The 72,089-nt window shown below is 36.6% G+C and overlaps 3 protein-coding genes across 7 annotated transcripts; all 3 read left to right on the top strand.

The window, feature by feature from the left end:
* Positions 1–35,706: 35,706 nt before the first annotated feature.
* LOC113312604 lies at positions 35,707–37,735 on the top strand. Its single transcript, XM_026561344.1, has 5 exons — positions 35,707–36,189; positions 36,306–36,439; positions 36,902–37,025; positions 37,089–37,146; positions 37,266–37,735. Exons 1-5 carry the CDS (start codon positions 35,707–35,709, stop codon positions 37,733–37,735), a joined length of 1,269 nt encoding a protein of 422 aa, XP_026417129.1.
* A 6,406-nt stretch (positions 37,736–44,141) lies between these two features.
* On the top strand, positions 44,142–46,894 carry LOC113308556. Of its 2 annotated transcripts, XM_026557021.1 has the most exons (5): positions 44,145–44,269; positions 44,793–44,865; positions 45,015–45,248; positions 45,894–46,144; positions 46,273–46,894. In XM_026557021.1, the coding sequence occupies exons 3-5, from the start codon at positions 45,050–45,052 to the stop codon at positions 46,735–46,737; spliced, it is 915 nt and encodes a 304-aa protein (XP_026412806.1). In that variant the 5' UTR covers positions 44,145–44,269; positions 44,793–44,865; positions 45,015–45,049; the 3' UTR covers positions 46,738–46,894. The 2 variants fall into 2 exon arrangements, with proteins under 2 accessions (XP_026412807.1, XP_026412806.1); XM_026557022.1 differs by lacking the exon at positions 44,793–44,865 and having other exon boundaries at positions 44,142–44,269.
* A 787-nt stretch (positions 46,895–47,681) lies between these two features.
* On the top strand, positions 47,682–54,562 carry LOC113310107 (ubiquitin carboxyl-terminal hydrolase 8-like). 4 transcript variants are annotated; one of them, XM_026558674.1, is made up of 13 exons: positions 47,682–47,937; positions 48,053–48,301; positions 48,890–49,031; positions 49,721–49,780; positions 49,874–49,969; positions 50,656–50,979; positions 51,160–51,300; positions 51,404–51,574; positions 51,858–52,115; positions 52,219–52,367; positions 52,539–53,264; positions 53,355–53,628; positions 54,063–54,562. In XM_026558674.1, the coding sequence occupies exons 1-13, from the start codon at positions 47,849–47,851 to the stop codon at positions 54,177–54,179; spliced, it is 2,796 nt and encodes a 931-aa protein (XP_026414459.1). In that variant the 5' UTR covers positions 47,682–47,848; the 3' UTR covers positions 54,180–54,562. The 4 variants fall into 4 exon arrangements, with proteins under 4 accessions (XP_026414459.1, XP_026414458.1, XP_026414461.1 ...); XM_026558673.1 differs by having other exon boundaries at positions 51,082–51,300; XM_026558676.1 differs by having other exon boundaries at positions 51,082–51,300; positions 54,112–54,248.
* Positions 54,563–72,089: the final 17,527 nt, after the last annotated feature.

The following is a 72,089-nucleotide window of genomic DNA, read 5'->3' as shown; positions in this document are numbered from 1 at the left end:
TGTATTTTTTGGATAGATTGTTGTCAGCAAGACATTGGCATAATATCTTTCAATTTGGACACCGAGACGTTCCATCAACATTTTCCACCCCCGCATCATATTCCTGGGAGTGAATTTTAGATAAATACTTACCCATCACTTGGGATGGTCATGTTCGGAGTTCACATTTTATTATACTACATCCATGAGGGAATTGATCAACCCCAGATAGATTTTTGGGCTCCCATTTCCAAAGAAAATATTCATACATGGGCACCTGGCGGGGAATGGAATTGGAATTATCAGATAAGCATTTTCTTTAAAGAGGATGAATGGCCGACTCATGACCCGATAGCTTTTATAAATAACAAGGAACTCTTATTTTGGCAGAATAGGTGTTTATTGCGTTACAATACACTCACCAGAACTTGGACGGAAATTTGGGGGGCACTACCGTGGGAAACAAGGGTTGCAATTATTCCTCACATGAGGAGCGCTGTCTCGTTGAAGAATTTTGGTGGACAATCGGAAACGTGTACTCATGATGTCCATGCCACTAACACATTCCTAGGCTTATCTATGTAGCTTTTTTTCTTGCAGTTGTGTTTTTTTTTTCTTTTGGTATTTGGATTTTTTTCTATGTTGAAATGTAAAATTTATTCCTTGGGTTATTTATGTTGCTTTTTTTCCTTATACTTTCTTGTTTTTGTTTTGGTGTTTGGATTTTTTTCTATGTTAAAATGTTCAATTTCGTGCATCAACATGAAAGTGTTGCCGCTAAATGTTGGGTCATTGTTTAACTAGCCAACATTTGGTTTTTTACTTTTTTTTGCGCTACACCTATGGTCCAGCCAGCCGGGCCACCCCAACCGACCTAGGTAATTAAATTTGAAAGGAAATTAAATAAATATGAAAATATTCATTCCATATATCTCATGAGATCATAATTTATTTTAGTTTGTTATGTTCGTTATGTATATTAGATTAAAAAGGAAATTAGATAAACATGAAAATATTCATTCCATATCTCCTTATATTGATAGAATATTCGATGTAAATACCAAAGAATAGGTGATTTAAGATAATGATGGAAAACCTAAGAAATTAGGGTTTTCCTTAGAAATATATATAAATTACACCAAGCATAGAAAAAATTAACATAGAGTATTAAGAGGAAAAAATGAGTTCTGCTAAGAGGGACTGTAGAGATGAAATTGAAGAGAGGATCCAAAAATGTCCTCGACTAATGGCCGGTCCTCGTAAATTGAGGATTATCATTACTGTGGACGGAATAACTATTGTTCATGGTGTTCCTCTCGACGCTGTAATTAGTTTTGTTGTCAGTAGTGTTGACAATGATGATGTTCCTATTTATGCTGATGTTATTCCTGGTGTTCCTCTGGACGTTGTAATCAGTAGCGTTGAGGATTCTGATGTTCCTGCTTATGCTGATGTTCCTACTGTAAATGATGATGCTCCTGCTTCTATTATTGAAATTATTAATGAAGATCGTCCCGATGTTCCGGATATGGCAGATAATCCAAAAGTTAACAAGCATGATCTTAACAAGCATGTGGAGCCTGATGAAGCAGAAAATGACAAATCTGGGGATGACAAGGCGCCCAAGCCTGCTGGTTGGAGTGATCAGGTTCACCTCAACATTACAAGAAGAATTGTTTGAAGATGGGGGATGGTTCATTTGATATTATTTTTTTGATGATATGCTTTGATTTATCGATTTCACTTTGTGGACGCTTTGAAAATTGTTTTAGTTTCTTGTTTCGTTTGCTAATTTTGTCATTTAGAAGAAGGTGATGTTTATGAATTCTTTTATTATTTAGGTATTGGAATCATGAAATAAATCCGATAATTATTTACAAGTTCATAGAGTTTACATAATGCAATATACTCTTGCAAATTTATTTATTTATGAGGTGTGCATTCTTTTGGAAAAATAAATATAATTAGCTGAAAGAACGGAGGAAATGTAGAAAAATACAGTTTTCCTCCCTGTAAACAATAAGAATCAATTTATCACTTTAGGTCTGATCTTATTATCTCCTTGCCAATACTTTTAACAAAAATACGAGTTTGAACAAGTAAAGTGCTATTGAAAGTAAAGTACTGCTATACGACGATGTTAATGATAATGATCTTTGCGTGGAATTAGATGAGAATGAGGAACCAGACTCATCTAACAAGTTCTTTGCTTTTTAAACAGGGTTTTTGATGGCCATTTTGTTTTCAGTGGTGGTTTTATTTATTTTTTAAGTACTGCACTAGATGGAGGCTTTTTACGCTGATAGATAGGTTGACATTTATGTGATGAATGATTCACGTTGAACTTTATGTTTTCTGGAAATGATGAACATGAAAATGGATGGGTTTAGTTTATTTATCTTTAGTAGCTTACTGTATGATTAGAATAATACGTTTTCTACATAGGTGCCACTAATAATTTATATGTTTCCTCCCTAAACCAAGAATAATACAGGAGACAACCCAGCTTAAAATTATTAAGGTAAATATTATTCGAAATAGGAAAGTACTTTTTTTCTATAGCCTCTTCTCGAGTTGGTTAGAGATAGGAAACAAAATTTTGAAAATTTTGGGAAACAATTTTATCATAACTGTCTACGATATATTCTCTCATAAAATAAGGAAACTAACCATATTGGTTACACATCAAAAATTTGAAAATAAAAAAAGAAAAACACCAAAAATCTTTTGTTTGGCGGGTGATGAAAATGGATTTTACTAGGCGGATGATTTCAAAAGGAAAATCAATTCCCGCCTGATGGTTTGGTTAAATTCCAAAAAGAAAAAGAAAGATGAGTTCGATCTACTTTTTCAGATTTTATTACTCGATTCATTCTCTCTATGAAATCATAATTCTACTTCTGTCGTCTGTAATCTTTACAAGGAACCTACATCTTCAGACTCAATCTTTGTTGTTGGTATTATTTCTACAACCCATTATCGAATGAATATTAAATTGATGTTAGATTTTTTGTTCGATCTCATGGAATCAGATGTTAGATCTTATAGGTTTACTAGTTAAAGCATGATTAGGGTTTTTATTCTATCACTTCTTATAGGTTTTACTAGTTAAAGCATGAGTAGGGTTTTTATTCTATTACTATCTCTAATCTTTACAAGGAATCTACCTCTTTAAACTCGATCTTTGTTGCTGGTAATATTTCTACAACCCATTAACGAATGAATATTAAATTTATGTTAGATTTTTTGTTTGATCTCATGGAATCAGATGTTAGATCTTATAGGTTTACTTGTTAAAGCATGATTAGGGTTTTTATTCGGCTGTATCAAAGAACAAGTTAATGACAATCACGGGTTGTACCATGAGATGTGATTTCATTTTGTTACAACAATAATATTTTAGGCTTAAGTTCCATGCATGAACTATTATAAGATTTAGGTAAGGATCTTTATTTCATGTTACTTAGTTAGGCTTTACTAGTTAGTTAGGTTTTACAAAATAAAAATAAATAAAAAACTTAACGATGTTAATTTTTTTCTAGGGTTTTTGTTATTGTTTGGGTTGGATTTTGATTGAGAGTTAATAACTCTACTTTGATCGACGATGTTGTGTCAATCATATTTATATACAAGGCTTCTCAAGATTTAATCATTTGAGTCTTTGTTACTTGGCGAGCCTGTAACGTCTGTATTTTAAGTTGCCACTTTTAATAATACCATGTTGCCGGTTGGCCAATTTGACTATATCTTCAATCTAAAAATGGATAATCATTATCTGGTGCTTTAGTGCTCTTGGCTTTTGTAACAAAAAGTTATATAAGACCGTTTAACCGATACCTTTCGCTTTGTGGATAACACAATAATCATGAGGAGATTTTGTGTGTTGCAGTGATGTTTTAGCCTCAAGTTACATGCATCACTGAGTTCATGTTTGTTTTCTTTTCATATAATAGAAAACAGGTGTAACACATGTTGCCTATCCTGTTAGATTTAGCTAATATTTTCCAAAATAAGCTCAAATTCCTAACTGAGATGCACGTACCTACACAGCTTTTGTCATGGCAGAAGATGATGATTACGACCAATGGAGGGAATCAAATGTTGAGGGGGATTCTGATGAAGAAACGGTGGATTTGGATGAGAGTCATGATGACATTGTACAATTAGATGACGATGATGGTGGAGATATGCTCCACACTGCTAGATTTGAAGACTTAACAGGTAACGTGCGAAACCTTGTACTTACTTGTTTCTACTTAAACATCACATGGTTTCATATGTTGCCTCGGTTATTTCCAGAGTCGGAAGATTCTGAAAATGATGACTTGGAGGTGTTAGAAGAAAAAGAATTGGAAAATGCTCTAGAAGCAGAAAAGCAGCCACAACAAGAAGACTCTACAGAAGTGATCATAAAAGAGAGGGGAATGACAAGAATGTTGAAGCTGCATAGAGACTTCTCGATAAAAGATGCCAAAAGAAGGGATATTGAATTTGACAAAATGTTCCGGCCTATTGGTAACCATAGAAATGAATTCAGTAGTTACCTAGGCTATTTGGTCCGTGATATGGTTGGCATAAAACATTTATGTTGGAAGGAAGTCCTTCAACAACAGAAGAAAATATGTGGGAGAAAATTCTGGTATGCATATGCGGTTACCAATTCGTCGTTTTTGTTGTCTAACTGCGAGTTTGTGATTAACATAGATTAGATGTTATTGCAGCTTCATTATGAGGTGCCCCATGAGCTGAAGCGAGTGGTCATGAAGCGTCTACCTGTTCAGCTGCGAGACTTCAGAAGGAAATTGTACAACAATCATGTAAAACCCTTCCTGGAAATGTCGCACAAACTAAGAACTTTCCCCAAAAAGTACGAAGCGGTAATGGACCAAGAGAACTGGGACAATTACCTTAATCATGTACTAAAATCGGCTATATTTAAGGTATGGAATACACATTGCTTTTTCTGATTTTTTGTTTTGTTCTTATTGTCTGTCCCAGCATACTAATGAAATTATTTTTATTTCCCCTGCAAGAAAAATTCAGAGAGGGGAAAAAAGGCAATATCACAATCCAAGTTCCCACATCGTATGGGACGAGGAGGATACTCGGGATTAAAACTAAAATTAGTAAGTCTGTTGTCTTATTTATTATACACTGCACAGTAAAACCGGCCATATCAGATACTTCTGTTTTTTATGTCGTGTTGCGTGTCTCATATATGCAGAAACTTAGAACGGTATAGGAATGTGTCCTCTTTCACCAATCTGTAATTTTGTCACATTAGACGCTTTGGAATAGGTTTTCTGTTTTACACAATTAATATATGTGCGGATGTAAATCTTACTTGTTTCTGGTAACTACTAGGTCCAAATCGGAAATGTTGCCGAATAAGATCTTGAAGACCGGTGCTTCATGTGGGCAAGAGCACGCGAAAACAAAGACGGAATTGTTCCAGACGAGTTTGTCAGGAAGAAGACATCTGAAGTTGTGAGAAAACAGAAACTTTACAGCCCTCATGTTTTTAACCAAAGTAAGTGCAAAATAATTGCGCAAGGTTTAAATCAGAATTTAACACATTATTTGAACAGGAAGAGAAGCGGAAGATGATTCGAGAGGGAACTCTAACGATTGGTCATAACGAGGATGCCCTAACAGTTGCGATCGGCCCGGATAAGGGTGGACGTGTCAAGGGGGCTGGCTTTGGAGTGACGGAAACCCTTTACTTTCCAAATGGAAGAAAACCAAGACACTCGAAAGAGAACGATGAACTGCGTGAAAAGTTGAAAGCTAAGGAGAAAGAATTAGAGTCTACTAAAAATGTGTATCAGAGATTGACAGATAACTTGTTATCTCAAGGAGTCGACATTGCGAAAATTATGGGCAACAGTATCAGCAAGTCTAAAGGAGAGGTAAGTGAACCGAGTTTTGATTAGATTGTGTAATTTTTTGAAAAAAATGGCAGACAATATCTGATTTTTTCAAACAATGTGTTCAACTACAGTCACAGGATGCAGGACCTATCAATGCCTCCAATAAATCTAAGAATAACATAGGTCCAGAATCAGTTAAGCAACTTCAAAAAAAAAACATGGGAAATCCGGTCCGCAGAAGTCATATGAAAGCACCAAAGGGTCCGCGAAGCGGGTCTCTCCTTGTACTAAAACGCCGACCGTTTCTACTGAATCCCAGCCGTCTTTAGTATCAAAAAAGAAGTCTTCGTATCCTTCATCCACTGGGGAATCTCAGAATGTGCCATCTGAAAAAGTTACCATTGATGTATGGTTTTCCAACGCGTTTAAATTTTGAATATTCCATTTACTATCTCTCATGCGCCTTGTGTTTCTGCAGGGCACATGATGCAAACTTTGTTTTGGAGAAAATGACAACATTGTTGCCATTGGTAGAGCTTACTCTTCAAAGAAGGTATCTTACAAAATGAAGTCAGGAATGACGGTGAGGTTACATGCTATAGCGTCATGGTTAGTGAAGTACTAAATGAAGCCATCAAATTACCCTTTGGCACATCTTCTGGGATAAAAACTTTAAAAGATGTTGGTGATGCTGAAATTTGTTGGCCATCAAATCAAACCATCTTGGATCAAAAGGTTGGTTGTTATACTTGTTTGCTTTATTAACTCATTGGATATGTTTTTACACAAACCAGTTTTATATATATATATATCTTGTTTGATATAAGAGACGAATATGTTATCAGCTATATGAATCACGGACGTTAGTGTATATTTTAGAGAACCTTATAGAACGAGATATGTGGTTATCTATTTGATTGTGAGTCAATTGTGCATTTTGCTTAAATGGTTTCACTGCAAAAACAAGGTACAACTTTCATTTCAATTTTCTCATGCAGGTAAGTCAACCAAAACATTTTGAGGCTTTGAAATCACCGGATTTACTCAACGGAAGCCAATCTCGTATCGCAATATCTGAAAAAGTTCTGAAGGTATGTGTTTTAAACCAGTTACATGATCTTAAGACCATATGAGTCTGAAATATGCTATCAACTACTATATGAATCACGGATGTTAGGGTGTATTTTGGAGAACCTTGTATATTTGTTACCTATTCATCTGTGTCTTCGCATTCACAGTGGAATTTGGCATATTTGTCACCCAAATATGGAATATTACTCTACTGTTGCAGGTAAGTCAACAAAATTCGGGGAAACATACTCTGGATGTGACATCAAAAGATCCACCTAGTTGGAGCCAATCTGATATCACGACAACTAAAGCAGTTTCTCCGGTATCTGGTTTATTTTTACATGCATTTTAAATCTTAATTTGTTTTGAAGTTTTCGCTTGAAGATGTTCATATGCCATATATTTCCGCAGGGTAGAAAGTGCAACCTTTTTGACGAGTTTTCTAAGGCAAACGTCCTTGCTAGAGGTAGAGCTTTTCTGTTAATAGGAAAACAACAATTACATGGAAAGGATGGGTTGGAGGTTGATTGCCACAAAATCCTGATTGATGAAGTAATAAAACCGAATTTATGTCTACTCGTACGATTTGCTGGTATGGAAACATTAGGGCAAATTTTTGGAAAAGCGATTCCTTGGCCAAAGTATGGTGTTCAGTTTACCGAGCCTGCTAAGAAGGTTAGTTTCTTGGCTTGTTTGATTTGTAAGTCGAATATACATAAACCAGTCTATCAATCATATGAATCACCGATCCAAGTGTAAATTAGAGAACCTAGAAAAATAGAAACATGTGTAACTTTCAAAAGTAACTAATAACTCTTTTAATCTTATGCAGAACCCTACCAGTAATTCACAACCAACTACTTCTCTGCGGAAGTCTCCTTCACGTAGCAACCCTTCTGATGGATATAAAAAGTAGTCTCCTAATCTTATGCAGAACTCTACCAGTAATTCCCAACCAAATCCTTCAATATCTCTAGAGAAGTCGTGCACATATACGGCAGAACATCTGGATAAGACATCTAATGGAGTATTTTTTTTTTAATTTTTTTTCTTCATAAATCTATATTGCTAATTCTAGCATCTTCTTTTTATATGATTTTCATATGCCGTATCTCCACATAAAGCAAAATACGACTTTTGGAATGGATCCAGGGGAAACGTCGTTGCTATAGGCAGTATTTTACCTATGGTGCCTAACCAGAAAATACATGGAAAAGATCTTCCTAGTAACTGTTATGATGTCAATATTCAGGAGGTTATAGTTCCATCGTTCGTGTTAACCGAACCAAGTGGTTAGTTTAAGTTATTAGGGGAAGCTAAAAATGGTTTTGTGGCATGGCCGAAAGATAACTGTCCCATCTCTGATGACAAGGTTAGTTTCTTAGCTCTTTTGCTTTGTTAATCAAGTATATAAATAGTTTTACATAAATCGTGTATTCAGTTTGATTAAAGAATAAGTACGAGATAGAAATATATTAACACCTATATGGAACATGAATGCCAGTGTAAATTTGAAAATTGATATTTGGTTACGGATTTTATTATGGGCGTCAGCTGTGAAAAATGCCGCGGCCTTCAGTGAAGTTAGCTTTATTACATTGTTGGAAAAATGACTTTTGTCTGTCTCTTGTTGAGAATTCACATGACAGATGAATTCTCCTTGGATTTAGAATATATATATATATATATATATATATATATATATATATATATATAATACATTTAATCTCTTTCTGCAGGAAACTCCACAGCATGGAAAACCTCATGAGCAACCAGAACCAGTTTTAGATTTTGAGAAGAAATTGGACAGTGAAAAACTGAATGAGGAGCACCTAGCAGTCAATCCACATTCGGGGAGTCATGCAGCCTCTGAAAAGATTTCTCAAAAGACTAAAAAGGCGCAGAGAAGGTTATATGTACCAACTGTGCAGAAGGCATTGCAACTTTCAGCTGCGCACCAGAGGAAGACAAGGTTTGGCACGTCGAGAATGTCACAACCTGATCCATTGCATGCAGAGACACCACCATCAAAAAATTTGAAGAAAAACTGATGATTTTTGGATAAATGCTCATTTAACAAGTTCTTTGCTTTTTTAAACAGGGTTTTTGATGTGTGAAATTTTAGTTTACGTATTTTTTAAGTACTGCACTAGATGCATGCTTTTTACGTTGATAGATAGGTTGACATTTATGTGATGAATGATTCACGCTGAATTTTTATGTTTTCTGGAAATGATGAACATGAAAATGGATGGGTTTAGTTTATTTATCTTTAGTAGCTTACTATATGATTGATTACCAATCCAGATGAACCATGAGATGTTATTATGAAGGAAAAATATTTTCATGTTGTTAATCCTTTAACTGATATTGTGAACAAACAGGGGTCTTGGATTTGGCAAGGCATATGCACAGGTTTGAATATAATTAAAAGACACTACATATGGGAGATAGGTGATGGTACTTCTGTGAAAATTTGGAAAGATACTTGGATTCCAAATATGCACAGACCTCCTGATAGTCATTTTAGCTCTTTTAATATGAAAACCGTGAATCATCTCATTGACCAAGACTCTAAGTCTTGGAATTATGATATTTTGAATGCTTTGTTTGATGAAGATACTGTTAAAAGGATTACTAACATAAGAATTCCTATTGCAGGTAAAGATAAGCTGAGATGGGAGCCTTCCAGCAATGAAATGTTTACTATAAAATCTGCTTACAATGCCATCTTGAATGAAAACTTAGCTACTAAGACAACTAAGAACAACTTAGACATCTGCTGGAAATCCTTTTGGAGATATAAGCTACCTCCCGGAATTCAGTATTTTATATGGAAATTCCTACATGGTTGCATTGCTACTAAACACAGACTTGCTAGGTTCACTAAACATAAAGATAGTAGATGTGCTATTTGTAGTGGTAACCCTGAAACTATTCAACATCTGTTCTTTGATTGTCATCATGTCAGACATATATGGGATTCAATAGACTCTATATTATCTACTATCCTCCAGGGTCTAGACTTACAAAACTGGATAAGTGGTTTCTTTCTAAAGGCAAACAATGGTATGTCCAAGGATTTTAGTCTGTATGAGAGTGCCAGTTTCATTTTGTGTCTAACCTGGAAGGATAGATGTGATACAGTTTTTGAAAACAAGCCATTTAACAGTAACATTGTTATAAACAATATTGTCAGGAAGATTGAGGACTGGAAAAGGGCTAAAAGTATGCAAACTAGTAGCAACAGTGCTTTGAGAATAATTGATAAGAACTGGAAGGCTCCTATAGATGATATATACAAATTAAATTTTGATGCTTCCAATATTGATAAAACTGTATTATCAGGATGGGGACTGATTTGTAGAGATTCTGCAGGAAACAACCATGGACTGCGAGGAGGTGCATCTCTAGCCATTGATCCAGAGCAAGTTGAAGCGCATTCTCTCCTAGAAGCATTACAATGGGCTCACAGTAAGGGATGGCGAAAAATTCACTTGGAAGGAGATTGTCAGAATGTTATAGCAGCTGTGAATGGGAAGGCTACAACAGTTAAATGGACAACATATAATTTAATCCATGATGCATTAGTTATATTAAGTTATTTTGATTCTTGGGTTTGCACTTATGCCCATAGGGATGCAAATCATATTGCAGACTCTATAGCAAAGTGTGCAAGAACTCAAACAATTTGCTTTTGTTGGTTTAATAATCTGTCTGTATGGATCAATCTTCTGATTCAACAGGATAAAAAATAATATGTAAGCTTGCTTATCAATATATTTATTCTTTCCTATTAAAAAAAAATATTGTATGATTAGAAGAATACGTTTCCTACATAGGTGCCATTAATAATTCATATGTTTCCTCCCTAAACCAAGAATAATACAGGATACAACCCAGGTTAAAATTTTTAAGGAAAATATTATTCGAAATCGGAAAGTAATTTTTTCCTGTGGCCTTTTCTCGAGTTGGTTAGAGATAGGAAACTAAATTTCAAAAATTTTGGGAAACAATTTTATCATAACTGTCTACGATATATTCTCTCATAAAATAAAGGAAACTAACCATATTGGTCACACATCAAAAAATTGGAAATAAAAAAAGAAAAACACCAAAAATCTTTTGTTTGGCGTGCGATGAAAATGAATTTTACTGGGCGGGATGATTTCAAAAGGAAAATCAATTCCCGCCTGATGGTTTGGTTAAACTCCAAAAAGAAAAAGAAAGATGAGTTCGATCTACTTTTTCAGTTTTTATTACTCGATTCATTCTCTCTTTGAAATCATAATTCTGCTACTATCTCTAATCTTTACAAGGAACCTACCTCTTCAGACTCGATCTTTGTTGTTGGTATTATTTCTACAACCGGATATTAAATTGATGTAAGATTTTTTATTCGATCTCATGGAATCATATGTTAGATCTTATAGGTTTACTAGTTAAAGCATGATTAGGGTTTTTATTCTATTACTTCTTATATGTTTACTAGTTAAAGCATGATTGGGGTTTTTATTCTATTTTTACTATCTCTAATCTTTACAAGGAACCTACCTTTTCAGACTCGATCTTTGTTGTTGGTATTATTTATAAAACCCATTACCGAATGAATATTAAACTGATGTTAGATTTTTTGTTCGATCTCATGGAATCATATGTTAGATCTTATAGGTTTACTAGTTAAAGCATGACTAGGGTTTTTATTCGGCTGTATCAAAGAACAAGTTAATGACGATGAGAGGTGATTTTATTTTGTTACAACAATACTGTTTTAGGCTTAAGTAACATGCATGAACTATTATAAGATTTAGGTAAGGATCTTTCTTTCATGTTACTTAGTTAGGCTTTACTAGTTAGTTAGGTTTTACAAAACTTAACGATGCTAATTGTTTTCTCGGGTTTTTGTTATTGTTTGGGTTTGATTTAGATATAACTCTACTTTGATGGACGATGTTGTGTCAATCATATATATATATAAGGCTTCTCAAGATTTAATCATTTGAGTCTCTGTTACTTGGCGAGCCTGTAACGCCTGCATTTTAAGTTGCCACTTTTAATGATACCATGTTGCTAGTTGGCCAATTTGACTATCATCTTCCAGCTAAAAATGGATAATCATTATGTGGTGCTTTAGTACTCTTGGCTTTTGTAACAAAAAGTTATATAAGACCGTTTAACCGGTACCTTTCGCTTTGTAGATAACACAATATTCATGAGGATATTTTGTGTGTTGCAGTGATGTTTTAGCCTCAAGTTACATGCATCAATGAGTTCATGTTTGTTTTCTTTTCATATAATAGAAAGGAGGTGTAACACATGTAGCCTATCCTGTTAGGTTTAGCTAATATGTTCCAAAATAAGCTCAAATTCCTAACTGAGATGCACGTACCTACACAACTTTTGTCATGGCAGAAGATGATTACAACGTGCCCCCAGAGGAGGACCAATGGGATGATGAGGTGGATTCTGATGGCGGCCATAGAATTAAATTCAGTAGTTGCCTAGGCTATTTGGCCCGTGATATGGTTGGCATAAAACATTTATGTTGGAAGGAAGTCCCTGCAACAACAAAACAAAATATGTGGGAGGAAATTCTGGTATGCATATGCGGTTATCAATTCGTCGTTTTTGTTGTCGAACTGTGAGTCTGTGATGAACATAAATTAGTTGTTATTGCAGTTTCATTATGAGGTTCCCCATGAATATAAGCAAGCGGTCATGAAGCGTCTACCTGTTCAGCTGCGGGACTTCAGAAGGAAATTATACAATAATCATGTAAAACCCTTCCTGGAAAGACCGAACAAACTAAAAACTTTCCCCAGAAAGTACGAAACCTTAATGGACCAAGAAGACTGGGACGAATACCTTAAGTATGTACCAGAATCGCCTATATTTAAGGTATGGAATACACATTGATTTTTCTAATTTGTGTTTCGTTCTTATTGTCTATCCCAGCATACTAATGAAATTATTTTTTATTTCCTCTGCAAGAAAAATTCGGAGAAGGGAACAGAGGCAATGTCACAATCCAAGTTCCCACATCGGACAGGACGAGGAGGATACTCAGGATTAAAACTAAAATTAGTAAGTCCTTTGTCTTAAACCAGTTACATGATCTTAAACCATATGTCTGAAATATGATATCAACTATATGAATCAAGGATGCTAGGGTATATTTTGGAGAACCTTGTATATTTGTTACCTATTCAATTCATCAGTGTCTTCGCATTCATGGTCTAAGAAGCAGTCTCCTAATCTTATGCAGAACTCTACCAGTAATTCCCAACCAAATCCTTCAATATCTCTAGAGAATTCGTGCACATCTATGGCATAACCTATGGCTAAGACATCTAATGGAGTATTTTTTTTATTATTATTATTTTTCTTCGTAAATTTATATTGATAAACCTAGCATCTTCTTTTTATATGATGTTCATATGCCGTATCTCCGCAGAAAGCAAAATACGACTTTTGGAATGGATCTAGGGGAAATGTCGTTGCTAGAGGCAGTATTTTTCCTAAGGTGCCTAACCAGAAAATACATCGTCAAGAGCTTCCTGAACACTGTTATGCTGCCAATATTCTGGAGGTCATAGATCCATCATTCGTGTTAACGGAACCAAGTGGTGAGTTTAAGTTATTAGGGGAAGCTAAAGATGGTTTTGTGGCATGGCCGAAAGATAATTGTTCCATCTCTGATGACAAGGTTAGTTTCTTAGCTCTTTTGCTTTGTTAATCAAGTATATAAGTTGTTTTACGTAAATCAATCGTGTATTCAGTTTGATTAAAGAATAAGCACGAGATAGAAATATATTAACACCTAATGGAACATGAATGCCAGTGTAAATTAGAAAATTGATATTTGGTTACGGATTTTATTATGGGCGTCAGCTGTGAAAAATGGCGCGGCCTTCAGTGAAGTTGGCTTTATCACATTGTTGGAAAAATGACTTTTGTCTGTCTCTTGTTGAGAATTCATATGACAAACGAATTCGCCTTGGATTTAGAATATATATATATATATATATAATACATTTAATCTCTTGCTGCAGGAAACTCCACAACATAGAAAACCTCATAAGCAACCAGAATCAGTTTTAGATTTTGAGAAGAAATTGGACAGTGATAAACTAAATGAGGAGCACCTAGCAGTTAATCCACATTCGGGGAGTCATGCATGCAACCTCTGAAAAGCTTTCTCAGAAGACTAAAAAGGCGCAAAGAAGGTTATATGCACCAATTGTGCAGAAGGCATACTAACTTTCAGATGGGCAACAGAGGAAGACAAGGTTTGGCGCGTCGAGAATGTCACAACCTGATCCATTGCATGCAGAGACACCACCATCAAAAAATTTGAAGAAAAACTGATGATTTTTGGATAAATGCTCTTTAATATTTATTTTTTGCAAACTGTTAGACCAAAGCTCAACATTTTTTACTGTGTTATTAATATATGAATTTTTGGCATATATGAATTTCAAATTTAACCACAATTTATAAAGTATATAAGAGAATTTGGATAGTGCCAAGTGGATGGTTTAGATGCGCCATATCTGAGCGGCTTAGAGGCGTCACACGCGTAATATACACGCTTCGAGATTAATTGGCGTGGCTAAACATAACATAAAGACACATTAAAGCAGATATAAATCGGCGTGGCTAAATATCATATAAATCCATGCTATATGGCGTGTCTATAGGTTCTCCGATGAACGGCTCCCAACGTTACATGTGGACGGTCAACGTTACATCTGAACGGTCAATATTGCATCATCTTAAACTAGATCCAGTGGTACCTAATACAGCCACGTGGATGAAGGTAATTATAAATTGGCGTGGCAAAATATCACATATAGCCACGCTATATGGCGTGTCTATAGGTTCTTCAATGAACGGCTCACAACGTTACATGTGGACGGCGTAGGATGCATATAATTTAACGGTCAATATTGCATCATCTAAAATGAGATCCAACGATTCCTAATACGGCCACGTGGATCAAGGTAATTGTAAATTGGCGTGGCTAAATATCACATATAGCCACGTTCTTTGGGGCGTGTCTATAGGAAATCAGTGAACGGCTCACAACGTTACATGTTGACGGTGAAGGATGCATATAATTGAACGGTCAATATTGCATCATCTTAAATGAGATCCAACGATTACTAATACGGCCACGTGGATCAAGGTAATTGTAAATTGATGTGTCTAAATAGCACATAGAGCCACGCTATATGGGGCGTGTCTACAGGATATCCAATCAACAGCTCACAACATTACATGTGGACGGTGAAGGATGCATATAATTTAACGGTCAATATTGCATCATCTTAAATGAGGTCCAACGATTCGTAATACGGCTACGTGGACCAAGGTAATTGAAAATTGGCGTGGCTAAATATCACATATAGCCACGCTCTATGGGGCGTGTCTATGGGATATCCAATGAACGGTTCACAACGTTACATGTGGATGGTATTCAACTGTTCCTAATGCATCCACGTGGATCAAATTAAGTGAAATTGGCGTGGCTAAAACATAACATATAACCACATTAAACTTATATGGCGTGTCTATTGGATAACCAATGGCTACGCCAAAAAGAAATTTGCGTGTCTAAAGTGAATCAAATAGGCACGCTAAAATGCAATTTGCGTGTCTATAGTGAATCAAATAGCCACGCCAAAAGCAATTTGCGTGTCTAAAGTGAACCAAATAGCCACGCCAAAAAGCAATTTGTGCGTCTATAGTGAACCAAATAGCCACGCCAAAACAATAAATCGTGTGTCTATAGAGTACCAGTACTTAAGTTTTTGGGACCCTATATAGCAACGCCTATATGGCTCTGGCGTGTCTATTTCATGCAGAAATAGACACGCATGACAGGCGTGGCTATAAGATACCTAAAACCACGCCATGTTACCTAAAACCACGCAAGCAGAAGTCACGCCTAGTCCAAACCGAAGTGGCGTGACAAAACCCCTATGGACATGCCAATTTGGCGTGGCAAAAGGGTCTTTGTGTACTAGTGTGCTCATAAAAATCCTCTTGAGTAAGATGTGGTAATAGGTATACTTTTGGCTGTTTGGTATGTTGAGTGAAACTATTTTCTTATCGTCTATAGCTAAACTTTTGCAGACCGGTTCTACTTAAAGTATTTGTTTTGCTCTAAATTTTCGTTTCTCGTTGTTAGGAAGTTTTCCTTTATCTTGGTCCTTGGGACAACTTGAGTTTTTTGTGCCTTAATCTCAAGAGTTTTACTTGTGGGATTTACGTTTCTGGGTAGTGTTACTCGTTCGGGTATCTTTACTCTGGCACGGTCAACTGTTTAAACCCTAAAAACCTTCCCTCAGGATACCCTTAAATACTTACCTATTGAGTTACAAAATTCACATATGCATACTCTAGGTTGGTTTCTGGGTTTTCAAGAATGTCTTCTTCTTCATCTTGCTATGGTGGTTTTGCAAGCGGATTCCTTGAAGGTTTTGTTGGTGAGTCCAAGAAGAAAAGAACCCTTGTAGATGAATATCATTCTAATGCTTCGTGTTATTTTGCTTATATTCATAAGGATGTTGAAAAGGATGCATGATATGATTTCTGCTGAAGTCGTTCGTGACTTTCTTAAGTACTTTGGGGAAGCAAAACAAGAGCTCATTGTTACTCTGAAAAATCTTGATGCTTTGAAAACTGAGTTGGAAAAGGTTACTGCTGACCTTGGTCTCATAAAGTCAAGCATCAGTGATCTTCGCTAAGAGAATCACCTCTCCGATGTTGCAATGAATGTTGTCGGTCACAAGCTCAAAAACCCCATGACTCGTGAAGTTCCTGAACCGTCCATATGATCTTAGTTCGTGTTCGGAAATTGTACTGGAGTATGTTTTCCTTTAGCCTGTTGATTTACTCTTGTTGCCTAGTATGTCTTCTTTTTGGTTCAGTTGGAAGAATAACTAGTACTTGAATAGCGATGATTGTGACTACACATAGTTATTATTGTCATCTTCTTGTTTTTAGGTTTTGGTTTAAATTCTAAAACTATTTGGAGGATGATTGTAATGTTCTACACTACAAACAACTAGAATTAGGGCCGTTTGTCCATCTGTCTGCAGGTGGTAAGCCGTGCTCAAATGTAGAGAAGTACCCACTGCCTGGAACAATGCCTGCCAAAATCTACTCAAAAAAACTGCATCTCTATCAGACACAATGGTTTCAGGGATGCCATGTAGTTTAAGGATGATGTCGATAAAAACCTTGGCTACTGTTTGAGCTGTGTAAGGGTGACTTAATGCTATAAAGTGAGAGTATTTTGTGAAACGATCAACAATTACCAGAATTACGTCTCTGCCCTCAGACTTTGGTAAACCAGATATGAAGTCCATGCTAAGGTGCTTCCATGCTTGATAAGGTACATGCAAGGGTTGTAGTAAACCGACAAGTAGATGGTGCTCTACTTTATGTTGTTGGCATATGTCGCAGTTGCGAATGAATTCAACCAAGTCTTTCTTCAAGCCAGGCCAATGGAAGAATGATTTAGCTCTCTGATAACTGGCTTGCATGTCGGAATGTCCTCCAATGGCTGATGAATGAACAGATGCAAGAATCTTGTGTCGAACTGCACCACTGATGCCAATATATATCCTGCCCTGCAACCTCAAAATACCATTAGTATAAGTAAAACCCTCATCAGTTTGTGGAGAAACAATGAGCTGTGGAATCCAGGCTGAGGCAAGTGGGTCATTCATATAGCTGGTGATCACTTCTTCAAGCCATTTTGGTTGAGCCGCAGATAAGGAAGAACAATTAGCACGAGATAGAGCATCAGCTACACGATTCTCGGAGCCTTTTTTGTAGCACAAGGTGAAGTTATACTCCAAAAGCCTAGTGAGCCACTTCTGCCGGAGTAATGTATATAATTGCTGCTCCATGAAAAATCTGAGGCTTTGATGATCCGTAAAAATCCTGAAATGGGAACCCAATAAGTAAGTTCTCCATTTGGTGACAACAAGGACGATGGACAATAGCTCTTTATCGTAAGTTGAAAATGATGTGTATCTAATACCCAATCCCTTGTTGTGGAAAGCAATAGGCCTACCATCTTGCATTAACACTGCCCCAACACCTGTATCACTAGGATCAGTTTCAACTACAAACTCTTTACTAAAATCGGGTAATACCAGTACTGGTGTAGATGTAACAACTTTTTTGAGTAGCTCAAAAGCTGCTTCTGCAGCCGAATTCCAAGAGAAATTACCCTTCTTAAGCAGCGCTATAAGTGGTTGACAAATAAGTCCATAGTCTTTGACAAATTTACGGTAATAACATGTCAGCCCTAGAAATCCACGAAGACCCTTAGTGGTAGTTGGTCTAGGCCAGTTCACCATACATTCAATTTTGGCTGGGTCAGCTGAGACACCCTGGCTGCTGATTACATGACCTAGATACTCTATTTTTGATTAACCAAAAGAATATTTACTACGCTTAAAAAACAGAAAATGACTCCTTAGGATAGAAAGGGTAATATGTAGATGCTGACAATGTGAAGCCATGTCTTTACTATAGATTAGTATGTCATCGAAGAAGACGAGGATAAATTTTCGAAGGTATGGGCGAAAGATGTCATTCATGAGTGATTGAAAAGTTGTCGGGGCATTAGTGAGCCCAAAAGGCATCACTCTAAACTCATAATGCGCGTGGTGTGTACGAAATGCAGTCTTCGCAATATCATCTAAGTATACCCTAATCTGGTGATACCCAGCAAGAAGATCTAGTTTGGTAAATATAGTAGCACCAGACAATTCAGCAAGCAGTTCATCAATAACTGGTATAAGTTACTTATCTTTTATTGTGATTTCATTAAGCTTACGATAGTCGACACAAAATCGCCACCCTCCGTCTTTCTTCCTGACCAAGATGACTGGTGATGCAAAAAGACTACGGCTAGGATGTATGAGATCTGCTTGTAGCATTTCTTGGACCAGGTTCTCAATCACCTCCTTCTGCATATATGATACTCTATAAGGATGCATATTTGATAGAATAGTATCTGGAAGTAAATTGATGTGGTGATCATGAGCTCTCTCCGGTGGCAGTGTGGTATGTGTCTGAAAAACGTCAGTGAACTTCTCTAGAACTGTAGTAATTGGCGCTTCTATGACCTTAGGAGTAGTGTTGGCTTGAAGAGAAAAAAATTGTCCAATTAGACCCTGAGTGCCTTTTTGAAGTAGTCGTTTCAGCATGGAGCCTGACATTTGAGATAAAGTTGCTTCTTCTGGTTGTCCTCTCAATTCAATTTCCTTACCATTGTGCTGAAATTTAATAAGGAGTTTCTTGAAGTCGAAGACCATATGACTGAGTTCTCGCATCCAGTCCACACCAAGCACCATATCATAACCCCCCAAATCTAGAATTGGCAAGTCATGAGAGAATTGAAGACCTTGCATAGTCCAAGTGAATGCAGAACATTTTGCTTGACTCAATAATTTGTTGCCATCGGCTACTGCCACTTGCAAGGGCTGTGTTGAACTGATCAAACTTCAACCTTTACTTGCAGCTTTGGGATCTAAGAAGCCGTGAGTGCTGCCACTACCGATTAAGATGGTGAGTTCATGTTGCTTGACCAATCCCTTGATTTTAATGGTTGTATGTGAAATTGATCCAGCCAGGGCATGTACAGATATCTCCATGTCTTCCTGTAATTCTACAATAGATGGAGTTGACCCTTCACTTGTCTCTACAACTACTTCATCATCAGCTACAATCATATACAACTGTTGCTTGTTGCATTTATGACCTCTAGTGTAAGCTTCATCACAGTCATAACAAAGACCTTTCTCCCTCTTTGCACGCATTTCAGCATAAGTGAGTTTCTTCACAGAGTGTAATTTAGGACTTGCTGTTGGACTGGTAGAAATAGGTGTAGCGACTAATGGAGTGAGATTAGGAGGTTTATTGGAGGTAGTTAATGGCTTGCCTCCATAAGAAAACTTTCCTAAATATTTTGGTGGAGCTTTAGCTGTTTTCTCCATGATGCACTCTTGCCTTCTTGCTAAAAAGATAGTTTGTTGCAAGGTAGTAGGGGTGAACATTTCTACTAATAATCTAACATTTTCCTTTAGCCCACTAATAAAACTATGAATGAAGTAATCTTCAGTTAATGAAGGGTTCTTTGCTAACATTAAGGCTTTCAGTTCTTCAAATTTCTTCTGGTAGTCTAAAACTGAATGAGTTTGATCTAATTTATTGAACTCACCTATAATATTATCATGGCCTAGTTCTTGAAACCTAGTGCAAACATCAATAATGAAATCTTCTCAATATAAAATACCCTTACCAATTTGGTAGTCTTGGAACCAAACATCTGTTTTTCCCTCCAAGTACAGGGTTGCTAGATTCACCTTTTGCTCATCATTCATTTGATGTAGAAAGAAGTATTTCTTACATTTACGGACCCAAGCTCTAAGGTTAGTGCCATCAAAACGTGGAAAATCGATTATAGGTCTGTAACTGAAAAATATACCTTCACTCGACTGATGAGTTTGAAGTAGACGCTGCTGAGGAATCGATTGATAACCTTGGAAGGTGTTGCGAGTAGCCGGATCATCATCTTCCCAAGGAGGAGGAGTATTATCATCATGAAAATTCCCTTGAGAGAAACCCAGACGATCGAGAAACAATTGAAACTTCTTCTCTAAAGAGTGAAGAAGTTCAAATTGATTATTGATAGTGGTTTTCATTGTCTGTACATCGATTTTAACAGATCGGAACAACTGCATCTCTTCACGTAATTCTTTCAATTCCAGACCCATGTTCTTGTTGGATTCGTCCAATTTCTGCAACTGAGTACCCTCTGCCATGATAGCTGCCAAGGATAGACCTAATTTGATACCACTTGCAGTGTTCTACACTAAAAACAACTAGAATTAGGGTTCAATCTACAGGATCTACACTGTGAGATTGGAAATAAACCTCAAAGAGGCAAAATAACTTTCTTAACAAAATTCTCCTCTATCTCGATTAGGTTTACAGAGATGAATAAAAGAGAAAAGTGTTTTGGGTTGAGCCAAACACACACTTCACAAATAATCACTAAAGACACTCAAAATAAATGATAAGGGCACCCCTAAGTAGCTAAGTCATACAAGGCTATGACAATGATGTTTTGCAGTATTTAATCTTTATGATTTGTTATATTGAAATTTGTTATGGGATATTGGTGTTTACGTCCGTGAACTATGTTGTCCCATATTTTGTCAAAAGTAAAGTCGTTCATGATCGGTATTCGTTTATTGGTTTAGGAATGCGTAGACTTTTGACATATACAAAAGTTAAGCCTATATTGTCAATATTTGACGGAAGATAGGTTAAAATATTTTGTATCCAAGGATTATTGTTATTGTATATGCTTGTGCAAAAGAATGAATCCTTGTGTTTTCCACGGTATTGATCTTCATTGATCCATCCTTTTTGTATTACCGTGAGGCTCCGTAACGTGTCTTATGTTGAGCACGATACAACTAAGTTGATTATTTTTGATTAGCTTGGTTGGTTATTCCGTAATGTACGTTATGTTGAGAATTTAGAACTAAATTAATCATCTTCTTGGTTATTTAGTTATTACTCCACAAGTTCTCTTGTGTTGAGTATATGAACGATTAAGCCAATCACTATCTTGTATGATTATCTTAGTCGTTGCTCCGTAAGTTTACTTATGTTGAGCACAATGAATTAAATTGATAACTTTTATGTTTAATTTGATTATGTATTCCGATTAAATTATTCATGGGTTTTCTTATGAATAATTTGATTGAGTTTTGGATATAAAAATCATTCTCATGGTTTTGGTGTCCAATAAAAATCCTTATTTTCTCTTGAAATTAAGGTCGCTCGTTGTTGTTCTTTCGGGAATGACATCAAATGGGGGAGAGTTCTTTTGAACTTGTGCTTAATGGTCATATCTTGAGGGGTGTGCGGCTGTGGAATTTTAGAGGGGTTATCTTGTATCTTTAAACTCCTTGATGAATGTTGTTAGCTTCAGCTATATGATTGCATCTAAATAAGATGATGTGTGTTTCTTTCTCTCAGTCATGAAATGTCTCTTACGGAAATTTCATGACTGAGAAAATTACCCAGAGATGCAAGTTTATAAATTAGATCTTCAGAAAGATTGAAATTCCAACTTTCTTGTACCACTTTGAGGAAATCTGAATGTGTAACCCAGTAGGCTTCAAATCTATACGAAGGAGGTCTTCTAGCTTCAATTCTACAAGTGTTAATAAAAATGGGTGAATGATCACTAGAGGTTCTTGGAAAATGTAAAACACCCGAATGTTCAAACATAAGTCACCAATCTGGAGTTGCAACAACCCTATCCAGTCTTTCCCTTATTAAACTCTGATATTGTCTACCATTGCACCATGTGTAAGCTGGACCGGAAAACCCTAAATCCAATAGATGGTTCTCATGAATGAATTTATTAAACTGAGAAATTACAGCGTTTAAAGACTGATCACCTCCTGATTTTTCTCTAACCGATGAAATAGCATTAAAGTCACCTATAAAACATTTGGGACCGGGCACATGTTGAGAATACACAGATAAACTTTGCAAGAATTGAGCTCTATCCGTTCTTTTAGGTGGCCCATATATACAAAATAGATTCCAAGAAGATAAGGGACCTGACTGATTTATCTTAAGATGGATTAAGTTCTTGGAGCTTGAAATAACTTCTGCATCGGTGTCATATTTCCACATTAACCAAAGGCCACCACTACGACCTACAACCGAGACTAGCCAGTGATTAGAATAACCAAAATTTCGAAGAAGAGAAGTTGAAGAAGTTTCAGATAGCTTTGTCTCTGATAGAAAGACAATTTTAGGTTTTGAACTTTTTAGGAATGATTTTAGAGTTTGAATTGTTGATTCATTCCCTAACCCCCAACAATTCCAAGCAAAGACTAACATGGACCGCGCGGCCTATAAGGTCTAGCCGCCATCTCCCATTGATCATCTGAATTCTCGTTGATTCCTGAAGCCATCTCTGATTGTGCATCTCCAATATGTAGCCATGCTCCATCTAACATTCGTTTAGCACCTCTCGAATCGTTGTTGGTAATTGACCTCGGAATAAAGGCATTGATAGGACCCCTAGCCATCGATTTCCATTCACGCCTCCTGGTATTCTTGGTTGATTGTCCGTAATTTCATAAAATCCGTCCATCGTTACTATTCTGTGATCTGCTGTTGGACCCGGATAAAAGTTGATGAAGGTTCTCATTTATGGATTTATTTGAAACTTCAGTTGTAGTAGATTTCATTTTCTTAGTGACAAACTTGCAAGATTCGGAGATTTGAAGAGACTTGGAACTATTGAAATGAAATTCTGCTGAAGAATTTTCTTGATTGGACTCTATATTTTTTTATTTTTGTCAGAACATTGTTCTTCTGTTGCAGAGATGCAGTTTGGGCAGTTACTGAGGAAGTTACTTTCATGTTCTGAGCATTTATAGATGAAAATAAATCTTTTTCATGATTGGTTTGAGAAGATTGATTATTAAATCAGTTGTTAATCGTCAGGGTTTTCTTATCAGGAAAACCTGCAGAATTAGGTAACCGCCTATGTAAGTCTTCTCGCCCGTTGTATGAATCAAGAGATGACGTGGATGAAAAATTCCTAGTCACTGATGAGTTGGCTTGATGATTCATCATCCCTGAAATCTCAGATGAGATTGTACTTTGATTCTGCACCAAATCCATGACAATTTCTTCCAGCAAATATGAGTCTTTAAATTCATCCATATCATTGTTGAAATTCTTCAATGAAGCATTGATCAAACGATGATATTTTGGAAGGATAAGATCATATGCCTGTTGATGAAATTTTGGAGGAAAATCTTGATGGACTTTATCTTTTAATTGATGAACCTTAGGACATACCCTCATGAGGTGACCCAGAAGACCACAAAATAAACAAAATCTCGTTAATCTTTCATATCTGATTTCAACCATGATTTCCTGCCCGTTAGAAAGAGAAAAAGTGATAGAGTCTCTAAGTGGATGTTTAATATTGATCGGGATACGAACTCTAGCAAATTTACCCCAATTTTGTGATTCTTGAACAAATATAGTTCTGTGACTCCCAACATGAGAAACCAAACTCTGAATAAATTTTCTATTCAGATAGTTTACTGGCAAACCATGTAATTGATCCCAGAATTCCACTATGTGAAAAAGGTATTCATGTGGAAATTTGTTTGGTTCACACCTTTCCAAAGCCAACAAGTCATCTCTGGTAACTCATGGTGATGATTCCATGATAAATTCCGAGTCTGAATGTGACTCGAATTTAATTAAGAAAGTATCTGATGTGAATTCAGACACATAGAATTTCTGATTGAAGGATTTCCCAAGTTTATGTAATAGTTCTCTGACATTAGAGATTTGGAACGTTCTAGGAGAAATTATCATGAGAACCAAATAGTTTTGATAATTTGATGAATTTGGTAATGGGGTATCAATGCAAATATTCTTGGTTGGTGTTTCTTGATTAAGTAGGTTGGCAAATTGACAAATCATTTCCATATTTGGATTTATTTGTTGTAGGTTAGATTGTGAAGTTTGAGACATGTTTGTATAGAATACAGTGGAGATATAAAGATGCCAAAGGCTTATGAAATTGAAAAGTTTTGAAAATTAAAAGTAGGAAATCTTCGTTGAATCCAAAGAAATTTTAGATTGACAGAAAGGTGAAGGATTGATCAGAATATAGGGAGAAAGTTATTTAGATTAGTGATGAAATTGTGTTCAAGTTTTTGATTCAACTAATGGCGAAAGTTGCAGGTATCGGTGAGTGTGATGAAGATTATGAATGAAGATCACGGTTAATCCTTAAAGATCTAGCTAACATTTATTAATAGTGATTACATAGTTATTTACAAGATCAAAAACAAAAAAATACAAGATAATCAAAACCCAAATCACATTTCTATTTATTCAAACCAAAATAGTGATTACATAGATTCTTAAAAGATTACAAAAAATACTAAAATGCAAGATAATCAAAACCCAAATACAAATGACGACATCAATTGCAAGTAAATCGTGAAGAAAATAAGCCATGAACCGCAACGATATCCACTTTTTCTATAAGTGGTCGTGATGATTGATGGTGTGATCAGAATTATATCCGACCATTGAAAATGTTTGTCCTCATCTTGATTAAAAGATATTAGAATGAAAGGGCCCAGAATCTTGTAGATCTAAACGAACCTGCATGCCCAAAATCCTTCTTGTTGAAAATAATTCTAAAGTGTAGCCGTATAAAATTATTGATGTTCTTGATGAATTGAGAATAACAAGCCAAAAAACACTATGAAAAATTGAAAGAATAGGTTTTAGGGCGAAGAGAAACTCGTTATAAAGACGAAAAAAGATCGCCTAAATAGCGAAGACATGTATAGACACAAAAAAAAAACCGAAAAAAAAAGTTAAAACTAAAAATATAAATTAAACAAGTAAAACGTATAAAAAACTAAAAACGTTTGTTCAGACCTAGACCAAAAAGATCCGATTAGAGCAAGAATATGATGGACACTTTATGGTATTTATTTTCCTATTTATAAGATAAATATATCAAAATACTCAATTCATATATAAAATTTATAGTCTTATTCTTTGAACATTAAATTCATCCACCAGAAACTTGATCACACAATATTTTACTAATTATGTTGTGACGGATCGGAAAATTACGTCTTTGGCGCGTTGTCCCGCAGGCCGTAACTCCCCCGATGCGCCATGATGAAGCTACAATCCGGACCTTTAAGCTAGGCAAATGCACGTCCATTTGCCCTTGCAAGCATGCTCGTGGAGCATGATGCAGTTAAATTAGCTTCTACATCGTTCCAACTTACCCTTGTTCCGCAAAAGGTTTATTAAGAAAATAAAAACTTCCTTAAAACGAAAATAACGTCCTGTAAGGACCCTCAAGTTCGTCAACGCTATTAGACCAGTCAAGAAACGACTTAACCGCTAATGACTCGATTAGTTAATCTAAAATTAATTATTAGAAATTAATCTAACAATAATTTATATATGAAACTAGTATCATTGAATAGGTCTCGAAAAGTTATGCGCAATGGGCTACTCGAACGTGTCATTCGGTTACCGGACGAAGAAGATATCATCAGATTAGTATAAAGGGCAAAATGGCTGCCTTTATCCAAATCGATGTGTGTCGTAGTAAAACCATTTGGTTTTATCTCTTAACCGTTCGAATAAGAATTCATTTCTTCTTATCTCTTCTTCTTTCTTCTTCTTTTCTGTTCTTCTTCTTCTTCTTCTTCTTCTTCTTCTTCTTCTTCTTCCTGTCAATCTCGATCTCAGAGATTTGAGCTTCTTCTGTTCGATAAATTCTTGTAAGGCTTTATATCATGTTGAATTGAGGGGGAAGGTGATGTTACTGCTGTCGATTGGGTTTTGGAAGAAGCAGAAAGTTAAGGTTTGAGGAATAATTGAGTTAGGGTTTCATTTGAGATTCAAAGAAGAATTAGAAGATGAAGATGATGGTTTAGGGAATTGAATTAAGTTGGGTTTATCACGAATTAGAATATAAGGTTAAAGAATGGTTTGAATTTGATATTAGGGTTTCCTGAGATTGGAATTCGAATTTGGTGATGATTAAGAAGAAGCTGAAGACTGGTTTTAGTTGATTGAGGAACATGATGAAGTTAATTGGATGACATGGAGTTATTCATGAAGAATTCAGGTATTAGGGTTTCTGTTCTTCCCCAAAATGGAAATTAGCATTGTGAATTTGATTATTTAACTTGTAGAACTTTATGAGTGTGAATGAGATTTAAATTGAAATAATTGTGGAATAGGGTTGTGTTGAAGAATTAGAGTTAGGTATTGAGGCTTGTGCTATTGTTGTGTGAAGTTGAATTGCAACTGTGTCTTGAGTGAATGAAGTTTTGGAATGGAATTAGTGAACTATTGGTGATTTCTGTTGGGTGTTGAGCATTGAACTAAAATGAGTTTGAGTTGAAGTTTAGATGAATGTTTAGGTTTGCAAAGGTGATGGAATCAAATGAAATGGTGGGGTTGGTATTGCAGATGTTGATTGTAGTTGTTGCTGGTTGGGTTTTAAGAATAATAATGAGTTGGGTTTGTATATTCAGCTAATAGTATGGACTTGATGGTATTGGTGCAGTTGAACTGAGATGGAAATGAGTTACAAGTTGGGTGCTGCTGCTGTAGATTAGGTGGTGTTACAGTGCAGGGCTGAGATGAGATGTAGGATAGTGTACAGATGTAACTAGTTGAATGGGTAGACACCAAGTAGAAGAAGAACAATGGTTTCTGATGGTGATTATAGTTAACAAGATGGAGGTGGTTATGTTTTACAACTCAAGATGACAATAGTTAGAGTCGAAGGATGTGTATGAATCATATATAGGTACAGACTTTTGTAGGAGTTGTAATGCTGAGAAAGATGAAGTTGAAATGAAGCTATGGCAGAAAGGGATGGTTGCTTAATTTGAGTTTAGCTTAGAGGGTTGGCTCTTGTGATGCACCATTATGGTGCAGTTTAGTCTTTGCCTGTTGGCTCAGGCCAGTGTCCTGACTCAGTTGTCTGACTGAGTTAACCCTTTGACCTGAATCAGTCTTGTTGACTGAGTTGACTCACCGATTCCGGTTTGATTCAGTTGAACCTTCAATCGATTCATATTTGACTAGTTGACCATTGACTTAGACTTGACGTAGACTGTTAGTTGACCCTTTGACTGTTATTGATCGATAGTTGACCCTGATGAATCAGGACTTGGATTATTGGGCTGGCTTAGTGGATTTGGGCTTTTGGCCAGAATTCTTAATTAGAATTTTTGGACCACTTATGGTCTGAACTAGCCTTTGGTACCTTATACAAAGTTGTACATCTGGATTATAGAACCAATCCAATTGAATTAATAAATCTTTAGATGTGCTAAAGATAAAATAATGAAAAGATGTAGAATCATAAATGGGCTTAGAACAATTAGATAGTTCGCTTAACTTATAACTAGAGAATTGTATGAGATTATGTTTCGAGCCTTGTGTGAGCCTTTTGGCTAATCTTTTGAAGTGCTTGTGTGATTAACAATTAGTCGTTATTAACAACGAACGATTCAGAGGATGAATCAGAGGATTGTGGATTTCAAGGTAGGCGTGGTTTGCCTTCAATATCATGTGGGAACTCTGTAACCTTCTTGTAATCATTGAGCATTCTTTTTATTGCGAGTATGATGAGTTTTTATTACTTTTGGCATGTTTGTGTATTCCACTAACTATGTAAATGCTTGTATGTGTCTTGATGTGCGTGTAATATGTGTTGTATGATTTCCCCGCAAGGAGTGTCTGTGATTCCCCACGGCTCTTTGCTAAGTTAAGTATGGCGGCTTCTTCCCCGTTTTAATATTACTTAGTAGGGCGGCTTCTTCCCCGTTTCAATATATTAGTAGGGCGGCTTCTTCCATGTTTCGATAGTATATAAATAATATATAGTAGGGCGGATTCTTCCCCGTTATAATATTACCTAGTAGGGCGGCTTCTTCCCCGTTTCGTTATTATATATCCTATTTTATTTTGGGAAAATCACTCGTGTACATATTATACTTGTTTGTCTAACTTTTTGATTTTGATGGTAATATTCTGAACCATGGTTTGTATGGACACTCTGTGTGGACGATATTATTATTATTGATTAGAGTTGCTCTAGCGTCGTCTTCTCCAATGAGTTTGGCGAGGTTAGAGTGATACTTGCTTCATAATGCATAAATAGTTGTAAGATTAGTTTCTTCTTGTTTCTTTCGATTTATACTCTTTTAGAAATGTGAAGCATGTTAGTGATTACTTGAGAGTTATATGTTTCCATTGAGCACCCTTTTGGGATGATGTGCTCACTCGTTCCCACTTCAGTTTCAGTAATCAGAAGCAATGATGCGCGTGAAGGTATCCGTTTTCGTAGCTTAAAGCTTTTAGCGATGTTAGAGATGTTGTGAATCTTTTATATATATATGTATTCAATTTTTATTTTGTAAAACATCACATTAATATATTCATATCACTCGAGAGATTTATCATTTGTATAATATCAAAGAGTTTGGGTTTGTTATTAGCACTTTATGTAATTATGATTCTTAGAATCGATAATCTAGGTTTGATGCTTCAATTAGGATGTAATCCTATTAGCTAAGCAGGTGATCAGGTTGGGCGTCATACGACCTTTTGAGTCCCTAAACGATATAATTTGGCTTAAATTCCAAGACCGTGATACGTAGATCACGTCTTGACCGTTGGGTTGTTTCTAATCAATTTAGACCCGTCTTGAGCTAAATTACGACGATCGGGTTTTTAGCCTCCATATAGGCTATAATTTGCTCATCTGCATCAACTTGTCTCATCAAGTTTGGCCACAATCATCTCCTGTACCGAGCTACCGAGCCAGATGATATGAGAGGTCAATGTGCCGCAATCATCTCTCAAATATATGATATGAGCGACAAAGTGCTAGACCGGCAATGCTGCAACTCATTGCGGCTGCCTACATACCCTTCCCTACTCTAAAGGGATCAAGCACATACCGTAGTTCATCCTCGAAGGGAAAGAAACTTAATCCAAACTCGTTTGCAAGGTTGTGGCCTAGAAAAAATGGTAATGACCCAGTCCGTATAGGTCGTTCCGTCATAATGCACAATGATTATGCATTATCGGGTCCGCGACATGGCATAGTGATGCCTTAGCATCAAATTCCCTATTCGCAAGGCTACGCATCTATAAATGAGGCTTACGCATCATTCATACTCTTTCGACTAAGCTATGAAGCTTACTTGGTGCATGGTCCGCATATGCACCTTCAATCAAGTACCCCTCCCTATATATGTTAACTTGCAATTTCTACAAGTTAGAATTAGGGACCACATTGACATGCTTGCTTTACTATTCATGTACAATGATTGCGCACAATGATTGCGCGTAATGATTTCGTGTAATGATTGCGCATAATGATTACGCAATACTCGTTCGGCCAGCTCTCTCTGGCCTGATGCACAATGATTGTGCAATACTGGCTCTAGGACAATCGTCCGATTAATGTGTAATGATTGCGCTACAACGCTCAAGGACATCTACCCAACTGTCCTAATACATCATGATGATGCAACATTGTCTCTAGGCAAATATTTCTCTTAACGCGACAGAAACTTGAGACGTAGCTTCATCTCATGCCATGGCGCATCGCCATGCTAAAAACACAGGATTATTCACTCCTTTAAAGAATTTCTTCCCTGAAATTCAAAACAAAAACTATTGTGGACAAGCTCTTCGGTTTGGATTCCTGAGCAAAAGTCTCATACCAGATTCTCAGAAATCATAGGTTTCTTCAGTTTGTCATGGAACATCAATTAGGACCTTCTGAGCAAACGTCCCATACCGCATACTCAGGAATCCAAAAAGAGTCCACAACTTTACCAAGAATCTCAATTGGCCAGTGCAAAAGGATATCTCAACAAGGTATCTTAAGGGGCATCCCATACCACCACTCAGGAATCCCTAAAGTTCACAAGTTGAAAGAATGTCGTCAAAACAACAAGATTCTAGCGTAGTGATGTGTGGAACAGGATCCAGTTTCCCACCGTCCCTGACGGTCATCCAGGTTGCCACTCGTAAGTGGGATGCTAGCCGGGTCTGACAACGCACACCATTGGCCAGTTGCCAACGTGTGGGGATGATCAGTCCCATTGTCTACCCACCGCCCAGACGGTCTTCCGGATATCCACTCGTAAGTGGGGTGCCACTTAGGCCAGGCAAACTCACAACACTTAAACAAGCTCAACTCGGTTCGCATAGTAACTGGCATAGCAGTTACAAACTCCTTTCCGTGCAAAATTTGGCCTACGCTCCAACTTTATTTCCTTTTTGAAGGAAAATACTTGTGGACCAGTCCACTCTGCACAGTCCCTAGAGTTATCTCGGAACTTGCTCTGATACCAATTGTGATGGACCGGAAAATTACGCCTTTGGCGCGTTGACCCGCAGGCCGTAACTCCCCTGATGCTCCATGATGAAGCTACGATCTGGGCCTTTAATCTAGGAAAATGCACGTCCATTTGCCCTTGCAAGCATGCTTGTGGAGCATGATGCAGTTAAATTAGCTTCCACACTGTTCCAACTTATGTTCCGCAAAGGGTTTATTAAGAAAATAAAAACTTTCTTAACACGACAAAAACGGCCTTTTGAGGCCCTAAACGATGAAATTTGGCTAAAATTCCAAGACCGCGATGCGTAGATCACGTCTTGATCGTTGGTAAGTTTCCAATCAGTTTAGACCCGTCTTGAGCTAAATTACGACGATCGGGTTTTTAGCCTCCAGATAGGCTATAACTTGCTCATCTGCATCAACTTGTCTCATCAAGTTTGGACACAATCATCTCCTGTGTCGAGCTACCGAGCCAAATGATATGAGAGGCCAATGTGCCGCAATCATCTCTCAAATAGATGACATGAGCGATAAAGTGCTGGACCGACAATGCTGCAGCTCATTGTGGATGCTTACGTACCCTTCCCTACTCTAAATGGATCAATCACAGACCGTAGTTCATCCTCGAAGGGAAAACAACTTAAGCCAAACTTGTTTGCAAGGCTGTGGCCTAGAAAAAATGGTAATGGCACAGTCCGTATAGGCCGTTCCGTCATAGTGCACAATGATTATGCATTATCGGGTTCGCGACATGGCATAGTGATGCCTTAGCATCAAATTTCCTCTTCGCAAGGCTACACAGCTATAAATGAGGCTTACGCATCATTTATACTCTTTCGGCTAAGCTATGAAGCTTACTTGGTGCATGGTCCGCATATGCACCTTCAATCAAGTACCCCTCCCTATATGTGTTAACTTGCAATTTATACAAGTTAGAATTAGGGACCAGATTGGCATGCTTGCTTCACTATTTATGTACAATGATTGCGCACAATGAGCGCGTATAATGATTACGAAATACTCGTTTGGCCAGCTCTCTCTGGCCTGATGCACAATGATTGTGCAATACTGGATCTAGGCCAATCGTCCGATTAATGCGCAATGATTGCGCTGCAACGCTCAAGGCCATCTACCCAACTGGCCTAATGCATCATGATGATGCAACATTGGCTCTAGGCCAATATTCCTCTTAACGCGACAGAAACTTGAGATGTAGCTTCATCTCATGCCATGGCGCATCTTTCTGCATGCGCCATGCTAAAAACACGGGGTGTTACATATGTTGTATTTATGGTCGATAAATGCTATTTTAATCTTTTTTTCTAGGTCGACAAAGTGCCGAAAGTAACTACAAGATATATACCTTCCAAAAACTCGTAAAACTACTTGAAACGATAATAATTACAAGGTATGTTTTTTTAATCTCGGATACAAGAAGTAATGTTTCAATTGAACTATCCCTAATCCTTGAATTAAATATGCATGGTTTCTGTTTCTAACAAGTAACAACGCTTCAAAAGTACAAATACTGTGATAATTAAGCTACTAATTATATTACCTACACAATAATACAACCAATAGTCTTAAGTAATAAGAGTATGTGAGAGTATGAGATGTTTCTTATTTACTTTCAAGAAAATGAGATACTGATAAAGCTACACCCTTCATGGGTATATACATTGATTTCAAGTGAATTCTTTCATGACACACACATGTTATCGGTGTCAATATGGAAACACTCATTTTATGCACTTGTGCACATACCTAGTGTAAAATATGTAGTGATGAAGATTAATCAATATCCCATGATTTGCATAACAGATGGCCATGAGTGGACAACCACAAATCAACATTTAGTAAGTTATCTTATGAGGGATAAATTACAGTCTCAGTAGAGATTATTTTTTGACAAGTCAAAGGTGGTGTGTCATCCACCGAAAAATTCTCACAATGCTCCCCTTTGGATGACCATTGTGTAAGAACGTTGTCTCACTAAAAAAACCTTGCCAGTAAAATTCAAAGGGAGAAAAATTGAGAGAGCGAAAAAGAGTACAACATCAAAAACTTAGAACAATATATGACACGTATAAATAGCCCCGTTAAAAATCTTGACAAGGGAAAACCCCGTGGGACAAAACCTCGACGAAGGAAAATAGTTGTTGATTGTGGATTTTTGACAAAGGGTAAAACAGTCATTTTGGTTGACTTTTCAGAAAAAGGGTAAAATGATAATTTGACATTACAGGGGAAAAATGGCCATTTTATAATGTAACGTGAAAGTCGTATTCATCAAGTTTTGGACCAGGGGCAAAATGGCCATTTAACAAAAAGTTAAGCGGAAAGCGCAAATCATTTTGTGATTTTTCTCGATGTTTTCCTCAATACCTAGTAGTCAAAATGTTTTAGTGCTATGTTCCTCAGCTGAACTCTTAAAAGCATAAAATTCTTTAATTTTACTTAATTTCACGTAGGTCGCGTTTGGTAGCTTGGATATCCCTATCCTAGGATGGGTTATCCAGATTAAACGGTTTTATTGTGTTTGTCTCTCCTAAATTCTAATTTGGGATAAGAATAACAAAACCCACCGTGATTTTCGTAGCCTAAAAAGTACGATTAAGGTATTCTCTCGAATACCTGTTTTTCCCATTTCCTCACCAAGAATAGAATGGCATAATCCCACTCTGAAACCCACGAATTCCAATATAACCACTAAACCCACGATTGATATTTTCATACTTCTTTTCCTCTATATATACCGATGCATATATTCATCGTTTACATCGATACAAGGTACTCTTCTTTACATCTGATTCAATTTCTATGATTCAATTCATCCTACTAATTTCTATGATTCAATTTATTATCATGCAAATCTGATTTGCAAGTTGCTATAAAATCTGATTCAATTTGTTTTTTTTTTTACAGAGGGTTTTCATATCATATCTGCTAGGAATCAATTGCAAGTTACTGGTACCATATTCATCCTCTTTCTTTTTCTTATCATCTTTGTTGATGCATGAATATTTATCCATCTTCTTATTATTGTGTATGTTGTCTTTTGTTTTTTTTCAATTGCATGTTGCTGATATCATCTTCATAGATTAATGATTTGGTTTTTCTGTTGATAGTGGTTTTTCTTCTCATTACTACATATGTTTTCTTTTGTTTTTATCAATTGCATGTTGTTGGTATCATCGCAATTATAATGATTTAGGTTGTTTGTTTATAGTAGGTTGGTATGACTTAAATTTGGGAAATATTTTTTAGTAGATTTGATTGAATCAGTAGGTAATTCATTTTGTTTATGACAAGCTTTGTTTGAGTAATTACTAGCTTCCCAAGTTCACAGGGTTAAGCTTTGTTGTGTGGCCAAGTTTCCTGAAAAGTTTGTTTAGCAGTAGCTTACATATTCAGTTGATTATAGAATATGGAGAGTGATCAATCATCCAACCCCCAAACTGGAAGGACAACTTGGACTCCTCCCATGGATAGACTGTTCATAGGTCTAATGGAAGACCAAGTACAGAAAGGACAACTACTCGATGGTCAATTCAGCAAATATACTTGGACACACTTTGTTGATAATTTCAAGCAGAGTTTTGGTTCTTCTTTTACCAAGGATGTGTTGAAAAATCGTATGAAAACTTTGAAGAAGAACTATGTTGTTGTGAGTACTCTTAGAGGTCAAAGTGTATTTGGATGGGATCAGTCGCGAGAAATTGTGATTGCTGATGATGCTGTATGGGATGATTATATCAAGGTTTGTAATTTATGTTATTCTTTAACAATTGAATGAATTTTGATTTTCGTTTTGTATTTAGAAGATATGCTAATAGGAAAATTTTATAATTCCACTTGCAGAAGCATCCTGATGTCAAATGCTGGAGGACAAAGACCCTTGCTCACTTTAATGAGTTAGCTATTATATTTGGGAATAATAGGGCCAATGGAAGGTATAGCCGTTGTAAGAATGACAATACTGTGCAAGATGATGATGACCATGATAATGAAAATTTAGATAACACGCAATCTCCAGATACCCCTCAAGAACAGAGTGAGAATGGATATAAATATAAGGATGAGGACTTGCGTACATCTGACACTCAAAAAAGGGCTCGAGCTTCAACAGGTCTGAATTCACGTCCTTTTAGAAAGACCAAAAAGAGTACAGGAGAAGGAATGGTAGATGCAATTCAGGTAATGGCAGCGGCTGTGAACAATGTTGCGACTAAGAAAGAAGAAAACAAAGTTTCATCATTTTTAGAGGCAAGTTTATTTTCCGCACTCGAGGATGTACCAAATTTGGATGATGATACTTTTGTGCAGGCGCTAGATTTATTGGAAGATGAAAAGAAAGCTAAGATTTTCATTGCATTGACTGGGAACAGGAAACGACAGTGGTTGTTATCGAAGCTCAATATTCCCGCATATTATCCTTCCAATTTAAGTGAATAGGTGTCTGATAGGGTGAAGTTTGGCCACATAGTATTCTCAGGGATTTCGAATTACTAGGTTATGTTTAAGTTTCTTTTCATTTAGTAGTTTGTGTCAGAGATTTAATTTGGTTAATGTTTAAGTTTAGTGTTGTTATGGTACTGTAATAGTAGTTTTCCTTTCATTTTTTATGAACTATGTTCCTGCTCTATGAATTAAATTGAAATGTTTTTATTTTTAAAGTTTCCATGTTGATTTTTAATTTTCTGTGTGTTTTCTATTGATATAATGATTTTTAATCTTCTATATTCTTTCTGTTGGTAGATACATATAAGATATCGTAATATGGCGAGTTCTGACGATGAAAAAGATTTGGTAGTAGTTGTAACAGCAGCCACAACAACACTAATTGCTGTTTATTACCAATATTTTTTGGAGAAAACAATATGCCATGATTCAATTCTTAGTGGTGCAGCTCATGTAGATGAAGTCTTAAATGGTCATGATGCACGATGTCAGGATAGTTTTCGTATGGAAAAACATGTTTTCTTAAGATTATGTGATATGTTGAAAGAAAAGGAGTTACTTCGTCATAGTAATGGAGTTCGTGTTGAAGAAAAAGTAGCAATTTTTATGCTTGCTGTTGGACATAATGAACGTAACAGGATACTTCAAGAGCGTTTTCAGCATTCAGGTGAGACAATTAGTAGACATTTTAATGCAGTCTTGGATGCTATTGTTGCATTGGCAGATGATTTTCTTGTACCAACAGGGCCTGATACCCCCACTGAAATCTTAGAAAACCCAAGATTTTATCCATACTTCAAGGTATTGCATATCTTCAACCAAGCTTTATCACATAAACTCAATTAGTTTTTGTTGTATATATAAATATGTTTGTATCCACAGCCAACTACTTTTTACTCGTATTCTTTTCATTATAGGATTGTATAGGAGTCATTGATGGAACACAAATACCAGCAATGGTTGGTCTCGACGAACAAGTCCCTTTTTGGTGCAGAAAAGGGTTCATTTCGCAAAATGTTTTAGTAGCTTGTTCCTTTGACTTACAGTTTCAGTATGTTCTAGATGGTTGGGAAGGCTCGGCTGCTGATTCACGCATACTAGATTCAACTCTAACAAGATGCGATAGATTAATTGTGCCCGAAGGTATAACGTGCTATCATATATTTTTCATTCTACTTCCAAATACTATTGCCAACCCATGTTTCTAGCTTTGACATCTTTTTAACGGGAAGCTCAGGTAGACAACTACTTTTTAATTAGATAGATAGGCATGCTGGTCATGCTGTATTTTTCATCATTTGTTCAATTCATCATTTACTATCAAAGAAACCCTCCAGTTGAATTATGTGTTTGGAATTCCTAGAGCATGACATTTAATCTCATCTGTGAACTATTTGTCTGTTTTTTTTAATGATTATTCCTAGAGCATGATATTTAATCTCATCTGCGAGCATGACATTTTAATGATTATTGGGAACCATTTGTCTGTTTTTTTACACTTCCCATGTCTCAGTTCAGTGGTCTTCCGAGACCCACTTAATCTCATCTGTGAATCCATTTCATTGATACTCACGGGTGGCTCTCAGAAAAGAGCTAATAACTCATGGGTGGCTCTCAGTTCAGTGGTCTTCCAAATGGTAAACGAGTAAAATACGGGCAGTAACAAGGGTTTTGGTTTTGGTAGTTACTGTTGGTTTTAGCACTGCATTGCAATAGCTGCCATTCCTATTCCTACTGTTGCAGGGAAAATTGTACAATGTTTGTACTTCATTTTAGAATGGGGAAGAAGATCCTATATGCAGTAGAGTCTATAATCACATTTATGTTATATCCACGGAGAGCTTGATTGATAACTTAGCCTTTTTTTGTTTGTACAGGTAAATTTTATCTCGCTGATGCAGGATTCGCCAATATGTCGCAGTTTATTACTCCATATCGTGGTGTCCGTTATCACTTGAAGGAATTTGGTGGAAATCGTCCAAAATATGCAAAGGAATTATTCAATCTCCGACATGCATCGTTACGGAATGCAATTGAACGTGCTATCGGTATACTTAAAAGACGCTTCACTATTTTGCAACTGCAGCCTCAATATCCATTCGAATCACAAGTGAAAATTGTACTTGCATGTTGCATCCTTCATAACCACATCCGAAGAGAGTGCATTAATGACTTGATTTTCGATGATGAGAACTTACAAAACCTACTAGAAACCGATCCAAGAATGCAACAAGACAGTGAATGCCCTACACTTGGGAGAAATAGACAACGAGAAGTAGCTTCAGAACTTCGAATTTCAATCGCAGATGCAATGTGGAATGATTATCAGTGTCGCCGCCGCGGCTAATGTTTGCATACTATTGAGTTAGACTTCGATACTGTTATTTGCATATTGTTGTTTAAATTGGATGAGTTAGACTTGGATACTGTTATTTGCATATTGTTGTTTAAATTGGATGAGTTAGACTTGGATACTGTTATTTGCATGTTGTTGTTTAAATTCGAGAGCGAAACAAACATGATTCAAGTTATACTTATGATTTCTGTTGGGTGATTGAGATGTTAACCAAACAACTTCTATGTTAATCTGGGATAAGATAAAATTTGAGACAAACATAATTCAAGTTAACCAATTCCTAGTTAGATAACTGATATCTCTACTTAGGATATGTTGTTGGGTTTCCATGCTGCCAAACAGACCCGTAAAGACGAAAATTTACTTATTTTGTTGAATTACATGTGAAGACGTGACTTTGTCTACTTTTGCTCAATTTGGCGTGAAACATAGTATCTTGACTCCTACTGGTGGAAAGCTAGCTTGTCTAAGTATGGAGTGAAGACCTCAGATGATTAGTTGCATCAAAACCCTAATCATAGTCGAGAAACAAATAAAATCGAAATTAGGGTTAACCGTGACTGCCTAAGTCAGTCACGGATTAGTTCCGACCACTCAACTTGGCTGGATAACCTGACCGGCATATCACCCTCCACGATCGACCAATCAGGTCTCATGGAGTTGACTGGGAATCCTTTTTTATTTCCTGGCCAATCGGAAAGCTCGAAGCCAACCCGAAGAGCTCACAATGACCGACCAAAGTTGGATGGTCGAGTTACCTAAACCATATGTCTTGATACATATGATTGTTCGTGTGAGTCGCACGTGTGATAAATAGTGTTGCAATGTTCAAGGTTACACCCTAGTAACGCTCAAACGTTACAATTTATATTGCACCGTATAAAGTGGATGCTACATTTATAAACGTTGCTAAAAGCGTTATGAAGCTCAAGCTTAACGCTAAACAACGCTTTTCAAGCATCTAGATTATTATAAAAGGAATCCGCGATTAATTTGGGTCATCCGTTCCTATAAGTATTGAATTCATCTATGTGTCTGACTTCAACAGTTCACTTCATATTTCTTATTTAATTATACTTATTAAAAGTGTCGTACATTGATTTTGGCCACCTATCATGTGAGATTCACACGACAAGTCATATTCTCATGAAATTGACTTGCCTCTGACGACCCACCTCAGGTTTAACTCCCACGTGAGTGGTCAAAATATACATTTTCATGTAACCCACACATGGACGTCTTGTTACATGCGCTTAGTTGCTTGAATACTCATATGTCATCTTCTCCATTCTCCATGACCACTCTTCACATGTCATCGAGGTCAAAAAACTAGTGTTGGACTTACTCAGCAGTCATGTTTGACACCACTTGTCCATCCAAGCATGTTAACACAAGTTGACATAATATACTCTCACAAATTCTCATACTCATCAGTCAGGTGTGATGAGTCACCAGTCAACCTAGTCATGCAGGTCACCTTCGACTTAACCTAGTCATGCAGTCATCTTCGAGTTCACATCAAAATTAGTATTTTCTAACAAAAACGCTTGAGACATCATCAATGTTACAAATGAGGGGATGTTCATCATAGTATTGGTCTGGCATGAAATGTGCAATACACTCATAATGAGAAAGTGTCAGGAAGAGCAGACAATTAACAAGGGTAGAGTAGTAGCGGATGTATAACCATCTAGTCCTCCCTCAACAATAGGGACACAGTTTCACCAGTTTACCACGATCTCCACCTTCTCACTCCTTCACAACTCCAGTTCCTATGAGATCAGGGTGTACAGTTCAAGACGAGGAATCAACACAAGTATCCAGAAAACGGAGAGAATATACATCTTAGCATTTACAAGCGAGTTATATCTTCTGATACACAATCATACACCATCACACCTCACAGAACATACCACTCTGATCTTAATATTTCCCTTACTTTCCTCCCTAAGACCAACCATTCTCCTTTCTTGTGACTGAAGCAAGACTGGAAAGACCATTTTTTGGTTTAGTCCAGAATTGTACAGATTGATCCCTCAAATCTAAATTACTCTTGTGTTGTATATTTGTTTAGGGTTTACACTCGTTTCATATCAACCTATCCCATTTTTACTCTTTTCACCATACAATAGTGTAATGCATCAGATCCAAGATTAGCTCCCCCTTATCAAAAATTCGCTGAGTTTGTTGTTTGTAAGATACCACATTCTAATCCCATAATGTGGGCTTTTGAAAACTGTTGTTGGTAAAGACTTAGTGAATAAATCTGCATAGTTTTCACACGATTATATCTCCTGGATACATATTTCTTTATTCTTTTAAAGGTGGTGTGGATGAAATAACTTTGGTGAAATATGCTTCATTCGATCACCCTTGATGTAAACTTCCTTGATCTCCTAGATACATGTTGCATTATCTTCGTAGATGATGGTCGGTAATCCTGTAATATAAGGTAAATCACATGAACTTCGAAAATGAGTAATTAATGATTTAACCATACACATTCTCTGCTAGCTTCATGAAGGGAGATTATCTCAGAGTGGTTGGAAGAGGTAACTGGAAAGCTCTGTTTACAAGATATCCAAGAAATTGGAGTAACACCACTAGTTAACACATATCCATTTTAAGAAATGGATTTGCGTGGATCGGAAAGATAACCCGCATATGTATATTCCACTAATTGTGAAGAATGGGATACATCCTTTGAGTAAAAAAATCCCATGTCTACAGTACCCTGAAGTTATCGAAAGATATGTTTTACACCTTCCCAATATCTTTTTGTTGGAGCAAAACTGAATCTTGCTAACAAATTAATTGCAAAAGAAATGCAAGGTCTAGTGTATTGGGAAATATATAACAGTGCACCAATTGCAATCAAATATGGCACTTCTGAACCGAAAAGAATTTTGTTTTCTTTCTTTGGACGAAAATGATCATTTTTGGTGTCAAGAGACCTTACTACCATATGAGTGCTAAGAGGGTAATATTTTTAGGATAAAACCTTTTTATCCTAATCCTCGATTTACTTATTTTCAGTTTCATAATAAATGGATTCTTCTGATGAAGAGGTGCATATTCATATGGATCGATTTGAATCACAACAACGAATGCTCGTTCAGGTGATGAGACAAATGGATGATGAGTCATATGACGATAGATAACTAACCAACGTTGTGCCGCAACTATATTCATCGGGGAAGATACCTAGAGATCCATAGCCAAGAAAAGTTGTTAGAGCACTGCTCGGTCGAACTCGCAAGCGTTGCTATCTCAAGCTTGTTTGTCAAGTTTAGGCGATCAAAACTATAAGTCTTGATTTCTATCCTACTTATAGCTATGTCTCGGATTAGGATATAATGTGTAGTTGAGTTGTAGACTTCATGGCGTTCATCGATTGAAGACAAAGATCTACTGAGGAGAGCTTGGAGGAACTTCATCAACAAAAGGTATATGGAGACTAAAACTTATCTATCACTCAGAAGTCTATTCTATTCTATCTCCTATTAAGACTAAGTCGTATACCTATATAGACTTTTACATTATGCACATTTTATATTTCGAGCTGAGTTTAACTCGCTTATATCTTTCTCGAAATATGTGCTGGAAAGTTTTTTGCTTTAGCTACGTTCATCATTATTCTTGACGAGTTTAGTTGGAAATAATTTATTTGTTGGAAACTAAATAATGAGTCAAAAGATGATCATGTGAAAATTGCCTTGAAACATCTTACATGATTTGTGTGAGACAGTCATTTAATGTCGACTCGGAATGTTTCGTATTGATCGATCACTTGAAAATTGCTTATAAGCTAATGGTTTGTGTGAGACGACCATTGTCATCTTCTAAGAATATTTCAATGATTGAAATGTGAGTTTATAACTAAAACCCATGTCTAGAAAACATCACAGTACGCGTACTTAATGTACAAACTGTGTTGGTATGATTCAGATCAGGAAACCAAGCTTGCATACCAGTATGCGAACGGTTTTAACTGTTAAAGTCCGGGAACCAAGTTTGCATACCAGTATGCGAACTATTCTCCTGAGTTAGGTCCGGAACTTAAGTTTGCGTACCTGTTTGCAAACTAAGTGGTGAAAGTTCTAATGATGAAGATTTATCTCTTTGTAAAAACTATGTAATATATTACCCAAAGAGAGGTGAAGAACGACAGAATGGTTTACCCATTATGAGTTATTGGGGTAAAATCCGTGAAACTTTCTGCACGAACACAGGTGATCTTCATAATCGGGATCAGGCTGCTTTGTTTTGTTGATTCATGACTATAAAAAAAAAGTTGTGGATTTTATAGATATGAGATGGATTGTCAATCAATATCCTCTTAGAGGTGAAACCAATGCTCACATGGGAGTGCGATCTAGAGACGAATGACGAAGATGAAGATTTTTTTTTTAAATGCAAAGCACATTTCCAAATTCTTAAGGATTTTCTCATAACTCGTATGTGATGTTAGATTTTAATGGGCTCTTGGTTAGTTTTAGAAAAGTTGTCAAGTTTAAGTTTTAATGGGATGTTGTTTAATTTTATTTTATGTATTTTTCATGCAAACCATTTATGTAATTCAAAATCCAAGTAATGAAAAACTATTACAACTTCATTTATCTTAAACAAACTATTACATTTTAATTAAAATTAAATCTTGATACATTAATTAATGAAGTAGTTCTATTTCATCGTGTTCTGATTCATCATCATATTCATCTTCATTTTAACCTCCAAATTGTTGTTATAAATTTCTCTTGCTACGTTTTTCTTGGAACTCTTTTGCTAACCTGCTGTTATGTTTTACTTCCAACCCTGCACCGATAATCTTATTCTTGTCGTAGTATGAAATAAACCAATGATCCATAAAAGTTTCAAAAAACCTATCAGGTGCTTCTTTTTTCTTGTGCATCTTTTCTCGCTGCTCTTGTATTGTTTCTTCCTAATTGTTTTTTTCCTTAATCACAGCATTGAGATTCAAGTTGGAATTTTGTTTTTTTTGGTGGTGTCTGGTGAAAAAAATGAATTATCTAGAGGGGGTTGAGATGATTGAGATGGTTGTGAACTTGGTGTTGAGAATAAGTGTATGGTGACCTTTCATGTACATGCTATAAATTTGATAACACATCTGGATTATGTTTAGGAAACACTTTTAAAATACGATAACAACTTTCATATGCAAATTTTTTCCCATGCTTGTGGTGCCAATCAGTTCGACACTTTCGTTCCACATCAACATCGACAAGACCGCCCGCTCGAGCACGAACAACTTGCATTATAACAATGACATACAAGGCAACCTGGGTGTTAATTGTAACGAAGCGACCCGACAATCCATTTGCATGACGATCGTTGATGCTCATTGTTTCTTCACAAAATTTATGGAATATATATCCCTCAACCTGTTACTTGGTTGTTGGGCACCATTGATACTATCTTGAGTAAAAAAAATACATAGTTTCTGCAAGTGCTTTTATCTTCAGTCATGATAAATTTTACACCCCTATTTTTGTTACGCTTTTTGATTTGAGAATCAAATTGAGAATCCATATTCAAAAAATTACACAATATTAGTGAATTGTAGAGAAGATGGGAGTTGGATGATGAAATTTTTGTTAGATTATCACAAATGCTAGAAGTGAGAAAAGTAGAGAAGGCGTGAGTTGAAATGAAATTGGAAGTTAGAAGTGAGAAAAGTAGAGAAGGCGTGAGTTGAAATTAAATTTGAATTGAGTGTTTATTGGGGATGAATTTATGACCACTGGATCAGATATACCAAGCGTGTAGTATGCACCGGTCGGTTGAGTCTTTACCGCTGACGGTCTACACTAAGCCGCTCGGTGTAGTGTCAACCGAGCGTTCTAGGCTCCACGCTCGGTAGAAACTAAACCTCGTCTGGCTAAGTAGCAAATTTGCGACCTACACCATGTTTGTTTACTCCTGACTCATCTGAGTCGTCTGGATCTGAGTCATCTGGATTTGAGTGAAATCACCTGACTCATCTGGATCTGACTCAATATGTTTGTTTTGAGTCAGATCTGACTCAAAATTTTGTGAGTCAGATCTGACTCAAAATTTTGTGAGTCAGGAGTTTGGTCCCATAAGTCAGGGGTATTTTGTTACCTGATTCAAATGGGTCCGAGTTAGGAATTATGTCTGAGTCAGAGGTTGAGTCAGATCTGACTCAAAATGGAAAACAAACAGTCTAACTGCTGACTCGGCCCGAATCAGAAATTGACTCAGATCCAGACGCCGAGTCAATTGCAAACAAACAGGTTGTTAGTCAAGTCTGCTTGCCACTTTGTCGTGCCCATAGCCATGCCCATAGGAACCGGACTAAATAAATAAGAGTTTATTTGGCAATTACCGTTACGGGTCGAACCCCTACCTCCGATTTATACCAAATTGGGTTCGTGTTTATATTTGTGCAAGTGTTCGTCTTGCTTATACCGTACTTTTTTCGTACATACGTGAAGAAAACCAGAAGGATCAAACAGCACACAAAGAGGAATCAAAATTAACAAGGTTTAAACTAAATTTCAATCCTTATGTTCGAATTCCGAGTTCTATTGCTGTGTAATTATGTTCGCTGTTTGTGGTCGATTACTTTATCAATGGCTGAGTTGTGGAATAATTTAGGGTTTTCAATTAATTTAAGGTTGTATGAATATTACAAGTTTATGTCTCGAGGAGATTTAAAATTTAACGGGAGGTTTTGAATTTCGTCTGCTTGCATTGTTTTTGGTAAACTCTCTAGGGGTTTTATTGGTAGTTCATTGTTTTTATAGGGAATGCTTGATTTTGTTGTGCTTCTTATCAGAATTAGAGTTGGTCAATCAATGTTTATGGTAAGGTTGCAAGTGTTTAAGCAGTAGGATGATTCCTCTGGAAATTATTCATTATTCATCTAATGGGTTCTCACACTTTTGTTGTTGTGCTAAATACGATCTAACATAAAAAGAAAAGGTATTAGGTGAAAATCCAAACTCTGGAAATAACTAGTTTCTGAAAGAATTCCTTTTTGAATGGTGAATTTAACATGTTTCAGAGAACTAGGAGTTTGTGGATTTTGCGTCAACTGCGGCTAATCTTGAATGAGATTAAGTTTCATTTTCTCGGAGGTGTTTTATTCCCTTGCAAAACTTATTTTATGGTGTTCTTTCACTTTGCAGAGTTTATTTTTCTTGCCTGTTCATATTTCGTTCAATTTTCTTGTGTAAACATCGGTTTGTTTTTAACAAATTCTGTTTAATTTAATTGTCTTTGTTAGGTGAACATATATATTTGTTCAGGTGAAGGTGAAAGATGAGGCGGCCGGGACAATTTTCTGAGCCTGGTTTAAATTCGTATGTTACTTCTCAAATGCAGCATATGTCTGCTCAGAGAATGCAACAAGGTTCTGGAAATCATTTCTCAGGAAGGCCAGATGCTTTACCCGGTGATGAAGAGCATCCTTACGTGCCTTCAAAACCAGAAGGACCATGGGAGTCTCATGCTTTTGAAGGCAAGTGTTATTCATTTTAATTGTTGTTACCCTTGTACTTCTACTACCTGTTTATACCTCCTTATGATATATTTATGATTATGCATTATGGATCTGATTTTACCATTTAACTTGGGTGGGGGATGCATTTTGTAAGTTGAGCTAAAAAATTCATATCCAAACCGTTTTAAGTGAACTCATATTTTAAGTTTGAATCTTAACATTCAATCTCAAACCTAACACAAGGTCATTCAGCATGCTCAATTTGAGGATTCCTTATATTTGTCCAATTCTCAGATTCATGCCTTCCTCAAAAAGGTGGTCTAATTGGTCTCCGTGGGGCAAAACATTGCTGTAACTACTCATGACTTATCAATAAATTGTACTACTTTTCAAGTATTTCTGTCACATATACGTATCCGATATTTGCTCACTCCCCTTGTGCTAAGATGTGGAAAAGAATTGAGTTCACAATATACTTTTAGTTTTCATCTGAAATTCAAATTCGGGATATTCAGCTGCATTGTTACTCACTAAGAAGCCTCTCAAGTAGAGTGGTAAATTCAACGGGTGTTGATGCCGTCAGTTGAAGTTTAAACTTACCAGCACACTTTTTCCTACTGTCAATAAAAAAAGAACAACCACTAACTTGTACTGTATTTGCAGGTCAACGAGGCGATGCACCTAGAGCCTTATATCAGGGTCAAAATAGGCTGGATTCACAATCAGGTTTAGAAAAAGCAGTCATCAATGACCAGAGAGTGCAAATCCATGAGCAAGATATGGAAATCGGATACGATGAAAGTTCTTACTCCCAAACTTTTGAAGTTCTTGAAAACAAATTTCAAGCCGATATTATAAAACTAACCAAGGAACAAGATGAAGCAGAAGATGCAGAAAATGCTAGGCATAAGGAGGTGAGTTATATCACATAATTGTATCAGTTCTTTTCCTTTTCTTTTCAATCATGAAACTTAGAAACTGGACATTTTCTTTTTGTCAACCTTAACATGACGGAACTCAATTTTTTTTGTTCTTGGTTCAGAAAATAGTCGAAATCAACGCGAGGTATCATGAGAAACTAACGGCTCTTCGAAGCCAACACGCTGGTAGAAGGGAAGATTTTCTCCGCAGAGAATCACAAGGACGACAAAGTCATTATAAGCAGTTGATATTGGATCACTTTCCAAATCAGACAGGACCAAATGACCCTCGCGGGTATGGTGGGTCTGCAACTGCTGTAGCTGCTGCAGAAGCAGCAATTGGAGAAGGTCGCCGGGCCTATGCCGCAGCTGAAGCAGCGGTGGGGGAGGGACGGCGAGCCTATGCAGCAGCTGAAGCAGCAGCTGGAGAAGGACGTCGAGCTTATGCTGCAGCAAGTCAGTTTGACTCCTACAGAGAGAGAGCTCAGTATCTCCAGGAAGGTAGAAATCATGGGGGTTTTGAACCAACGGCCAGAAATCCTTATCCCGGTGGCCGTGCTTACAACAATAATTCTCGATTGTACTGATGTGAGAGAAACCAAAGTACTGAAACACTGATCTTTTGTTTCTGTACCCTTTATTATCCGATGATGTTTGTTCGGAGTGTGAGATAGTGTAGCAATGGAATGCCTTCCTTGTGTACCTTCAGTTTTCCAAGTCAATGCTGGTGCCAAGATGACTAAACCTCGCCCAATGCTTTACATTATGGTTTCAACTGTAGGGGATGTCTCTGCAAAAATAGTTTCACATGACAGACAATGGACGTCCAAATCGTAATTCATCTGTGGCCTTGACAGTGTGCCTGCCACTGGCACCTACGCTGAAAGATGATAGCCGCTGCTTCTCTTAATAGACAGACCATGTAGCCTTGGCCATTCTTTTTGCTACTATTGCCCAAGCCACCATCAGTCTCGATGGCTGTTTTATTTGCATCGTTATGTGGAAGTAAGAAAGTCGGAAGAAGTAAAAAAATCAGAAGTTAGTTTGTGTACACAATTTTAAAATGACTTTTAGAAACAAAAAGATAAACCTTTTGACATGTAAAACCATTTTGTTTTTGACTTCTACACTTATGCTTCTGGTATCCAAACAAACTATAACAGCTAAACATATTCCATTTTTATGTACTTAGGAAGTACTAGAAATATGGGTAAAGTACTAGAAATATGGGTAAAGACTAGCTGTTGATTCTCCCAGACCAATGAATTCCCATTTAACTACCTAATCCTAGTTAATGAACACTTTTTAACTAGTTGAACTAAATCCTTAAAAACGGACCACCGCAACTACAGCAGCACGATCTCAATCCAACGATCACTGTCTTACCAAGAATTTTAATCTCATAGAAACTTTAACGGTGGATGATATATTGCTAAGTAAGTTGGTGAAACTAAGTAGTACTAGATCATCATTTTACCATTTTAGGTAAAATTCATCTTACTCGTCCTCCATTTTTCTGTCCGTACATTTCCTCTAATTTCCCTCCTTGATAGTTGAAGTTGATGATTCCTCTTCACTAATAAAAAAAACCCTTCATCCCCTCTCTCTCTCTCTCTCTCTGTCTCTCCAAATCCGCCATTTTCTTCTCCTCTATCCGGCCTTCATATTCTGTCGAGATTCTAGAAATCCCCTTTTCAGATGGAGGTATCACCTTCAGAAGATTCAATTGATGGCTCTCAACTACTCCCTATTACAGGAGAAGACAGGGTTTACGTTGTTCCTTATAAGTAAATCTCTCTATCCCCCTTACTTCAAACTCGTAATTATGATTGATCTGGTTAATAGATCTTTAGTGTTGTTTTTTCTAGGTTCTGAATTTGCATATATAAATATTGATTTCAGGTGGTGGAGGGAGGCGCAAGATTCTTCGACGTTTAGTAATGTAGATGACAATAGAGGGATCTTATATACAGCATCGTCGACGGCTTCATCTTATGGTGCTTTTAAGATCATTAATATATTTTACTCGGATCTTTCTTTTAATCTTAAGAGGGAAGAGGAATCTATGCAAAATGGTCATCCTGAAGAGGGGATCTCAGGGAGGGATTACGCGTTAGTTCCTGGTGAGATGTGGTTACAAGCACTTAAATGGTGAGAGAACTTTTCATATTTAAATGGTTGACTCCAGTGATTCTATTGTGGTGTTCACTTACTCAGAGGATTATCTTGATTTGGTGCAGTGAAACTGTCTGTACCCTAATCAATTTTCGCCCAAACAGAAACATAACGAGCAACATTACTTCCTTAGCGATATGATTTTGTGTTGTTACTTGTTTGATACATTTGTACAGCTTGAAATTCAAGTGTTTGTTATGCCTGTGTTTGGTAAGTCAGATTCTCAGATAGGTTTAGCCGTCCACTCACTTATGCCTGTGTTTGGTAAGTCAGATTAGTATAATGTAGTGCTGAAATTGATGTGCTTGAGTGTAACTATCAAAAGGAAAAATAATACATACTTCAGTTGACACAAATTTAACAACTATCAAAAGGAATAATAAGGAGTAAGTCGGAAACAAACAATGGGTGATTTCTTTCAGTTTTGCACAACAATGGAAATCTGGTTTTGTTAAGTATAAGGGCTTCTTATTTTCTTTTCTTTCAGTTCATGGCATAGTATGTGTCATTGCTGAGATGCTTCCATCACATTTTTTTTAATGAATTGTATTCTTCTTCCTGTAGGCACAGTGACTGCAATTTGGCAGCAAAAAATGCAGGGAGTTTTTCAGGTGCGGAAGAAGATATGGCAGATGTTTATCCTGTACAATTAAGGCTTTCTGTCCTGCGGGAAACAAATTCACTAGCAGTAAAAATATGCAAAAAGGTCAGTTCTTGTAATCATGTTAGTGAACTTTCTTTTATGTTTTTGACATAGTTACTTTTGGGGATCATAAACATAGTTATGGGTTGTCAAATTTTGTACTCCATCTATTGTACACCTATTAAAGTATTTCCTTTCGAGAAACCTTGCCATGGATGTTGATTCTAGATGCACGGTTTTGTATGTTTGATCGAACAATTGGTCACCTTTTATTATGGAAATGCAAACCATCTCTATATCATATTAGTTTCTTTGGGTAATGATTTTTATAACTCAGTGTTTGGAGGTTAATGTTGGTTTGTTAATAGTGTTTTTGGTATCCACCTTCACAAACACCAATTTTGGAAGCTGAATAGGGCATCTCAGTAGTCCTTGACTGTTACTGAAAATCTGGTTATGCATATCATGTCATTCCTTGGTAGAGAAACATAGCTATTCAGGAGATACAGAACATCCATGTGTCTATGTTTTATCAGTTTTCGGGCTACAAGAAGTCATTTTCATTTTTCAGTATAGTTACATAAGATTTTACATATTTAATAATAAGAGAGAGGGACAGCTGTACTGTTGCGCGTTTGCTTCCTCTTGGTGTGTTCGCTGATGTGTATTAGAATTTAGGTATCTATCAAGGCACCACCAGCTTTGTTCAGTCCAATGGCTTATTTTCTTGACTCTGGTTGGTTTTCTGTCAGGACAATTCACTGGAGCTTTTCAAAAGAGCTTTGAAGATCTTTAGTGTTGAGTATGAGCAAGTAAGCATCTTAAACGCCGTCGTACATTTTTTATTTACTTTTTCCTTAAACAAGGAATAACTACCTTGACACTGTATGGCTGCTTTTGTACAGCTACGCATATGGGATTTTTCTGGGCAGACAACTTTGTTTTTCATGAGAGATAGAAATAATTTCCCCAAAGATTGTCAGCGTCAGTCAGATTCAGAGGTAATTACTTGATGTGTTTGAGTTACTCAATAAAAATGGAAAGTAATGAAAGAAATTATGCGTGAATATAGTTTTCTATTTTACTTTGCTTTTTCTTTAGCTAGCATTTAGCGGCAGTGTGATGGATGTAATCTACCCTGTTAAAGAGAATCACACAACTTTTAACAATCACTACTGACTGTCCAAGTTAACCTTGTCTCTAGTAATTCTTCTATTTTTTGGGTGATAACGATTAAGAAGATATATTGAAGGTTGTTTTCAGCACCACACTTTGGGTGATTTACAATTACAGTGAAGTTAGTCCATTTTTTTCTTCTGAATGTGAGCTTTATGTTTGGCCTCTGATGTGATTATGCCATTAAGGACATTTCGTATAGTTTCAGATCTCACAGTGAGGTATTAGATGTTAGTTAGGTTCCTAGTGAAGCATAATTTCCAGAATCCTACAGCGTTTGAATTGACCTTAGACACTTTGTTCAAGGGAGTGTGGTCGTATCTTCTCCTTCTAATATTAAATGTTCAAAAATGTTCTAGTTCAAAAATGTTGTGTCCTAGTTCAAAAATGTTCTAGGCTCCATTTGCTATAGACAGTAAGGATAGTACTATAATGAAATAGACTGATCATTTGTGCTTGTAGATTTGTTTTCATGTCTTCCACCCTGAGTGACTGGTATACATCTGGGCAGATTTTCCTGGAGTTACAAGTGTACGGGTTGTCAGATTCCATGAAGTGCAAAGAAGGAAAGAAAGAGGAACAGACATTACAACAGTCTAAGATGTCACTTTCCTCTTATCGTGGTTCATTCATGAACAATGGTAGCTCTGGAAATATGGACTTGAGTGGTACCAGTGCAACTGGTTCGTTGGGTTTGACAGGATTACAAAATCTTGGGAACACGTGTTTCATGAACAGTGCCATTCAGTGCCTGGCACATACTCCAAAGCTTGTTGACTATTTTCTTGGGGACTATAGTCGAGAAATCAATCGGGATAATCCACTGGGCATGGATGTATGTTGTTGCTTTGCTATACTTTTTCATTTCTTTACTTCATGTTCTTGGAAGGGGGTAATGATTCAACGATGATAGTAGCTTGCTTCTTTAATTAGGTAGTTGCTCATCATCTTGGGAGAAGTATATTGTTGGTTGGATCACTTTCTCAATCTCTTAAGTGTCCCACTTCTTGCTCAGGGTGAAGTTGCTTTAGCATTCGGGGACTTGTTAAGGAAACTTTGGGCTCCTGGTGCAACTCCGTTGGCACCACGTCTTTTCAAGTCAAAGCTTGCTCATTTTGCTCCTCAATTCAGTGGTTTTAACCAGCACGATTCACAGGTTAAAGACGTTCTCTTACTTTGTAGAAGTTAATCTTTAAATTCTTGATTTTCTGAAACCGAGAGAAAATTTGTGCTTAATATGTTCATTGGATGTTCGATAGGAGCTTCTTGCTTTTCTGTTGGACGGTCTTCATGAGGATCTGAATCGCGTGAAATGCAAGCCATATGTTGAAGCTAAAGATGCAGAGGGTCGTAAAGACGAAGAAGTAGCTGATGAGTATTGGCGGTACCACCGTGCTCGAAATGACTCTATCATAGTTGATACATGCCAGGTGAGTATCTCATAGTGCTTTTTTTTTCTTGTGTTTCGTTTTTTTTAATGACCTCTTTTATAAGAAGAGCCTGCTACCTAGAAGCCCAGGTAGCTAGGCAAAGAAAGAAAGAAAAATGTCCCTGAACTTCGATGTAAGTGGGATTTAAACCCCAGATTTCTTGGTCCAGCCATGCAGTTTCTGACCAAGTCAACTGTTGTTAGTAAAGTTCTATTTGCTTTATTTATGACGGTATATCATTTCACAATCGTTTCAACTGAAGTACTTCTATCTCTAAATGCAGGGCCAGTACAAGTCTACACTAGTGTGTCCTGTTTGCAATAAGGTCTCCATTACATTTGATCCCTTCATGTACCTCTCTCTTCCGCTTCCTTCAACAATGATGAGGACAATGACTGTGACAGTTTTGAGCACTGACGGGAGTAGCGGACCATCTCCTTGTACTATAACTGTTCCCAAATATGGAAAGTGCAAGGATCTAATTCAGGCCTTAAGTGCTGCATGTTCGTTAAAGAATAGCGAGGCTTTATTGGTTGCGGAGGTATGGAAAGTTTTTCTATTTTCACAAGTCTAGGTCTCGCTGGAAATTACAAATGCTAACTGCATCGTCTTTTGGTTACATTTCAAAACGGATTTTGTTGCAGATATATAACAATCGAATCATTCGTTACCTTGAGGAACCATCAGATTCATTGTCTTTGATTAGAGATGATGACAGGCTTGCTGCCTATCGATTGCCAAAAGAGCACGAGGAGCTCCCTTTAGTGGTCTTCATGCATGAAAGGCTGGAGGAGTAAGATATAAATGTTCTTTTTATGTATCTCAACAGATTTGTTTGTTTTTCGGAGGAAGCAGAGTTGCAATGTATTATTGATTTGAGTCACATATGAAGTTGGTTTGTGTCAATGAAGATGCCATTTCATATCTCATTCTTCTGTTGAATTACTCTGATCTTATTTTTCAGGCAGTGCATCTATGGAAAGATGACATCAACATGGAGAACATTTGGAATTCCTCTTGTAGCAAGGTTACACAACATTGCTAGTGGATTGGATATCAGGAACCTGTATTTGAAGTTATTAAGACCTGTGGAAGTTGCCTCAGATGATACTGATAAAAGTAGAGGCACAACTGCAGATGATGAAGTTTCTGATATGAAGTTATTAAGACCTGCGGAAGTTGCATCAGATGGTACTGATAGCAGATCCACTACTGCAGATGACGAGGTTTCGGATATGGAATTATTAAGACCAGCAGAACATGCATCAGATGATATTGATAATAGTAGAGGCGCCACTGCAGATGACGAGGTTTCTGATATGGAGACAGGGGATGTGAAAAACCCTCCGGATATTCTTGATGATGCATCAGTTGATTATTCACATTCCGAAATTGAATTGGACTTTTTCCTCACCGACGAGAAGGGTATAAGGATAAAGGATGCCAAGATGGAATTGATTGAACCAATAACGCTATCTGCAACAGGGTTCCCCAGGCGATTAAATGTACTCGTATGTTGGCGAGATAAAATGAATGAATGCTATGATACACGTCTCCTTAGTTCATTACCTGAGATTTCGAAATCAAGTTTTCTTAGTAAGAGACCGCAGGACACTGTTGAATCTGTTTCTCTATACTCATGCCTCGAAGCCTTTTTGAAAGATGAGCCTCTAGGACTAGAAGACATGTGGTAAGTTTTATAGTTAACGCATCAGTAAATCAAATCTTGCTCATATATCTCCAGTGGTATTCTCTCATGTGCTGCTATCTTTACAAATAGGTACTGCCCGGGTTGTTTGAAGCATCGGCAAGCGAGCAAGAAATTAGATCTATGGAGACTTCCGGAGATTCTCATTATTCATTTGAAAAGATTTTCATACAGCCGATTCATGAAGAACAAGCTGGAGACGTTTGTGGATTTCCCGATCCATGACCTTGATTTGTCTAATTATATTGCATGGAAGGATGGTGAGTCATCATACAGATATGTATTGTATGCAGTTAGTAATCACTATGGGAGCATGGGAGGTGGCCATTATACAGCATATGCCTATGTAAGTGGTGTTTTTCTTCTCTTTTTACTTTCTATGCGAACATTCTTTTCTACTATTTTGCCGCAGTGCATACCAATTAGGGTGTTATGGGACATCAAATACCCCATTTTAAAATTCCTGTTAGATCTTTGGGAGCCAAGGAGTAGTAGCTAATATCTTTCCCTTAAGACAACTGATTTGATTGTTCGAGCTTGTGGATCTTTTTTGGCCGACTTTTTCTGTAGCTGTAGCTGTATATGTATAGATATAGAATAAATTTTCCATACAGAAGTAACATACTTGTTTATTTGGTTTTAGTAGTGAAAGTGATTGCCTTCTTTCTGCTGCTTTTCGGGGCTACTGTGTTTCCATTCAGTGAATTTATTTACGAATTTATCTATATAAGACGATTATTTTTGTTCAGGACTAAAGAGCTTTGCTTTTCTCTTCTGTAGCATGGGGGTAATCAATGGTTTGATTTTGACGACAGTCATGTTTCTGCAGTAAGTGAAGACAAAATAAAGACATCAGCAGCCTATGTTTTATTCTATCGAAGAGTACGCGATGCATAATTAATCTCATATAGCAGTAGAAATGTTAATTCATTAACCATTAACTAAGAAAATCTTGTTCTCGAAGTTAAAATTAACTTAACCTATTTTCTGGGTTATTGTCAGATTCCCTTTTTAAGAAACTTTAGGTAATATACTGAAACAATGTACAGTTCCCAGAGTTATCATTCTTTAGTCATCTGCATTATCTGGATTGCATTTTCTTCTATTAAAGAGATAGAAGCGTCAAAGATCTGAGACAGGCAACAAGAAAATTGAAATGTTATATTCAAGCTCTGGATGATGTCGAGGATGACTGTAACATAGTGGCAGACTTTATTTTTACTTAGGAAATTAATTTAGTAAGAATATTATTTTTTCCAAGTAATATTGTTTCATAAATAGCCATAATCTTTGTTGTTTCTAGTTGTACCTGCTAAGTTTTTTAGCCAATGTTAAACTTTTGCGATGCACCGAGTACGTGGTACTTTCTTCTTTTTTACTACCACATACATTATAATGATCTTGCAAAAGCTAAACTTTTATCATAGGATCCTGATGTCTTATTTTGTTTTTACGAAAGATGAATTTATTGATGATACAAAGATTATAAATTGGGATATTTTGACTTTGGGTTGTATAAAAGTGACCAGAGTTGTATTTGGGTCAATTTTTTTTAATTAGGGTTTGGATCAGAGGACTGTCACTGACAGTTATGACCGTTAGTTAATTATTTATTTTTAAAAATTAATTTCAATTTATTTAACTGTGTTAGTTGGGGTTAACACAACCATCACCACCGCCACCACCTCGGGTATAACCAGCACTACCTCCACCATCACCTCCCATACCAACAGCAGCAATACCAAATGTATTTTTTTTTTATCGTTCAAAAGGATAGATTAAGGCACACAAGCCGTGTGCGAGCGTATACATTATTATAAGTATCTGCCGTCCAACCTGGCGTTCTGAAATGCAGAGATTATTATGAGTATATGTCTCGAATTAATTGAATAATACTTTGCGAAACTTGTTTTCGTATATGATATGAAAATATTTATGCCTTAATCAGGAGGAGACTATACATTAAATGTTGGTGTTAATTAACATCAACGTTATATTAATTTATCTGCTATCATGATCAAACCGATAAAAGCTTTCATTAAATTGATTGGCGCGAAATGTTTCATTTTACTTTTATATAAAGCTTATGCCTTTTTGAATAGGCAGACCCAATCACATCCAGCAATTACCTAGGTAGCATTCTATAAGAGATTACATGTGGTGCTCCACTTGAGACTATCAAAACACCATTCACATTCTTAAAATTAATATCTCATCCCTTGATGACGATGAGATTATAACGCCCGTAGGCGCTGGTACCAGCAAATTTTGAATTTTTCAAAATATGCATATGCTTTAGAATTGTGTGGTATCGTGGTAACAAAAATGATTGTCGATATTCATTTACAGTAGCTACTGAAACAAATGATGGTGGTTGTGAAACCCTCTGCAGAGAAATATCGACATATGTGATTGGTTGGCATACAATCCAAATTAGATTGGATTGATTTCTGGATTAACGCAATTTTGGATCCAAGACTTAACACCATAAATATGCCAAGACTATTAATTACAGGTTGGTGTAGTCATAATGTGTTATACGAGAAATATGTTCGTTGTAAAAAAGATTTTGGGGGTTTTCTTTTTGCTCAGACCATAGGATTGGTTCAATGATTGTTATTCTAATAATACATATTTGGCATGGTAGTCCTTGAAGGTCTCGTATGTGGTCGAGAATATTTTCGAATATGTGATCCTTGGAGGATTCAAATTACATTCACGCAACCATTTGACTCGACGGTGTCAGGTTTAACAATCCTTTATGTGTTTTTAGAAATTTCGTACAAAACCGAAAATCTAGATGAAATAGTTGATGATTTTAACGTTATAGGTCTTTTTAGGAGTCCTTAAAAACACAAAAATCCATGCTTTAGCAGCATAAATATTATTTTTCTTAAATCCGCAGTTAAAATATTATGCTTGCTTAAAACATGTCTATAAAATATAGACCATAGTTATGATTTTGGTGCTTGTTTGTATAAACATTCGTATGGTTGAGTTACTTAGCATCCATATTTACGTCAAAAGTTGTACTTTTTTCCCCCTTCGTTTCAGGTTTTGTCCCATGTGATTTTCCTGATAAGGTTTTAACGAGACAACATCTTGTTGACGTTTAATTTTCTTTCAAAGGTTTTAGTGAGGCAATTTATTCAACATGGTGGTCATCTAAGGGGGAGTTGTATCAAATTACGGTTATTTGGTGGATTCCCACCTTTAACTAGGTCATTTTGTTAGACCACATCAACATAACTATTTCATAAGTGAACAAAATTTGTGATCATACCTTATATGGATTATAAAGATATTCAAATTCATATGAAATGGTTATGTTGATGTGGTCTAATAAAATGACCTAGTTAAAGGTGGGAATCCACCAAATAACCGTAATTTGATACAACTCCCCCTTAGATGACCACCATGTTGAATAAATTGCCTCACTAAAATCTTTGTATGGATTATAAAATACAAAGATATCCAAATTCATATAAATAGAATCCTAAACCTTTGTATTTCATACAAAAATCGCTCTCTTCTTCTCCTCTATTTTGTATCCTTCTCTATTTTCTAGTTTCACAATACTGTTTTTTTTCATTATATATTATCCCAGGCTTTTTTTTTTTATTATATATGGTATGAATATAGTTATGCTGATCATTTTTTTTATGTACATCTTCTTGTATTCTTCATTCCGCTGTACTTGATTCATCAGCAGCTTCCGCTTCAATTTCAGGTGAAATACCGGAGAAGAAAAAGATTTTTCTTCGAATTGAACTTAGGGCTTAAATGGAAAAGTTAATATTTAATCTAAAATCCAAGTTTTGGTCAATCATTTAAAACATTTAACCAGATTATGTGACTGTCAAGATCAACCACGGTCATGTGAGAAAACTCTAATTAATTTTTTTCCATACCATAAACGCAATTATGGTCACATTTTTGTGACCCAAAGTCAAAATATTCCTTCAAATTCATGTCTTCCTGGAGACAGAGCTAGCCAGGAAATAGGGATGTAAATTCCTGTCTGAAGTCTGAGATCCATTTCTTGGAATTCGAAATCTATAATATTTAATGCGATCTATCGGGATTTCAGATATGGGAACTGGACTCTTAACGGACGTTTCGTCGTTATCGTAACCGAACCGGATTAGGCCACATCCAGTCGACATCCGATAATATTATGGATCTATCAGTAGTTTTCATGACCCTTTATTAGATGGTGACTCTTCTTCATCATTTTTTCTCTTTACATTTGTTCTAAACTTCTACTTCTTTTCTGCTCTGATTTTTTGCAGAGATCTATTCTGCAGAGGTTATAGTTGTCACAGCAACCAACCACTCTAAGCTGATGATTTTTTGTTTTTGTTCACAGAAAATCAAAAATGCATCGCGATGGGACGGGGCGAAGCTACGTGATACCAAATCAAAAATGCATCATGTTCGCCCCGCCACACCAATCAAAAATCCTAAGTGACGGGCGAGGCGAACCACAACACACCAAATAAAAAATGCATTGTGATGGGGCGGGGTGAACGCAACACCAAATAAAAAAATCCTAAACGACGGGCGAGGCGATAACACGTCGCACCAAATTAAAAATATGGTTTAAAGACAAAGATGCCCTATGCGTAGCACAAAAATTATATTTGTTATTACTTTTCTTGATTATTCTTGTCAATCAACCGAGAGTTGAGTAAACGTAAAGCATGCACCCTAGTTAAAAGGAGTATGATGAACCGTATAATAAGTATTATTATATCAAATTCACGAGTCTTAATAAAAAAATTTTGAATGAGTGATTTCATTAACCATTAAGTATTACATTTTACAGTTCGAGCTGTTGGAACCGCATTTTGATCAACAATTACAATTCTAATAAGGAAAGTTGGGCATGTGTGATCCCAAATATGTGTTATAGTTGTTGCTGGGTTGTTTATCAGTTTCCTTACCGCTTTATTAGTCAGTTCATCTGCAGCTTGATTCGCTTCTCTGTACGCATGTGATACTTTGTTGTGCGGGATTTGCTGTAGTAGTTGGTGGATCTCAAGTAACATTTCTCTTAAGTACCATGGCTTTGATTGGTATTGTTGGAGTAGTTGATTCAGTGCCTGAGATTCAACTTCGAACCGAAATTTTTGCCTTTGTTGCTGAGTAGCCACTCTTGGAGTAGTTGAGTTTCCAAATAGTTGATCTTGTTTGGTTGTTGTTGGTTGTTTACTGGAATTTCCAACGAGATTCGGGTAGAAATTAGCCTTTGGTATCATGTTTTTGCATTCTGTTGTCCATTTTTAGAAAATGTCCAAATGCTAGTATTTGGTATTAGATGATCTAGTAGGTGGATGCTGGTGATGTGTTGTGCAATTTGGTTGGGGAAGGTATCGAAGATGGTTTCATGATTCCAAGAGTTTGTATGTGGATGGATTAGAGTGGATACCTTGGAGTTGTGATGGATGTTTGGATTGTTGTAGTTGGGGTGGTGTGGAATCCAGTTGGCCGATAGGCTTGTTATTTGGCCATCACCAATTTGGTAGCTACAATGTTCCTGCAAAAAAAAAGACGTTAACTAAATGTTTCTAGGTCGGGATGGCCTTTTGCGGGGGTTTTAGAATCATTGGAACGAAGTTGTTGCATTGTTGTGGAGATATTTTTCATTGCTCATGGTTGTCCAGATGTAGTCTGGTTTGTCTTTGGTTTGCCACACTCTCTTGGTTAGTAAGGAAATGTCGTGCTCCTTGCTTTTCCGTATGCCAAGTCCTCCTATACCTTTTGGTGTTGAGAGTTTATCCATCCAATTGGATGTATCTTTCTTGTGTCCCCTGTCATGTCCCAAAAAAAAATTCCTCGTGATTTGATTTTTTTTTTTTTCGTGGACGTGGGATGGGAGCAGTTGGGTGTATATGATACGGTCCAAGGTGGGAGTGAGAGAGGTATTGATGACCATCCATCTCCCATCTTGGTTTAAACATTTAGTTTTCCAACCAACGGATCTCCTTTCCAATCGGTTTAGCAGCTGTATAGAGATGTGTGCAGAATTCCTCCCTTGCTTAAATTGGATGCCAAGGTAAGTAGGTGGGGTTGAGGTGGTACATATTTTGAATTGGTTTTTGAGCCAATCAGTGGTGGTTGATGGGAGATTTGGGTGCTGGATGATGGATGATTTTGATTTGTTGATTACCTGGCCAGCATTAGTAGAATAGGAGTGCAACACATTCATCAGAGTGTCACATGTAATTTGGTTAGTAGCACAAGTGATGAGGAGATCGTAGAGAAGATGGAAGATTGGGATTGCATTGTTGGAAATTTTCAGGCCTTTCAATTTTCGTTGTTTTTCCAGCATTCCTAGGTTTGTTGAGAGGACTTTAGCACATAAAATGAAAATGTATGGCGATAGTGGGTCTCCTTGGTGTAGACCACGTTTTGGCTTAAAATGCCGTTGAGTTATGTCATTGAAATTGATAGAGTATGTCACCAAGTTGATGCATGTCATTATGTATTCCCTGAAAGGTGGTGGGAAGCCTATTGTGATGAGATTTTTTCGGATGAAATTCTAGTCCAGGCTATCAAAAGATTTCTGGATATCAAGCTTTAGTGAAATTTTTGGTGTACCCGATAGCTTGGTGGATCTGATGTGATGAAAAAGCTCAGCTGCAATTGCAACGTTGTCGTGGATGGCTTTATTTGAGAAAAACACACTTTGGAATGGGCTGACGATGAACTGCAAGAGGGGTCTGATTCTATTGACCAATATATTTGAAATTATTTTATAGACGACATTGTAGAGTCCAATGGTCCGGAAATAGGTTGGGTTGGTGGGATTTTGATTTCTGGGTATGAGGGTGAGGTTTGTGTGGTTTATTTGGGATTGGAGATAGTTATGAGTGAAGAAGTGGTTTACCATTGCAATTATTTCTGAGTTGGTTGTGTCCCATAAATTTTTGTAGAATTTACTTGTAAAGCCATCCGGCCCTGGTACTTTTTCCGAGCCAATGGAGAGTAGTGCAATGTGAATTTCTTACGGTTTAATTGGGGCCATCAAACATTGTTGTTGCAAGCTTGAGATTCTGCTTGTGACACAAGAGAACAAATCTGGGTCGATTTTTATTGGAGGTGCTGAGTATTAGATTGAGTAATGCTTCACTAGTAATCGTCCCATTGCAATTGGGTCTGAAATCCAATTGTTATGTTCGTCTTATAGTTGTTTAATTTGATTGCAACTTCTGTGGATTGTTGCATATGTATGAAAGAAGGTTGAAAATATTGATTGATATTACAGAGACAACGTTACAGAAGAGAACCATATGAAAGACTATTTCCCTAAAATACTATAAGTCTTATTTGACTAATGCATGAGGTTGAGAACTTTGTCTCATTGTTGCTTGACAATATTTAGTCACTCATTGTCTTGATTACATGCCATATGCTTGTGCCTTGAAACTGTACATATGTGACGTGGTCTCTGAAATCAAGGTTCAGGAATTAATTATAATTTTTTTTTGTTCTTCTTATAACCTCACTAATATGTCCTCAAAACCGGTGTCAGTGTAGTACAGTGGTAAAGTCACTGGGTGATGATACCAGTGACCTGAGTTGGTTATGGAAATTAAGTCAATTTTCATGACCAATAGATTAGTTTTTAATTGCACCTACTCTTAAAGAATCAATTTAAGGAAAGACAATGCATGCATGGTTGTAAATGTATTCAAGACTCAAACATTTAGTATACCAATTTGCGGTTTCATAATTTTGCAGAAGCGAAAATGGAGAAACACCCTTTATAATAGCTGGAATTTCCCAAGCTAAGTTATGAGCATACTGGATGCCAGTATCCATTCGTGTATAACTACTTCTATAGAAAGTAAGCTCTCATCTGGTTGAATGTAGATGACGTGTATGATACCAAACACGGTATTTCGACACTTGTTGCTGCATGCCCAAATAAACCAGACTTGCTTAAACCTCTATATAAATTACAAACTTATATGAAATACTAGAATGATATAATTAGGTAGATTAATGAATTATTATGATTGGAAAACATTACTAACATAATATACTAACTAGTGTAGATGGTGAAATTTGGATAAGGGGCAAAAGTGTCATTTAAAGATCATAGACAGAATTCAACTCTCACGGGAGAGATTAAGCCCTTGGTCCTCAAAGAACTCATGGCCACGATTTCTAGTATACGTCCCCGCTAGACACTGTTGGTCGTGATGTCGTGGCTCCAAGCGCACATCCTCGACGAGATACTGCTGGTCACATAGGTTCTGTAGAGCGAAAAACGTCCCCAGTAGACTTATGAACCAGAACAGCCACAATTCCAGCATGTCTTCGCGAGAGCAGCTGATTGTGATGCCATGATTCCTAGTATATATCCTCGACGAGATACTGCTGGTCATGTAGGCTCTCCAGATGCGTAAAAAATGTCCCCGACGGACTTATGACCCAGAGCGGAGACATACATGTCTCCTGCAAGCACGACTCACCCTATTTGAGATCAAGGTACATCATCGCGAGATACACTGGTCATGTCTACTCTAGGCTCTGTCCGACTTAGCGAGGCTTCCGAATAATTCCTAGTACATCCCCGCGAGATACACTGGTTATTTTGCTTCCAGGACCTTTCAAAAGACTCCTAGAGCATCCTTTCGAGATACATTGGTCTTGTCGTCCCCATAAATACGGACACAATTGATTCCTCGCACATTTCTGCAAGATACGATGGTCAAAGACAAGTGATCCAAAGTCGCATGGTGACATTGAGAAAATCCCTTTCTCTCTCTTCAAGACGAGTCCCAGCTGACCACAGAGAGATTTGGATTTGTTAAGAAAATCTTCGTAGAGATTTTGATCCGTCTGCAAAATCTTGGAGAGATTCAAATCTCTTCACAAAATCTCGGAGAGATTCATATCTCTCGGGAAATCTCAGGGTTGAATATTCCTCATGATAGGCACGAGCCTCATGTAGGAACCGAGTCTCCTTTTCAGACTCTCCGCACGAATTTTGAGGAATACCATTCCTTTTCACATGACTCATCCTAGTCATTCTTACAAATCAGAGAATATCTCTCTATCTTGGCCAACTAGGCTAAAGGGAATATTTCTCCCTCTCAAGACATCATCACAAAGGCTGACTCAACTTCACACAAATGGGGGGATATCAATTATAGGGTTTTGGTCTGGCGGTCTACGGTACATGTGAGAAATACCCGGCCTATTTCTCACCGTAGAAGAGAGTAAAGGAGGTGGAATAATGAGATAAACTCAACCTAGTTTATCTTTATATTTTCCCGAAGAGACAGGAGAAGTTCTCCACCCGGCACGACAAACAATCCCTATCTTCACCGACCTGAGATTAGAGAATTCAACTATAAATAGGTCCTCTATTTCTCCAAGCTAGCACAAAACTTTCTCATAAACTCTCAGACCAATTCTTCTTCAAACCTAGAATTCCTTGATCTCTTTCTTCATCTGCTTCCCTCCCTAAGACCATCCCTAAGCCTCTTCCATGTGACTGAAGCATCCTTTGAATGGCCACTGTGCGTGATTTAGGCGAAAACTGCTCATGCTCAACCTCCCGTAACTCACTTTCAGAAACCCTAAAATCCCACTTCTAACCTCTCTTTGATTTTATGTAACTACAATTAGCGTATACAACTTAGGAACTAACCAAATTTTAGTTTAATTTTGATAAAGAATCTTGCTTGCTGAGGACAACCACTATGCGCACATGGGAAAACAACCTTCAATGAGGTTCTTGTACATTAAAATCTCCATTGTGTATTCAACCTACAAAAATACACCAAAATTTTAATCATAGAGGAAGGCAAGGAGGGAGGGAAGACGGGAGTGAGGGATAGAGTATTGGATGTTGGTTCGATTTAAGAAATACCTAAATGATTTCCTAAATAATTTTTTGACATGTTTCTAGAATTCAATCTAAACCAGGTTTCCTATTCAATGTAGTTTAGTTTTCCTAAAATTGGAGCAAAGTTTGGTTTCCAAATTAAAATAAAACCTGGTTTCCAAGTAGTCACCTTATTGTAAGCCTATAAATAGAGGCATATGTCTTAGGTTATAGGCATCTACATCGTCAACATTAGTCTTGTAGAAACCCTTAGGTTGTAGGCATCTATCTCCTCGAAAAGAAGATAAATTATTTTTCTATTAGCAAGATGTAGATCCTCTCGTAGTCTTAGGTCTGGGAGAGTTGAAGGTGAGTTGAGAATATGAAGAAGAAGGGGCGTTGAGTGTCAACTGTGTTTTATATTCTTTGATATATAAATGGAGTGATTTTTCGTTTTTAGTGGACGTAGGCACATCTCCGAACCATGTAAATCTCCATGCCTTTGAATATTCAGTTTTTGTTTATGATGCCGGCTCCTGGAATTCCTTGAGGAACGATATGAACCTCTCGTGACAACATCTTGGTATCAAAACTTAGGTTTAGATTCTTTAAATCTAGGATTTGCTGGGTCAGAAACAGTGTTTGAAGATGTCTAACTTGAAGAATAACATAAAGACGAGATGACGTTCTTTATTGGTGAATATTTGTACTGTTTTGAAATTGTGGTACAAGGTTGCAACAGTTCAGTCACAAAAACATGTTGTATAGAATTAACATTGTTTTTTTTTTCAAAGAAGACATACTTCGAGATTGAAGTAAAGGCATAGAAGAAAATACATAAATAGGCATATTGTAGATCAATTTATATGAGTTTGAAGATCATAGTTATGTTCGAATTCAGAAATTCGTTGTATAGCCTCATACGCAGAATCTTGGAGACAAGGTCGTTTGAAATGCATCAAGTTGAAGATGTGTATTTTATGGTTTAACAAACACCGTTTGAAGTATCAATTATTCAAGAAAGAAGTATTTGAAGTGTTTCACATTCGTTGATTGTTGATTGGTAGATTTTTTAAGTTGAAGCTCTACTTGAAGGGAGTATTTTCCATTGGCATACTTCTTGAAGGATAAACCCTATGTAGTTTTCATAGCTTCAGGTAAGTAATTTCATTACCTTATTCACTAGTTTGATAAAGGTGTGTGGTTGTTTTTTGTTCTTTACCTCGTTCGTTTGAGACTTTTGTGAACTATTTGGGAATAACTTGTTAGTTTCCGTTTGAATGTGCTTGCTTTGTAAGCCAAGTTGCAAGGAAACAAGAGTATTGTGTTTGAAGTACAAGTTGAATGGCTTGTCGTTGGAAGAGGTAAATATGCAAAATTGAAGTCGTCAAAAATCCTTAGATTTATTCCAAGTACCAAGGGGAACAATCCTGAATTTTATTGGGTTTCTTTAGTTCGATCATTTTGTCCTTAACATAGTCGAAGGAATTGAAGAAGAAGTTAAACTCAAGTTTGCCTCAATTGCATGGTGTAACGAGGATTGCAGAAACCAATTAATAGGTCTCATGTGAGAATTATTGTCTGTTTGAATGTCTTAGTGTTGTGATAGCACTAGTAGAGAATTGATAAATTCTGGTTAAAGAGTTTAATTTCATGAAGAAGTGCTTGAAGCAGGTTGCTATAAGCATATTGCATTGTTAATGATCGATTGAAGAAACGCGGTAAATTTAATTTCCTATATGGAAATATTTTGTGCGGTGGAGATGTATCTTCTTGTTATGTTTTGAAGAGAAGCAGTTGAAGATGAAGTCGACACAATTTTTTTTTGCTACCTTGGGCATATGATTGAAGAAGGGTTTGATTGAGTGTGTTGTATTTGAAGATTACTTGTAGAGTAAGCTTATGAGCATTCGATTTTTACAAGATTTTGTTGTTCATACAACAATATACCGTTGAACATCGCAACTATGGTACGTTTGAGTCATCCATTCGGACATTTGTAGGCACCTATTTCTATCGTGTTTTTTGTTTTTTTTTTGGAAAGAAAATCTAGGTGGTTTGTTACTTTGTTTCTTTGATGATATTTGGCGGAGGTGTTTACCTCATCAAGTTGAAGAAGAGTAAGACCGTGGTGGATAAAACAGATTGGTCATGTGAATATGTTCCATTTTTTTAGGTGAAAACTCGGTTGAAAGGAACAAAATATCATTGTAGCACTTCAAAATTATAAGGTACAATACTGCAAGTGAAGTATATAGTAAAGTGAAGAAAATGTAAACTATTTGAAGAATACGGTATGTGAATTGAATTGAGTTGTATTTTGTCAAAAAACATTAGAAAACATGGAAATAAGTCTCAAGTTCAGACGTAAATGTTAGAAAATGAAGATCTAGTGATGTTGAAGAATATATGGAAGTTTCAAGTGTTTGAATGCTTAATTATTTCATTCTCTAGAAAATGGTTTTCTGACTTTTAACAGTTGGAGTTTGAAGAGATTATCATTCGTTTGAAGTACTTAGGTGCAACTCGAGAAGTTTGAAGTTATTCGATGTGTACCGAAATTTAAAGAAAAATATGAAATCATTAGATCCATTTAACTCCGTGGGGTTTTAAAGTTGTTTAACAGGTGGAGTATTGAAGAAGTTTTTCTAATGCAGTTGCAGTAATGAAAAGATTGAAGAATGGAAATTTGCATTGTTGAATATGGAAGTAGAAGTACTAAATAGTGCACAATCTAATATGGTTGAAGACTCAATCATGTAGTTAAGGCATGTAGTTGAAGAATGCAGAATCATGCAATTTAGGATTTTGTGAATATTGTGTGAAGGTGGAGAAAGAACCAATCTTGGAGTAGAAAGTCCCAATTTTGAACATATGAAGATAATCACTACAAGGTATACTGGAATGTGTTCACACATATGTTTGGGAACTTACAAGACCGCATATTTGTAAGGTATGCATTATTTGATCTTTGAAGAAAACTTCATCGGTATGGTGGTACACCACACAGTTGCGTGTGATGAAATATTGAACTACCCATTTAAATACGAAGTATTGGAATTTGCATACGTATGATCGACTAAGAGCTCAAATTTGACAATTGAAGTAGTGAGTTGAAGAAAAACATTATATCCTACAAGTTGAAGCAAATGTGCACGAACTATAATATTGACGTAGCACTTCGGTGTTTCGGACAATGGATTCAAGCAGAATCCGGGATCGAAAATCGGGGTGTTACAATGCTAGTGTCATTGCAATTAAATGTTGTCTTCTAAAATTTATGCATTGTTGAATTACCTGGTCCATCTACTTCAAGTTGACTTTTGTCGGTGAAGAATTGTGGTTTGGCATTTCAGCATACATGCCCATCTGCACTCTCTTACGTTTTCCCCTGAAAAAATAATGGTTAAAAATTGTGTTATTTGCAGGACAAGTTTCAATAAGTTCCAAGAAAAGTGGACTTAAGTTTTGCAAATTTTCAACCTTCTTTTTACATATGTCAAAACCAATGCAACTGCAGAATCCCATCAGTGGATTCTTATATGGGCGAAAATGCTTCTAGACTAGTACAACCAAGCAGGGGACATATCATACACTTTAGGCATGTTCAAGTAAAAAACAAGGAAGTGGTATCAGAAGAAGATAAGAATACCCATATTTCACGGGAAAACTTGTTTGTTGGTGGCGTAATTCCGAGCAGAGACAATGTACCTGGCATCACGAATGTTGTGAGATGGTACACTCTGTTAGAAAGTCAAGATGGACGGAACACAAAGAAGGGAAGAACTAGGGTTATTAATGTTGAGAGCAGTTCTTATGCGATTTGTTCATTTTGCTCCCACTATGGATTCAACAAACATGAAAAACGGATGGAAAAACCAAGAAATTTGTTGATTTTTTCATTAACCGCGCGCTTAATGAATAGTCATGCGAACGGAGTACAACCGCTGGAGGATTCTGTTAATCCGCCAGCGCTTGATCATAAACCTTCACCGGATAATATCAAACCGCTAACCGCTACATCTGAACGGCTGCAAAATATGTTCATCCAACAGCTAGAATTTTGAGTTCTATAAATACTCCTCATTTCAACTAAAAATTAACACATTATACACTTATAGTCTGTTTACTCTTCTTTGAGCTTAAAAAAAATCTTCAATTCAACAAATTTGTTGAAAGGTGTCTCGACCCTTGTTAGTTCGGCGAGGGAAGGAGTGTCTACCATTTATCATCCGCAACCCATTTGTTTTGGTTGAATAGTACAAGATCTCCCACTCCACTTGGAATCCCACAAATGAAATACAAATCAAGGGGCGTAATTCTTATTACAAGAATAACATCTACTATAAATTTATTTTTTGGTTATTTAATAATTGCTTAAAAAATAAAATTTAATTTAAGTTAGAAAACTTACCAATTTCAAAATCCATCAAATGGAACGTGTGCATCGCTGTCCACCACCTTTCTATCAATACTTTCGCAATTTTGTTGTTGTGTTTTCGAGGCTTGACACGATAAAATGCACACCAAGGTTATCTATCAACTCTTTCTCAGACTGGAGGGGGTAGACCATTATAAATGGTCATTAAGTCATGAAATCCACATCTCATTTTATAATAACTATCAGACTGCTCCTGATGCCTCGACACATGACCTTGAGCTAATGATGGAGCAACAACGACATTCAGTGAAGCAAACTCTGCTTCACGATTTTGAGTATAATATACATTTGTGGTAGGCCTGGGTATTGGTCCATGTTTTCGATCTCTTTTGTGCGTAAAATTATTGATAACTATTCTTACCAAATGACTCATTTTGTAGCAAGATTTTGTTTAAAAGAATTTAACTAAAGGATATGATGAGTGAAAATGAATTAGAAGAAGAAGAGATTTAATGGTGCGAGTGAAAATGAATTCAAATGAAGGATATTTATAGCTTTCAAAGTTATAGCCGTTGAGAAAAGAGTCGTTAGGTTTTTACCGTTGACGAATTGTTCACGCCCTCCCGCAATTTGCTCACTCCCGCTCGCGGGCACCACCCACCAGCGGTTTTTCATCGTTCGCGCGCTTGATTACCTCCCGCCCACTGCTTTACCATAGTGTAAAATGTTGTTTGACCAACCATTTTAGGAGATCTGAAAACGCGGGGGTACCAAAATACACCACCATTTTCTTCTTAGGAAATTTGTATGGACAAACTCAATTCAATTCCGAGAGCTAAACTCAATCAAGGAATATTATCTAGAGTTATCTCTCTATCTCTCTTGTAATTAGAGTGTTTACAGAAACAAATACGTGAATCTAATCACAAAGAGATTACTTGGGAGGTACCAAAAATCAATTGTCCAAGAATCAATCTAGTCGTATCCAACAAACTAGGTCGGATGTATCTACTAAGATTGATCAATGTACAATCTGTGATATTACAATTATAAAGATAAACAATATAATGCGGAAAATAAAATAACACAGACACCAGAAGTTTTGTTAACGAGAACCGCAAATGCAGGAAAACCCTGAGACTTGGTCCAAATTGAACACCACATTGTATTAAGCCTCTACAGACACTAGCCTACCACCAATTAACTCCTAAGTGGAATGTAGTTGAGCCCTAAAAGGTATCACACCGATTAAGGTACAGTTGCGCTCCTTACGTCTCTTGAACCACGCCGGATTATACGCACTTGATTCTCTTAGCTGACATCACAACAACTAAGAGTTTCTTCAACTCAATTGAAGACTTTAAACCAAATCCGCCTCCCACGGATTAAGCTTATATAATTGATTTCCTGATTTCGATCAAAAAGGATGATCAAAATCAAACGTATGATCAAGGTGATGGAAATCGATAGCAATTTGACAAAAGTCTAGCTATCCTCAAAATACGGACTTATGCAACCCGAAGTGCAACCTAGATTATTGTTCACCTCACAAGTATAAAACTTGTGGAATTAACAAAGTTTGAGATAAACAGAACTTTGATGATTTCTATCTATCTTGATCAGCTCGAGTTATCAAGGAAAGATAACTGGACCTGGCTTCATGAATACCTATGAAGTCTTTATAGTCGCTAAACCATATAAGGGTTTCTGGAGAGGACAAGTCTAGTTACAACTAGGACACACCAAAAAGTAGCGTCGGGATTCAAAGATCCCAATTGTTTGAGGTTCCCCTTTTATAGACATTCAAAGCATAGGTTGCTTTAGGTTTAAGCTAAGATAGATTTTGAACCAAGCAAACAATAGCTTTGGAACCAAGTAACCAAGCAACATAAGAAAATCTTACGGAGTGTGTGTCAAGCAGTAACAAACACAAAAGTGTGATCACAAGTAAATCAATACTGTTTTTAAAAGTTTGTTTTATACCCCATTTTTATAAACAAAAACATAATGGATTTAACTTCTGAGCACATATGAAATATTGGATGTTTTACGAAAACGTAAAGGCACAAATATTTCATAAGATTTTTGCAATAATTCAACCAATAATGATTACATACTGCAAGTTCATCTTCCAACAACTCTAGATTAATCTAAAAACATGCAAGATGAAAAATGTTGGAAATAGCTTTGTATAATCACAATTTTTGCTATACCAAACTCAAGTTATCCCTCAAACATAAGAATAAATCCTTACAAGAAGTTTCCTAGATAAATAAGAACGAAATCATATGTAGTCTGTGACTTGCATTTTGAGAGAGCCTATCTCATCAGAGGATTTTCCCAGTTCCGAATTGAAAAGTTTGAGATCCCTTTTGGCAGCAGACAATTTTTATAACACAACCTTGATGTTACTCATAATGTTTCCAACCAAATCTCGGGACATCTGAACCGGTCTTGACCTTGAATGTTCTTGAGAAAAGTAACATGATATGGATATAGGATTATCGTAGAATTCAATAGTACATGTGAAACCATCATCCACTTTCTTGTTACTTCCTTTATGCTAAAAGAGTTATCCTAACACTTTTATATATAATACAAGGCGAGCGAACCCTATATATATTTCAAAGTTTCTAGGTTAAGAAAACTAAGGAAAGACAGATTCTTTATGGAATCTTCTTGAGGAGGCTTTGACTCAAGGTTCAGGCCGGTTTCAGAACTTAACGCACATGGGTTCACGAGCACAAGATTTTTGCCCGAACTCATTTAAACAGATAAATTTAATCAACCTTTTTCTTAGCTCAACTGATAAAAATCTAGAGCACAAGAGATAATTGAGATATCATAATCAAAGATGAAATACTACTACATAATATATGGTACAATATATTAAGCCATTATGTGTCAAGAAGAATATCATTCTTGAACATATTGTGCTTCCTCCTTTCTATGATCCATGAGGAGGCACGTTTTACCATAATCAATTTTTGTTATGGTAGGCATCTGTAAAATGCCTATCATGAACAACAAGATTCTTTGGTAAACTCCCATGATTTGTACTTGTTTTGGTAAATAAACAGTTTTCATCTATAAAGGAACAAGATATATAATTCTTACCTGAATTTGGCTTTCTTCTAGCCTTCCTGAAGTTCTTGAATTTGCTAATATGTTTTCGGAGCTTAGAAATAGTATGTTCAACCTTAGTACGAAGGTTCAAAATAGTATTATTATGAGTTTCTGAGACAGATTCCTTCAAAATTCTTTTCTTCCCGCTAATTTTTTCAACACTCCTCGGAGAAGTAGTTGGATGACAATTCAAGTTAGACTTTATCCAATTGGGAAGATCGGATCTTGTCTTTGTCTCTACAAGGTTAACCATTTTAAAATCATTAACATTTATAGGCAAAAATCGGTTTATCATAACATTGATTCCTTTGCCTAAAGTTTGAATGTTGACAACGCATAATGTCAAGGGTTTTAGTCTTAACATATGATTTAGGTTTGATCACTTCTTGATATGCCCAAACAAGTACATCATGAAGTTTTTCATCCCTTATGCGAAAACAATATTCCTTTAACATGTGACCGTTTTTACCACAATAATAACACTTATGAAAAATGTTATTATCTGGATCCTCGTGTGCTGTTCTTGGAGGTTGATATTTTCTCCTTCGAGCTTCAACTGCTGACTTAGGTACTTCACATTTAGTGGAAACCTTTGATTGAAAGGAAGCATTAGTCTTGACAAAATTTACCTCTTTGCTAATACTTCGAGCATATATTCCCTTATATCCTAATCCTCATGTTTCACGATGATTTTTACTTGCTTCTAACATATTGGATGATTTGTTCGATCTAGCATTAAACTTTTTCAAATTTTCTTCCAATAACACAATCTTAGCAGCAGTTAAATTAGCCTCAAGTTGTCTTTCTTTAGTGAGTTAAACATTGCAACCTTCCTTGCAAGTTTTTTTCCCAAGACTATGAGGTTTTTACGAAGTCTTTCACATTCAGTGTTGTATGAACGTACTTCTTCTTCACGATCTTTAAAAAGGGATTGTATCAGATTATAATCACAATCATAACCTTTAAAGATCTTCCTCAATTTCTTATTTTCTTGACAGAGAGAAGTCAGAAACGGAGTCAGACAAGATATTGGTCTTTTTCCTTTTAAAAGATTGTCAAACAAATTGATGTATTGTGGGACTTCCTTATCAACATCTGTATCAAGATTAGGATAACTTTCTTCAGAAAGTTCATCTAATTGTTCCTCTAGGTGTTTCTCCAAGTTATTCACAGTTTTAGATAATATAACAGATGTGATAATTTTCTCATCCAATTGAATCATGTCTGAACAATTCCGAATTGGTAATTCGTTTTTCGAGATTTCGTCTCTGTCCCTATAGTCAGATTGCTTCAAACACATACTTATTAGGTCTTAGCATGTTTGGCTGCTCTGATACCAATTGAAAAATCTTGGGGTACCAAAATACACCACCACTTTTTTCTTAGGCAATCTGTATGGATAAACTCAAACAATTCCAAGAGCTAAATTCAATAGGAATAGTATCTAGAGTTATAA

The sequence above is a fragment of the Papaver somniferum genome, chromosome 9 (genome assembly GCF_003573695.1).
Source record: "Papaver somniferum cultivar HN1 chromosome 9, ASM357369v1, whole genome shotgun sequence".
NCBI classification, from domain to species: domain Eukaryota; kingdom Viridiplantae; phylum Streptophyta; class Magnoliopsida; order Ranunculales; family Papaveraceae; genus Papaver; species Papaver somniferum.
This window is presented reverse-complemented; position numbering and strand designations above follow the sequence as displayed.

Coding starts and splice junctions, on each gene's coding strand:
- LOC113312604 (XM_026561344.1), top strand. CDS start 35,707: ATGGCGAGTTCTGACGATGAAAAAGATTTGGTAGTAGTTGTAACAGCA. Junction 36,190..36,305: donor GATTTTATCCATACTTCAAG/GTATTGCATATC, acceptor TTTTCATTATAG/GATTGTATAGGAGTCATTGA. Junction 36,440..36,901: donor TCCTTTGACTTACAGTTTCA/GTATGTTCTAGA, acceptor CCCATGTCTCAG/TTCAGTGGTCTTCCGAGACC.
- LOC113308556 (XM_026557022.1), top strand. CDS start 45,050: ATGAGGCGGCCGGGACAATTTTCTGAGCCTGGTTTAAATTCGTATGTT. Junction 45,249..45,893: donor GGAGTCTCATGCTTTTGAAG/GCAAGTGTTATT, acceptor CTGTATTTGCAG/GTCAACGAGGCGATGCACCT. Junction 46,145..46,272: donor AAAATGCTAGGCATAAGGAG/GTGAGTTATATC, acceptor TTCTTGGTTCAG/AAAATAGTCGAAATCAACGC.
- LOC113310107 (XM_026558673.1), top strand. CDS start 47,849: ATGGAGGTATCACCTTCAGAAGATTCAATTGATGGCTCTCAACTACTC. Junction 52,368..52,538: donor ATGCATGAAAGGCTGGAGGA/GTAAGATATAAA, acceptor CTTATTTTTCAG/GCAGTGCATCTATGGAAAGA. Junction 53,265..53,354: donor CTAGGACTAGAAGACATGTG/GTAAGTTTTATA, acceptor CTTTACAAATAG/GTACTGCCCGGGTTGTTTGA.